We start from the raw sequence: 72,089 nt of genomic DNA, 5'->3' as shown, positions 1-72,089 counted from the left end.
GGCATGACCTCACCATCTTGGCCCCAAATCCCCCGGGGTTGTTTTTGCCAACAAAAAGTACATATCAGTGCAAAAAAAACAAAAAAACACATGGCAAAAAAGTTTGATGAATCATGCAGCCATCTGCCCTGCTCTTAAATAATGACCACTCAAGTTGGACACAAGGACTGATATTCACCTGAAGATTGTCTTGAGAATCTGGTTATTATCAAAGTGAAGACTTAAGTTTACTTTGAATTCTATTTGGAAATTCTGTCAGTTGCACGACTTGGTGACAAAAAACAGGGTAGAGGAGATGATTAGCATCTTCAAATGGAGGCTGAATGGAGCCAGAGAGAGTGAAGAATGTAAAAGATGCAGTGTGTAAAGTGCGTGCGCGCTCGTGTACATGTGATATTCCACAGTGAAGTAACACAACCCGACCCTGCCACAGGGACAGTATCACCTGCACAACTACCCTCAACCCCCAGAATGACACAAACTCTCCCTCCCACTCACTTGCATTCATCCCGCTCCACCGCCGGTCCTACACCTACATTCCCACGCACAGACGTTTAAAATGCCAACTTCATGCAAGTGAAGCCACACAGCTTGAGCAGCGCACCGACGTATGCAGAACATCTGCAGTTATGCACACTCACACCATTCCAAGGAGTTGGCAGACCTATTAATACCACACTTCAAGGACTGAGGGATTGGGCATCGAGCCATAAGATGCTATCTGGTGACAGATACACACTTGTGTCTCTCTTTCTGTCCTCAGGGTACTGCCTTTCACTCTGCCTGCCAAGCTGAAAGGTTAGAATGGTTACATTCCCACAGCAAGACCAAGTTGGCCTGAGCAGGACTGCGGTCCCTCCAACATGTTTACTGTTTATTTAAAGATAGGGGCAGAGGACTGCACATGTAGAAAAGACAGTCAGTTAAAAAAAAAAAAAAGAAGCTAAATGATGATATTGGCCCTCAAAACTGTCTATTTCGTCAGGTTTTTAGATGGGGTTTTTTTTTTTTTTACATTGTACTGATTGTGTGTGTGTGTGTGTGTGTGTGTGTGTGTGTGTGTACAGCATGGAACTGTAAAAAGAAACACAGCCATGCCAACACTCCAGGAAGTTAGCAACAAACTCTAAATTAATTCCGAACAGCTGATATTAAATCATTACGGACAGATGTCCTGGCGTCTCCAGTTCAGCAGCTGCCTGCTGCTCAAATGAAGCTACATTAGCTCTGACCGTAAATCAGCCGCTCCAAATCGGACATCATTTTCCCATCAGAAGTCGCACTAACAAGGTCTGAAGAAAACGGTTCAGGTAGAGGGTGTAACCTCAGAGCCACTCCAAGTCTATTAGTGCATACAGGGATCCAACAATAGGGCTGGTTTTACGCTCACAATTACTTATGACTTACTCAGGCAAGAATATCAAACTTCAAAGTGTATCTCAGAATATAAAGTAGAGCTGTCATCAATATTCAAACTCAGACAGAATTTCTGTTTGATTGTGTCAAACAGATATCGGTGCATTCATGACTCGTGAGTGCACTTTTGTCGTTGTCTTTAGTGGTCTGCCATCTGTTTCAAAGGTAAATGTGTATCTACAAAACATTTTTTTGATTATTTCTTTATGAATAGAAACAAGGACAATAAAATCTCAAATCCTCAAACTGTCCGACAACACTGCTCATATAATTCTATTGGATGCTGAATGAATAAGAAGACACATTCTGATGTGAAAATATCATAAAGATTCTTTTCGGAAGGATTATTTCCCACAGATCCAACACTTTAGCCACCAAACACTAAAAGAAAGCTGGGAAAATGTATCGTTCACCTCATAGGGTTGTTAACAACAGACGGTGAAGTTAATTTATTATATTTGCCAAGCCAATCTTCCTCATGTGGTATCCATAAATCTGCCCTTGTATTTTCTGTCACTGTGGAAATAACAAAGGTGGCGGTGGTGCAGCGTAAGGATTAGGGGAGTTTAAACTTCAGGGAGGTTTGAACTCAGGCCAGCCGGGGCACATGTCCTTCCAAAGGCAGGACTCTTAAGCATTAAACCATCAAAATGTTAGCAGGGGTGGGTAATTTGGGGAAGGAAAACCACACCATCGAATCCTTTCTGCTTGGCATCCACACACAAAAAAGGAATCACATGAACAGTGTGTTGGAGAAAACTGTGTGGCATAATTAGAAAGCCCTGACTATTTTTTGCTTGGCCTACAGCAGTGGGAATCAGCACCACTCAGCTCGCAAAACAGGAACTCTCACCCGGACCTCATGTTTCAGCAACCAGCAGGGAAATGTGTAAATCGATTACATCAAAATAGCAGTTTAATCATCGCACTATCATTGAACAGGATAGATTGCTACTAATAATGACCCGGCTGTCTGCAACTCGTCAGCCTTCGACATCTTGCATGATCATTTTAATCTGCTCTGATTTGATATTTACAGTATCCAGAGCACGACTATGCAGCCGTGAAACAGATTTTCATACAGTCACCATCAATTACCCAGTCACTCTAGATGTTTATGTTATGCTTGGGCTAACCCAAACACTGGCAGCTTCATTTCCTTCCACAGCTGATTACTGGTTTGGTCAGAAAGTGGTTTGTTCATAAAAGTAGGATAGCAAAAAAAAAAAAAAAATCAAAGTACAAACTTAATTCATTTAGAAAACTTGGAGATGAACAGATGTGAAAATTTAGAAACTGCACCAGCTTGGTGTATTAATACTTCTGCACATGGTCCATGTTGAATAGTTCCCTCTTCTTTACATAGCAGAGAAATATCAATAAGAAATAAAGGCTGTTTTTTCAATGAACAAGTTCATTTTATGATGAACTCAGACGTTTTACAGCTTCTAGAGTAACTGTGGTCATTATCTGTTCAGTGTGATGCTCATTAGTCTGTCAGTCCCAACACGTTGTGTGCTCAACCCTGCTATTCACACTCTACCGTGAAAGTAAACAAAGGGCTCTCGGCTCGGGCTGCTAATGTGCCGCTGCAACTTACCTCAGTTTAACTCTGCGTACTTGGATCACTACCCCCCCCCCCCACACACACACAAATACAAGTACTTGAATCAGTCTTTCATGAGGAAGTTTGGTCCCAAGATTTCTCAATTTCTCATTTCCATTCATTCACTTCTTTCTTTTGCAATGCATGTGCTCACACTGACCACTCCCCTGATAACCATCAGCTCCTCGGCGCACTATTGTTTCAGCTCAGTGCTAATTACTTGGGGGGCTTGACCCCGGGTTCAGCTGGGGAGCAGCCGGGGGGGGGGGGGGGGGGGGGGGGGGGGGGGGGGGGTGTTTGTGAATATGAGGGCGAGAGAGCCTGTGTGTTGGGGGCTGGGGTGGCCAGGTTGAAAGGTCACTGATGCTGCCAATCAAGTGTCACTTCAGATCGTAGTGTAATGCACAGCAGCACCAGACAGCCCACCTCCACTGCTGCCGTACACTCATGATTTTAACATCCGCGCAACTTTCTTATCAACAGCAACTCCAGCAAAATAGCTCTGGGAGGAGAATACCAAGAGGAATGGAAAAAAAATGCTGATGCACAAACTTAATTTCTTTTTCTTAGTTTTCCCAAATCATTTCAATGTTATCTTTAGTTGTGACACAACTTCAAAGCCTTGATATTTTTCTGTTTGTCTCATGTTTTGCAGTTTCGTGTCAGTAGATAACAGACCAGGTTTGAGATTAAACAGGCAGTCAGACTAAAAGTTTCTTCTTCATCTGTGAGCTGTATAAAGTGCGTGTTTCTGGCTGTCATGATGGGTCATTTCAAGTAACTGGATAGGGGGATTTGAGACTTAGACAAAGAATGCATTAAACATGGGAAGTTCTGCTCAAACAGAGGATCTGATTGCTTTGAATGACGGTTTTTGTACTGCGTGTATCCCTGTTTATCTGCATTAGAATCTGATTTGAAACTCGATCAGTTTAAAGTTTGGTGAAAGTGACATCTGAGTGTGTGTTCACCTGTGTGTTGTATGTTAAAAGCTCTTGTGGTTCGTTGACTTGATTACACCTGGCAGATGCCGCAGCGGTTTCAGTATTGTACAAATTCTCTTGGAAGGAATCCCAAATCAGGTATTCCCTGCTTCACTCCTGCCAGACTGTTAGGAACAATCCAAACATTCTCTCACCCAAGTCCACTCGCAGCGCAGAAAAGCCAAAACGACACTTTTCACTGCTGGTTTCATGCCTTTAAAAAAAAGATCTTTTTCCTAGGGTGCCATCAGCAAACAAAACCTGTCCAGTATGAGCATTCATTGCAATGCAAAGCAGATTTTAAACGCTTTAACATCACTTAAGGCCCTACTTTCAATTACAATGTCATGAGCACTTAGAGCTTATGGGGCTTTAGAGAAAAGGGGGAGTAGAACCTGCAGTGAAGCTCTCGACTACCTTAAAAGACCATTAGGCAGTGGAATAAAAAGAAATCAAAATACACACTAAACAAATCGACTTTTTCAAAAGTGTGTTTTCTAAAAATACAGCCAACATAAATACAGGGAAGCCACATCAGCCAAAGCATAAATACAGGTTCTGCATATTTCCCAAATTAGTTGGACAAAGCTCACTGATTTTCTTTGCAGGAGAGGAGGAAGGGAGAAAGAAAAGGATGGAAATGAGACAGGAGAAGGCAAAATGCAAAAAGAAAGGAGAAAGGGGGAGAAAGATTGGTGGGGAGAGGGGAGTCGATGAGGCTGGCTTTTCTATTTTTCTCCCGGATCCCGCCCTCCTGGCCAGGGGTTGGTCAGGGAAATCCAACTCTGGCGCATGGATTGGTCGAGCTCTTTTCAGGACGGGGAAAAAACAGTCACTCTTCACAGACACAATAAAGTTTAGTGCTGGACGCTTGCAGGCAGTAAGCGCAAAAAGCAGAGCTGCTGTGTATGTGGACGCTGCGCTGCGTATTTTTTCCCCCTCATGAAACAACGCGTAAAGGACTTTATCAGGGGATTTTATCAGAATGTAGCAGATTTCTTTTTTTCACAACACACACGCGTTTTGTTTTGACTGAAAGTGTGTTTTTGATCTATCTGATCAAGTGGATATTCGTGTTGAATGGCTCAGGGTGGGATACTTTAACCTCCGATACGCACGGACTCTACACGCGCGCCTCTCCTGCTGCTGGACCACAAACACGCGTCGCACTTTGCGAGGCAAAACCCAAGTCACACAAAGTGTGTCCCGGGAGATAATCACGCGTGTCAACGTTCTACGGAGTAAAGGAGGGCAGTCTGCCGGTACGTGTGGGTGACCATGCCCGGGGTGATGGTGGTATCGCTCACGGGGGCTGCAGCCCTCCTGCTCCTCCTGTCTGGGCTGCGCGGGGCCACGGCTTTCGGGGACGAGGTGGAGGAGATGACCTGTGACCCGATCCGGATCAGCATGTGCCAGGGTCTCGGCTACAATGTCACCAAGATGCCCAATCTTGTGGGCAACGTGCTGCAGTCGGACGCGGAGTTGCAGCTGACCACGTTCACGCCGCTCATCCAGTACGGCTGCTCCAGTCAACTCAAGGTACCGGGGGGCACGCGCACACACACACACACACACAACGCAATAAAGTTTGACATTAAAAATACACGCTCTATGCAATGCACGGATTTAGAGTTGCAGCGGGCTCAAAAAAGCACGTCTGACTCTAGAGAGTCTGCTCTATTTGTGTGTGCGTGTGCGCGCAAATTGACGCACAGGATCAGTGTGGTCCCAGAGCACATGACAGGGAGCGACCAGCAATAACTAACTTTTCAGACTGATGGTGCCAGCGATAATATCCCGTAAGTTGATTCCAGTGGAGTTAAAATAAGGGGAGGAGGGAAGAGGCGGTGGTCCCCTCGCCTTCCTGTTGTGCCAGCCGGTCATGCTAATTTCATTGAAAATGTCCCTCTGTTGACACTCTGAGTTCATGCCCCACACAACAGCTGAATGTCCACTGACATGCACTGTACCCTCCTCCACAATGCTGCCTTCAGTGTCACAAGACAAAATGCAGCTTGTTTGATTCATTTTGATTGGCCCAATTATATGCCTCTGACTTTTTTTTTAACGTACTATATTTGGACTGAGCAGTGACGCAACAGATTTTGAAGCATATAAATAAAAGTGTACGAAAGTGGTAGTTATTTTTTGGAACTCTGTTGTTGTTTGTTTGTTTAATTTAAAAGCAATTCTTTTAGATGTAATAATATGATTATATCTATCTCTTTCAGTTCAATATCCGAATGGGATAAAGTACATCCCAATACTCTCTAACGGGAAAGTTCATACTTTGTTTTTCAGAGCCCGGAAAAGCTGATATGACATAAATCAATATTGCAGAATTTCTCCATCAAAATTAAAAAGATTTCTTTGTGATGTACTCTGTAATAATAAAACTAATTACTTCTGTTTAAATGAAAATAGACATGACTTGATAGCCTTGCCTATGTAGCTCCTTTCTATTTCATCTTCATGCTGGCAATGATTGATGATGACAGCCTTATTTGTCATTTATCTGCAGATGTAGCAAAGTGGTTGACTGTTTGGTTTAGAACATTCCCAGTCAGGAAATGGGACTTCCCAACTTGGTATCTTTTACAGATTTCCATATATGCACCATTGGTCCAGCTTTCAGTGGTTTGTGATTTCCCTCAATTGTTTTCATGAGAGTGAAAAGCATGAAATTGCTTCATTTTTTTTTCTTCTTTTCTTTTTTAATTTAATAATTGACTCACAGGTTTGAGGCAAAGAGCAACTGCAGCATAAAACCAAGCTACACTCATAAAATGTTCTGTAAGTTTAGCTGACACCCAAGTTTCTCCTCTCTCTCTCCCTCTCTCTCTCTCTCTCTCTCTCTCTCTCTCTCTCTCTCTCTCCCTCTCTCTAACCCACATGCTAAAGAGGGGGAAAGGGAACAGAGGAGCCGTATCACCTAACATTTGCTCTAATGGGAGGCTTCCTGACGGGTAACCTGAGCAGCTTTTAGCAGTGAAGTGACAGCACTCGGGTTACCAACGGTCGGGGGAAAACACCCAGAATGTGTTACATGGCCGCTACTGGTCGAGTACGCATAACTCACCGTGAGAGACACTAGAAACCGTGGTGCATATTATCTAACATCATCTGCTTTTATAAAGTTTAGTGAACGTGTGAGCGCATAGAGCAGCCCTCAGACTGGCAGAACACGGGTTGGGGGTGGGGGCGTGTTTGTTAATCTCAAAAGGTTGATTTCATTTCAACAGGCCACAAATTACCCTGGACAAGTAGCCTGTGGTGGATTTCAGGAACAAAGATTCTTTATTTGTTGTGAGAAACATGATACGGTCTGAGGAGCAGCCGGTCTGCTCAATTTGCAGAGATAAAGCTGCGCTACGGCCCGATCAGAGAGTCGTGTGACAAACTAAGGGTTTATTGCAAGTTCTCTGTGTCAAGATAAATGATTTTTCCATCATGCAGTCCCCCGCTGTGAGTACAGACTGTCTCAAAGTTATATTCATGGACTTTTCTTTTTGGTAGGGGTGCAAAAGTCCAGTCCTATATAGCATTTTTTCCAGCGCTTGAGCAATCCCCAAAATGTTTTACATCATTAATCACATTCACTCATTCACACACACACACACGCACGCACGCACGCACGCACGCACGCACGCACGCACGCACGCACACACACACACACACACACACCACAGGAGGTGGCTGCCATGCAAGGCGCTCAGTCCATCCATTAAGGAGCAGTTTGGAGTTCAGTGTCTTGCTCAAGGATACTTTGACACGTGGCCAGATAGGGAATTGGACCTGCAGCCTTCCGATTGAGAGGCACCCTGCTCTATTAACCGAGTTAAAATGTAACTTTTATGTTACAAACATAACACACTGTGCGCAGATGGACTATTTTTACGCTGACTTTGCAAATAAACTCTTGCAGACAGAGAGATTTGTTTAACACTTCCCTGTGTATTTATTTCCCAACCTTGACACCCTTCTTGGACTCATCTTTCATCTGGGCTCTATTCAAGGGCTTATTTCAAGCTGGGGTTGGTCTATCACTGGGCCAAGGCTGCCAGCCCATTACATTTAGTTCTCATTAGTTTCCAGTAGATATTTTGGTATTTTTAAAATGAGAAACAGAAGCAAACTCTTTACCCTAACAATTTTTTTCTTGGGGGGGGCGGGGGATCACACAGTCCAAGGGCCTGGAGCTGATGTTTGTTTCCTTTCGCTCAGGCTACTTGAGTAAAAATGTACTTTCTGCTTCCATGAATTTTCATATCACAAGCCTGGCACAATTTGACACCCTGGCTTCATACTGATTTTACTGTAAAATGCATGAAATCACTTTAAATTGCTACCTCCTGTAACCCCAGAGTGCCTCTTCCCTCGCAGCTTTTCCACCCCAGAGCAGTCAAATGTGACTCCAGACTGTCCTCTATCTTTATAACCTCGACATAGATGTCTATTTCAAAACCATTGCCATGGGACAGAGCAAACTGAGCCACGGATTAGGGGGATTATGCAGCATTACATGGCACATGCCCCCAGTGTTGTTAAGTCCACAGATTGTTTTTGAAGATGCAGAGTTGTGTGTATGTGTGCGTAACCTTGGAGCAGGTCGGTGTTTGCTTTGGTTGTCTTGACTCAAATCGTACAGCTTTTGGATTAGGGGTGAAAATAGAGGCCCACCACATAGTAGAGGTGATGCAACGTAGTGAAAGTTAAGGCAGAAACGGCAGCAGGAGAGCGAGACGTATATGAGCATGTAGATGGAGGAACCACATGTGGGAGTGCAGGGTGTAGCTATCCACCAGCTGTAATCCTGCTGTAACACACAGAAAGATTGGCCCACGGGGCATCCTCTGCACTCTTTTTTTTTTTTTTCCACTTCTTTTAACGAGCACCACGGCACTGGCACGGTTTACCTCCTGCTTCACAGTTTGATTTAACGAAAGCAGATCAAAGTGAATGCAGCGAAATAAAACACAACATTGTGTAGCTGTCATTCTTGCTGTGTCTCCACTGTCTGAACCGGTGGTACTGTTATATTTCATTCCACTCACAGCAGTCGTCGGCTTCTGTTTTCTTTGAGAAGAAGAAAAATGTCATTTCCACGTGCACAGTCCATCCGTGCATTTTATCCTACTTGGGGTCACATGGAGCTTCAGTCGATCTCTGCGTAGACGCTGCCAAAAGGCAGCGCGCACCCCGCACAGGTCACTATTCCATCATAAGGCAAAGACAGACAGTTAACCAATTTCATATTTTGGGGCATTTTAGAGAAATCAATTAACTTCAAGTGTGTAAATCTTCACATGTACAGGGAGAATATGCAAACTATACACACGCTCCGCCAAACCCAGAAGTGAACCGTGGATTTCTTTCACTGTATTATCAGTTTTGCTTGTTCATTTTGTAATGCTATATTTTCTGTTTTGTTGCAGTTCTTCCTGTGCTCGGTTTATGTGCCCATGTGCACGGACAAGGTTCCCATCCCCATTGGTCCATGTGGAAGTATGTGTCTGTCTGTTAAGAGAAAATGCCTCCCGGTGCTCCATGAATTCGGCTTCATATGGCCAGAGGTAACTCACTTCACAAGTTATTTTCATTATTAAGATATTTAGAGATCAATGGCCACGTGAAAGATTTTTATTTTATTTATTTTTTTGTCATTGTGCTTACCCTTTAGGTGTTAAACTGCAGCCTTTTTCCTCCTCAAAATGACCACAACCACATGTGCATGGAGGGTCCGGGGGATGAAGACCCTCCCTATCAACCTGTGCGCCACCCTCCCCACCAGGAAGAGTGTCAGGCCCTGGGGTCTGCGCCTGACCAGTACACCTGGCTTAAACAGACTGAAAGCTGCACCCTCCAGTGCGGCTATGACAGCGGACTCTACAGGCGAGGGGCCAAAGTCTTCACAGACGCGTGGATGGCGGTGTGGGCCGCTCTGTGCTTCCTGTCCACCACTCTGACCGTCCTGACGTTTCTCCTGGATTCACAGCGTTTCTCCTACCCGGAGAGGCCCATCATTTTCCTCTCCATGTGCTGCAATCTGTACAGCGTTGCCTACCTGGTGAGTCGTCGATAAGCATAGCTCAAATAGACTGTTGGTCAAAACGTGTGAATTATGTTTTTTGTTTTTCAAAAGAGTTTGACAATGAAAATAAATTTTCTTGCATTTAATTTCCTCCCTTGTATTATTTTGTAGGTACGGCTAACACTTGGGAGAGAACGTGTTTCATGTGACCTGGATGCTGCCGCCATGCCAATTCTGGTACAAGAAGGTCTGAAGAGCACCGGCTGTGCCATAGTCTTCCTCCTTCTCTATTTCTTTGGCATGGCCTCCTCCCTCTGGTTAGTGCACACACACACACACACACACACACACACACACACACACACACACACACACACACACACACACACACACACACACACACACACACACACGTTTTATGGTATCAAGTCCCTGTCCTCTTGTCCTATTTTGACCATTGTCATCAGCCATTGTGAACGGCCTGTGATGGAACAATTGGAACACGAGACTTGCATCCTGTTTTCTTTAAAATCTACCTATCCTGTCTCATAACCTCTGCACTAGTTGGATTAATTTCACGATTGCACAAAAGGTGAATGGGCCACTTATGTTGCATTGAGGACACGCTCTGTTGTTGCTCTTTGTCTTCCTTTCCACTTGGCCTCTGATTTCCTGTTTGTCTCCATTCCCGAAACATTTTGGAAGGACATAGAATTGAGGTCTGTGCTGACTCCTAAAAATGATCCCTAATACTTAACTTGCAACCATCCGGTGTCACTGGAATTCAACTGGAGACTCCACGTGTCTCCGAAAAAAATTAGACAGCAAAGTTTGTTCACCACCCTCCCAGTTTCTGCCTTCATTTCTTGGCTTCACACTTCATCTTACTGCATCTCCTTTCAGGTGGGTGATCCTGACCCTCACCTGGTTCCTGGCAGCTGGACTGAAATGGGGCCATGAGGCTATCGAAATGCACAGTTCCTACTTCCACATAGCAGCGTGGGCCATCCCAGCTGTTAAAACCATCGTCATCCTCATTATGAGACTTGTGGACGCAGATGACCTGACTGGACTGTGCTATGTGGGCAATCAGCAGCAGGAGGCGCTCACAGGCTTCGTGGTGGCACCACTGGCCACATACCTTCTCATTGGTAATTACATTCATATTGTTATCAAATATATCCATGTATATCTTGCTTTTTGACACCTATAGGTGAATCTTAACATATCTTAACATATTAACACAATGGTAAAGTTTGTTTTCTCTCATAATTTAATTAGCTTTTTTTTTACACATAAACTAAAATATTTCAAGCCTTTTTGTTTCAGGCTCCATTAATCTACTTTATATGTCATGAAAAAAAAAAAAATACAATATTGAAAATGTTTTTATACTTTTTTACTCTACTCTTTTTCTTTTTCTTTTTAAAAAAAAAAAAAATCATCACAATAAGAATGTAAAAACTAACTTTACTGATAATGAAGGATTTGGAGATGCAGCTGTACCTATATGCACAGTGTATTTGAGGCGAGAGGCAAGCTAGAGGGTCTTTAATCAAACTTTTAACCTGAAGTTCACTGGTTAGAATTCCCTTGCTGATGGGTCATCATTCTGAGTGAAACCCTTGGACCCAAACAAGATAGGCAGCCGGGGTAAAATGTGTGCCAAATCAAGCATATGTCTATAGCTATCTATCCATTCATGTGTATATAAATTTATAAACACATTCTAATGATATTTCTCTCTATGTAATCGGCTCTAAACTACAGCTGCTTCTGACTTCCCCCCGCAGGAACTCTGTTCATCTGCGCAGGCCTTGTGGCTCTTTTCAAGATCCGCTCCAATCTGCAGAAGGACGGCGCCAAGACAGACAAGCTGGAGCGATTAATGGTGAAGATTGGAGTGTTTTCCGTTCTTTACACTGTTCCAGCATCCACCGTCATTGGCTGTTACCTCTACCAGCTCTCCCACTGGGGGGAGTTCAGGGCCAGCCCCCGAGACTCATACGTGGCATCCGAGATGCTTCGAATCTTCATGTCGCTGCTGGTTGGCATCACGTCGGGCATGTGGATCTGGTCGGCGAAAACCCTCCACACCTGGCAGCGCTGCTCCGCTCGCCTGCTCAGAGACAGCAGAGCCAGCCGAGGCGGGAAAAGGGCGCCGGGCGAGGGCTGGATCAAACCAGGAAAGGGCAATGAGACTGTGGTGTGAGGAGGGACAGAAGAGCGAACAGGACAGGATTGAAGTTCGACACGCTTCTCTCTCACGTGAGCTCACTCTGCAAAACGAAGGACGGAGAGGTCGACGTTTCAGAAGATGCAAGGGAGATGAAAAATGTGATACAGGAACGTTGCAGGACTTTTTCCTAAGAAATAAACAACAACGACAAAAAAAAAAAAAAGCCACTGGATGTGAAGGTATCACACGCGCTCCTGTACAGTCGACACTCTTGCTTCCAGCAGAAGAAGAGGACTGAGTCATGCATGAGCAGCAGCTTTAGCCGCTCTACCTCCGTTCATCTTGTTTTGCTCAGAGAGGTGGCGAAAGCGCAGAGAATGAGGAAGAAGAGAGACGGAAAAGGCAGAACGGAAGCGCCAATATGCAGACGGGGACACGCCTAAAATTTTGTATAGCACCATGTCTACCTCTGTCTCTCTTTCCTCCAGAGCTTCCCGCAGAAGAGACGGACTCTGGGACACAGCAGCGCATGCCGCTGTCTTTTAACGGTCTTTTTGAAGATTTAAAAAAAAAATTTTTTTTACACTGGAGATTTTAAAGATGTAGGCTGAAGTGTCCCTCAAAGCAATTAATGATTTAAAATCCCCTTCCACATTGAATTTGAAATTTGTCTAATGTGAAAGTCTGAAATGTTGCCATACGATTGCAAACTCTTTGCAAACATGCCTTTTTGTGAATAACAGAATACAAAAAAAAAAAAAACGAATGTTGTGGGTTATGTTAAAGGCCCCACGTGTTTAGGAAACCAGCACAAAGCTGCAATGATGCACTATTATTATGTAAGATGTGAAGTGTTGGGACAACGGTTGTGGGACTGATAGGAAATCACGATACAGCACATTTGCATCCACACAAGCCGATGAGTTCGGCGACACGTCACTGGCGCCACAGAAAAACAACTTCATAAGACAAAATCTTGGGAATACCAGCTGTGCCTTTTTACTGCCTCGTAAATGTGGATGCGCTAAGGCATCTGGGAAAGGTAGGCCTCTGTGTTTTTCTTCAGCAGTCAATGAGAGGCTCTGCTAATGTCTAATGATGTGTGCAGCCTTCCTGGAAACCATGTACTGTATAGGCTCTTGAGTTACCATGAAATCCAGGAAATTTAATTACCCCCTCTGCTCTTTTCCAAACAGACGATCCCGGGGCAGGTTGAGGAATTAAGAGGTTATTAGACAATCGTGCCAAAAATCATCATGCAGTTACAAAGGATTGTCAGACCTATTCAGTACTCATAGTAATGTGAGGATTTTACAAAATAATAGCGAGAATGTGATCACTCGTCGCCTTTAAAACAAAACCATTCAAACACAAGTTACCGTCTATGAATGTAGGATGAGTTTTTCCTTATTAAATTCCCTTCAGTGTTGACATTCTTCGCCGCGTACATACATAACCGGAAAGTGAATGATTTCTTGGGGGAATATACAGCGGAACGCTTCTCAGAGCATCAGTAGTTTATTGCTCAATGATAAATGTTATCACAGTTCAAGTTGAGACAGCCAGTCAATGTAGCTAGCTACCAAAAAAAAAAAAAAAACCTTTGTGAAGTGACCTTTATCAATAATACTGACCGTACAAGCATCATCACATGATCCATGTGTTGCAATGACAACATTAATTGTCATTTATCTGCACATTTTCATGGTGCATTCCTTGTTGGCCATTTCTTCTTATCATGTGAACGCTCCCAACTGTGAAACAAGACTTTCCCAGCTGGTGACTTTTGAGTTCCCGACTGCACACACCATAATCCTGGAATGAATCCTGCAGGATTAGATGAGATGGACATAGTACTTCTCTCTTCGGTTGGGGTCAGCGTCACGTTCATCCAGACTGTCGTGCAGGTCTGTGTATGCATACATGAGTGAGTTTCCACAAATGTAATATTCCCATGTCCACATTGTGATCGCTATCTGCATCCAATCTGTCATTGTCTGTGGAGACTTTCTTTTTCTTCTTTCTTTTTTTTCTTCTTTCTCCCCCTCTCTTTCACTGAAGCGGCACAGTGAATTTGGCACCATTAGTTAACATGTCTGTCTGATGATCTCATTGCTCCCCTGCCAGGTTGTGTCTCGTTAGCCATGTCTGATGCATGAAGGCTCATTTCCCAGACAATCAAGCCCTCCTTGGAAGACTTTTTTTTAAAATGATTATTATTATTTCACAATCTGATGAAGGATAGACACATGGCTTATTGTCTCGCGCATTGGTTTTTAATGGTTGTCATTCTCCTAATAACCATAAGAACAAATCGAACTGTCCCCACTCTGAAACTGCTCCTGTGTGCCGTACGTTTGCCAGACAATCTTAACAAAGCTCTGCTCTCTCAGTGAGTTTTTGTGTTTATGAAACGGGTGCTGTGTCTCACAACATGCCGCCTGTATTTGAGTAGTTTAATTCATGCTCTGGCTCTTTAGAGGTCAAAACTGTTCATCTTTAACCAGGTAGTGCCTCACGCAGCCCGTCACATCTATTTCTAGCGTAGTTGTTAGAAAGATACTGGCAGCTGTCTGTTTTTCCTCTGAAATGTGGTCATTATAAATCCGGTTTTCATTCACAGATAGGTTTGGTGGTTCTAGTGAAACTTAGAACTTGAAAAGAAAAAAACAGAGACCAGCATACCTTGGCACACTTTTTCCAAAGTAGAATAAACATGACATTCACTTAAAGTGAATTGAATTAACCTCTGACCACCTCCCCTCTCAGCTAATGCAGTTCTCCCTCTGAAACTTAATGTTTTGGCTGCTTCCTCTCATGACCACGCTGAGCTTCAGGTAACTTTTCCAAACAATCACAGAATGTGCCTTGAAACATGGAGACTGTGTGTGTGTGTGTGTGTGTGTGTGTGTGTGTGTGTGTGTGTGTGTGTGTGTGTGTGTGTGTGTGTGTGTGTGTGTGTGTGTGTGTGTGTGTGTGTGTGTGTGTGTGTGTGTGTCACAGTTCATGAAGACTGAGAACCACCGCTGATGCAGATTTGTAATTTTTTATTATTATTTTTTTTTTAAATCCAGTTGGGAATCATAGCTGGGGTCAGTTCACGTACTTTGATCCGCAACCTTTTAAAGTCTAGACTTCAGCCTTGTGTAGAAAACTCATTGTCCTCAATGTATTATAAAGAAATTGCTAATTTATCCTTGTAAAAAGTGACAAAAGTTTTAAAAGTTGTTATTTAAAAAAAACACTTTTGTATCAGAAGAAGATGAATAAAAAAAAAACTTTTTGGTTTCCAATATGCTGACTTGTTTATACATGTGGTCATTCATTGATATGTACAAGTGTGAATATTGAATTAAATCGGAAGCTTATTATTTTCCACTTTGATTCTCAGTCAAAATTAGCTGATGAAGCTTGATTAACATCTAGAAAACACATTTCCCATCTTTATATCAACTTCAAAGCAGCAGATTTTGATTTCCATATGTGGCTTCACTAAAACACACAGGCCGATGCAGAAAGGCGGCATGCACAGAGAAGCATGTTTACAAACTTAAGATCATTTTCACAGACAGAAGGACAAGGGAGGCAAAGGCACTCAAATGTATACCTTAAAACAAAGTTACACATCCAACTTCATTACTTCCCAATTCCAAATTTACAGCACAACCTGCACATATCTACTCTTGGTGACATTTAAAGTCTGATGAGAGCTCCCATTAACATGCGTGAACTAGAGAGGGATTTGTGTCTTGGGTTTAATTTCATAAAACTTCCACTTGCGGTCTTGAACAATACTGCCACTTCTTGTCTGGTAAAATAAATTCCAAACTAATTGTTTTTTAACAGCTAAACCCAAAAGCTTGACAAATCTCTGATCTCCGCTGTATCTCTTGTTAAACATATATGCTTTTAAACACGATGGTGCGGTTTTACCACTGGGTTTGTACGAGATCCACAGTGGGAACACGATGATTACACTGTGTAAATGTTACTGTAGCCTCAACCTCAGCTCATCAGCAGGGACCCACACACACACACACACACACACACACACACACACACACACACATTATGCTTTTATGACTTATGTGGACAACAGATTGACTTGCATTCCTTTCCTGCAGACTTGCTCTAAATCAAGAAGAAATTTCTTGTTTTCTTCTGATTATACAAAATTGAGTCCATGGGTCCTCGTGGGTGCCTCTTCCATCAGGTTTGGGTAAAGAAGAACAAGGCAACACACATTTGCAGGCCCGCTGATTGAAAAAAAAAAAAAAAATGCATTCCCTTACCTATTATCCATCACAACTAACTAAATGCTGACCATTACCCAAATATAACATTCACCATAAAACCACAGCGAAATCCTGTAAAAACCTGAAAATTGTTGTGGGTTCCAGTATTTTAGTCTTCACACATCAGACCACAAATGTGTCACGCTCAAAGGTTTTGGACCGACTTACGCCGACACAGAGGAGCGGAGGTACACCCACTCTCACTTCAAATTTAGTTGTCATTTTTACTTCATACAAACACAAACAAAAGTTACTGGCCAGTGGCAGAGGTATTATTGCATCTGGAGAACCTGATTAATTCTGGGCATGTTTGTGTGTCTGTGCGCGTGTCGGCAAACGAGGGAGAGAGAGAGAGAGAGAGAGAGAGAGAGAGAGAGAGAGAGAGAGAGAGAGAGAGAGAGAGAGAGAGAGAGTCCAAATATCTTAAGTCTGCAGCTCAGATTGCCTTCCTGTAATTTACCGTGAGTGAATTGAGTGTTTGTTTTAGAGCACACTCAAAAGCCTGAGGTAAAGGAAAAGTGACAGCATTCACTGCTCTATTGTTTCCAGATGTGGCTCCATTAAAACACACAGACACATGCAGAAAAAGTGCATGCACCCGAAAAAAAAGGAAAAAAAACTAAAAACAAGCCTGTTTGCAGGCAGAAAAAAAACGGGAGGTAAATGCAGTCGACTGTACACCTTAAAAGGTGGACATTGCTTATCTGTGCATTCACTTTGAACAGCATAAAGCGATCAAGTCTTTTCCAACGAATGTCACAAAGAATTGAGTTTCCAGGTTTCTCAATCCAGACACGGCTTTTTCATTGCTTCTGTGCTTTTTCAAATCCAAAAGGAAATCAGTCATATTTAGAAACAGGTCGTGGGAAAAAGTTTTTCTCTCTACAACGAACCTCATAGTTGCACAAGGTTTTAGTGAAATCATTTTCAGCGCAAACAGTGTTTTCGACCGAGCTTTTGTGCAGAGTTTGCATGTTCGTCCTTTGTGCGTGAGGCTAAGTTTCGTTCCATGTTTGTGTTCGCTCCGTGATGGAGTGGAAAACCTCTCCATACACGGTTACCTTGACTCTGCCCATCGTCAGCCGGGATTAAATGCAGCTCTCACAACTGTGAATTGGCTAAAGCAGTGATGAAGATGAAAGTATCTTCTGCTGCTTACATCCTTGGTTCTATCCTTCAATAACAACCGAGGTCAGGATTTTCTGTTTCACTTTCCAAAGACGGCCCTACAATGTGTTAAACGTTAACCATATTCTCAAAGGACAAATTTACAGCATAAAGCTCTGGTTAAATGCTCCTCCGGTGTCATTTGGACACGACCAACTCAACTGTGCACACGGAAAGACAAAACACTCTTTGTACAACTGTGTTCACAAACAGCATAACCGTGAAAGGACCTTCTCAGGACTCATTGTTTTTCCATGAGACCGCAGGGCTCCCCTGTGTGTCATTGTGTGCACATAGTACTGCAAGGGGTAGGTTTGTCTGCTGAGTTGTGCGTATGCACCGATGAAGTTGACGCAAAGAGATTGAGAGAGAGGCGGTGAGAGAACATCGGAAGTCAGAGCGGTAAGATAAAGCAAAAACAATCGATCGAGGCATGAGAGTATATTGACACAAAGGCAACAAAAAGAACGGAGGGAGCAAAAACACTGGGATCAAGCAAAAAGGGAAGAGAGAAATCTGTCATCATCCAACAGCAGAACACTGCAGCTGTTCCCTCTCAGCTATGTTGAAATAGTTTTCCCACTCCGCTCCGCGTCTATGTTGTATGAATAGTTTTGAGTAATGGCCACCACTGGGTATTCTGGGTGACGTAGCCGCCTTGGCTCAGGAGCCAGTACGGTGCAAGGAGGATTTGTAAATCCTGCTTCTTGGGCCAAGCATGCTAACGAGTTGAGACCGAAATCCAACAGCGTGGCCAAGAGCGCGATTGGAGAATTATTCACCATCAGGCGGAAAACAGAGAGCTCTTTATACATGGCAGGGAGTGTGAAGGATTGGATTTATTTTATGGCAGGCAATGATGTACTCCATGTTTAAGGTCAGGTCAGGGATTTGAGAATACATGTTACTGTAAAGTAAAACAATAATATTTAAATGACAAAGTCTACGTCTTTTTAGAAAACCTCAGCTGCACGAATAATGAAGGGAACGAAACACTTGATGAGACGATGCAGTCACCTTTGTTGACGTCACAGAAACACACCTATCTGCTGGATCTTATGTCCGCAGCTGTTTCATTGCATCTCATAATCTTTAAAGCTCGGAAACAACTGACTTAAAATGAACTTCATAAGAAATGTGGATTGAACACTTGGAGATCTTGTGACAGTATCAACAGGGCAGCTTGTACAGTTTGTCACCACTAGATGTCAACCTTTCTTCAGACCACTCCACTCTACCGTCTGTGGATTGGGTTTTCTCTGAGGTTTGTGGGTGCCTCGTGCAGTTGTCGTGCATAAATATTCTGGTTTAGGAGTTTAGGTGCACAAATCACAAATTAAATTTTGGTTTGAATAGACTAAACATCAAATCCAAAATCCCACAAACTATGATAACCATGTCACGGTTGAAATCAGTCAAATTCAAACCCTTTGTTACCAAAATATGACAATTACTGTAACAGCCTGTTGCTTCACACAGATTTTGTGAACTAAATGCATTAAGAAAGTAACAGATTTGAAAGTTCTGGATTTTAAGAGTTTTGATAGTTATGACAACACAATGTCTAACTATTTGTTGAATTATTGATATCAGTTAATTTTACTAAACTCAACTGACAATCATCATTGTTTTGAGGAAATAAGCTGTGTAGTTGTATCCCTGCAGCCTCACAGCACGTCTGTCGCAAGTCAGGGTCTTCCAAAAATTAGATTTTCCTTGAAAATGTATGGATTCCATCAGGTTAATCAAGCTTCCTCCTGGTTTATTTGGTGTCTGAGGTCTTCAATGGTGAGAAGTTTGGGTGGCGACGACAATACTTGACGTGTAAGCTTGTGTGGATGATCTCAGTTTTAGTCATTTGGACGTGCAAGTTGTCTAAAATGTAACACCCTTCGCCCATCTTAGCTGGGACGGGTTTGTGACAACTAATAATAAAGCGTTAAGACCTAAAAGATGACTGAACAAGTGGATAATTTGCAATACTACAGTGCCAGTGAAAGGCGGTAAACAGACCATAAGTGATGTCACTAATGCAGTAATTAAATTTAAAATAAATACAATTCGACTGACTCTCACTTGATTTTATGACATCAAAAGAAAAATCTCTTTTTCTACCATGTGCGACTTCTCAGATTTAACCACTTCACACTAAGTCCATCAAATAATCCTGTTTTCTACCATCAAACATCCAGAGCAACATTAGGAAACCTGAAAATACAAATAAACACAATTGAAGAGAACAAAGTGCCACAGCCAAGTACACAGTCTGATAACAATAATACTGCTATAAATTTAAATATCTGACTTTGCTACAATAACAAGGAGAAGCACTGGAACTCTATCTACTCTGTCCACTCTAACTGTAACTCATTATAAAAACTGAAACAGAATAGATTAATCTACATGGTGTAACATGCAGGACTGTTTAATAAAAGAGTAGGACATGTAAGCGGTACATCTCGAGCTCCCTCTAGTGATCAGTGGAAGAAAGTGACATACTTTGAAAATGTCATCATGTTGACAATATCTGTTAAGAAATTCGGCAGAGAAATATTTAGATCATGTTGATTTAAAATTTTTAATAAGTATAAAGTTTTCCTCTAATAAAACAACAGTCATTCTTGATGATGTAACTTGCTGGAGTTGAAAACTACTAAAGTAGAAAGTTGCCGTATCAACTTTCTAAATGTGTCTTAGCCGCCTGGTATAAATAATCTCCATATTATAAGTAGAAATGTCCATTGCTATTCTGAGTGAGTCTCCCCTGCTATTTATTCTGGTGATACTGGTGGTCGTTTGAGAGCTTTCCTCAGGTGGTTGACATTATAAAATATACCTTGCAATGCAAAGGACATTTTGGGAGGGGGAAATACATGTGAAACACAGGAGGAAATTAAGTCTAATGTGTTGTTTGGCATACATCATGAAAAAAATAAACCAAAACAGACAGACAATGAAAAACACTACTACCATACACACTTTGGACAGAAAAGTCAAACTCGTTTTCCAATTCATGCCATTACTGTTTGGCTTTGGTTGTTTCTTTAATCTCTTCTCTCTTGTTATGTTCCCGGCCTTCTATTGCCTTTGTTATTCATAAATTTCTTATCTTCATCAACAACTAATAATAATATTGGCAGCGGTGGAAGTCAGTTCCAAACACTCAATCCTGTAATTAGCTTTATTTTCACTGCTTGTACTGCTTTGTACTACTCATTCTTTTATGCCAGTTTATCCAAAGTATAATCCATAATTCCATAATTCCAGAAAGTGTAATTTTATTATATATGAATCAATATATATACTATTTTGTCTGTTGAAATATGGTAGGCAATTTTGACAATGCAATTAAATATGGTTGAATAATAAGTAAAATAAAATAACACTTTTAGTAGCATTGGAGAAAAACATTATACTTGATATTGAGCAATTTTTGAGTAATGCTGCGGTAAGTTACTAATCTTCAGTACTCTCTCTATCGCAACCATTTTCACAAGTGAACTCATACAGATGAATACTATACTTCCAGCTGCATCAACTCATTTCTCCCCTCGGTCCAGAGTAACCACAGAGAAAATGACTGTTACAACAAATAAAAACCAGCATTTGCACTTTTTTTCCCCTGAAACATAAGGAAGCCTTCAGGGGTGCTGTCTTTTGTGTGCAGAGGTTGTTCTGTTAGAGGTGAAGCAAATGTGTTACAGCGAATAAATGTATCCCCACGTGGGAGAAAAGACCCAGCGATTCCGTGTTATTTCAGCAGGACATTTGTCAACTTTAGAAATGTCAGCCGCTCAATACAGTCACACACACGTACAGAGGGATGGTGGAGCAGCAGGTAATATCTGACAGAAAAAACCCCACCAGTGGGAGGGGAGGGTGTGAGAGCGAAGGACGCATAGGGGAATAAAAGAGAGGATTTGAGGAACGGAGTCAGAGTGGCGGTGTGACAGAGCTCAGCCAGAGTAAAAGGACGGAGGGAAAAGTCCAACAAGTAGAACACAAATGAGTCAATTGTCTTCCACAGTTTGGCAAAAGAAATGACTGGAAATGACTCATATAAACATAATCTGTCTCCAAGACTGTGTCTGGGTTTGTTTCCTATGAGTTTTGCCTGTGCATCTGCTCTGAGAGTACAGAAATAGAGAGCGGAGAAAGGCTTAACTGCAGCGGGGATGATGTCAGTTTCTTGGGTCTTGTTTTTTCCCATGTCTGATCTTCATGTCTGATTTAGAGTTTAAATAGTGAGACTTCATCTGGCTTCATCCCTACCTGTGACTTTAACAGGTGTACTGTACAGTTGTAAATGTTTTGGCAGGCGTAATTAAATGAGTATGAAGACAAATTTCCAAAACATATTCTGCTCCAGAAGAAAAACAGTCCCACACATACTGTTAGATCTGATGAAAAACTACCTTCAGCATAAACAAGGACAAGGAATCCTTGTGGTAATGTGGCCCCCGCACTGCCCCGATCGTATCAAGTCTCAGTCTTATCAGATCTCTGTTCAAGTCTGTGTGGCTTTACATGTAGAGACCGGAGAGAGCCAGATTATATCCAGAAAGATCTGCGCTCAATTCCTCCGTTCAGGTTCCTTCAACAACAAATACATAATATAGTGAATCTACTTTGAAAACAAAGGCTTGACACGGCAAATCCTCGGGGGGTTGAAATGTAGTTCAAGTTCTGAGAGGAGGGGCTCATGTTCCCACATTTTGAAAACACTTAGTTTAAACAAAAAAAACCAAAAGTCATCACTAAACTCCTCGTCCTTTTATGAATTTGTTGATGGGTTGAAAAAACAAAACTACTAACCCAAACTGCATGACATCTTTTTGTCAACATCCAGGCACCAATTGATTAAATCCTGGGACGTTAACGTCTAACCGTTTCCCAATAAATCCCCAAAATACTGCGAAGAAAATGCCCCATACAAAACTTATGAGCAAAGCACCTGATGGAGGAGCAGATCAAAAAGAGATCAGCATCTGTTGCCATGGAGACACTCCTTACTCAGCGGTTCACACAGTGATGTTGCTGCCTGACAGCCTCGTCAGCGTCGATAGGAGCTAATGGCTAACATGCCAGCGGTGCTAACTCGGTTCCGCAAACAAATGTGGCGTTGGCGAAGGTATACGCTCTTCTGAGTGCCCGTTCTAGTTTATATATACTGTATATATATTGGAAAAAAAAATCATTGTAGTTTTCTTTTCAGAGATATTCAAAGTAATTTCTATTCATTTCTGTTTTAGAAGGTAATTTCTTCTAACATAAGATATGAATGTGATCAGTATTTAGTAAATTACATGGAAGTGGGGTTATATGTTTAAAAAAAACAACAACAGCACAAATCTAGAAGAGGCCTAACCCTAACCCTAAACCATGTTATTTTAAAATCCTCGTTCAGAACCTCACTTGTGTCAAATAAGTAACAATTTACAGTCGATAAATCATCACATTTAAATACGGATTTTCTGGTACCAATCCTTACTTGGTTGTTACTGATGCCATATGCAAATAATGTAGATAATGAGCTGCAGGCATCAACAAAGACAAAAGACGCTTGTTTCTCCGTGACATTGACACTTGTTATGTATTCATTGAGCACGATGATGTAACAGGAAGACACCAGCTTTATGCCACATTTTCTATGCACAAACTGACATCATTAAAGGAGGCCTGTGTGTTGCAGTGTGCGTTTCAGCCATGCATTGCGTACCACGCAAACAAATGAATGATTTCAACAAAAGGTTGGATCAAACAAATTAGTTCAAAGATAATCATATAAAATAAAAATCAACATGTGGGGTTGTGGTTGATTCTTTGCTTTAGGCTTGATATGATCACTAATTAACCAGTCATTTCACAGATCTGACTGAAAGCAAGGTCTTACACACTACAGTAGAAGCTTGTTAGTAAAAATCTGTTTGTGATACTGTATGTAATCAATGCTGCTTTTCATTTCAGTAACATTTTTAGCAGGAAAAGCACAACAAACACTGGCCGTTTCAGTTTCGGTTGTTTTGGTATAGGATCATCTGCACAGGCAAACCTGTTGTTGTTTTGTTTTTTTTATTACCAATGTCAAGAGGTTATGGGGTTCAAATGCAGCTCCAACACAAAGCAATCTGGTTGTAGGGTAATTATTTTTTATGTTTATCTTCAGAAAGAGCAAACATGAACAGCTTCACTGGCTACATGCAGCTGTCCGACTTCCAAAGCAACATCAAGAAACATCATTGGGAGATAGGATTTTGGAGAATGGGAGAAAACTGGAAAGCAGCTTTAATATTTCCAAAGAGGTGAAATGCTGGAGTATGTCCACATTCTCCATTTACTTTTACGCTGATGAGAGGAAAAAGGGCTTGAGGATAGCACTGCAGGCCATTGTCAACTTGCATATTGACATACAAGCAGTCGGTTGTTTATTGTCCTCACATGATGTGTCTTACCTTGTCAATCGTCTGAAGTCGTATTGAGGATTAACTATTGCAATGGTTTCTTCCTGTTAGAGAGAGACTTTTTTTTCCTTTCCACAGTTGCTTATCCTTGCTCATGTGGAATTGTTGGGTTTTTCTCTGCAGACAGCACATAGAAATGGCCGTGTTGAATTTGGTGCGATGTAAATAAAGTTGAATTTAATTGAATTTAAATTAACATGCATGAAAAGTACCATAAAAATTAAGTTTGATTGATGAATTTGTTGGGGGAATAAAAAAAAAAAAAAAGACATGCCTCAAAAACAGTTTGAAGAAAATAAGCCTCAAACTACACTGAAATTAAAGTCTGTTTTTAAAAAACTTAAAATGATTAATGCTTAAAGCGGAGTGGTAAATATTGGAAAGCATGAGTCGCTCAATAGTGTGATGGGAAAAACAAGTTTGTTTTGCTGTGGTTGAATTGAAAACCACGAGGTGCGACATCGCCTCAGGAAAAAAACACAAAAAAAACCTGCTAAGTCTGCAGTAAATGATTTTAAGTTAAGGAGTCCATTGATTGGAAAATGCCTGAGAGAGACTGGAGCAGAGATGAGGAGACAGAGATTGATGGGGCCGATCGTTTTCTCTCAGTAAGACCCTGATATGGTGAGGTCAGCTTCAAACGACTATAAACAATCACAAGCAGACGTTTAGATGCTCACGTAATGATCAGAGAAAAAGAAAAAAATAGAGGCATCATTCAGTTCATGCCGAATTAATACAACCAACCACAGCAGCTTGGAATTATTCATGTGAAGGTTGCAGTAAAAAAAACGTTTTTTATTAAATCAAAGCTGGAATTGCATTATATTGTGACGGTTACAATCCCATGGGTATTGTTGTGGTTATAACCTGCTGAACTTATTATCACCTCCTGCAAAATCACACATGCGCAGAGACCACATTAACCACAGCTGTGCATATATGAGTGCGTGTTTATTTCAAGTAATAATTCAGCTTTGACTTCAGGGAGCTTAAAGTGATTGTAGTATAGTGTGTTTGTCATAAATCATTCATAACGACATACTTTGTTTACTCATGCGCTTGGTAATGACAAATTTGTGAGTGGTTGACGCCGATATCAAGACTGATGGTTGGATTTCTTGTGAGTCTAAATGGGCACCGATGCAGACATTTGGCTTTGCATTTTCATAAATTATCCAAGCAGGCATTTTACAGAATGTAGATTATGGAGGAGGATTTTAGACGAGTCCCAAATTGAAAGCAGCTCCTGCAAAAAACAATATCAATATAGAAATAATATCAAACCTACAGCTGATTTAAAAAAAAAAAAAGCCTTCATGAAATATTCTTTATGGAAATATCAGTGAGTGAGATCCGTGTGGGTTTCCTGGGGCCTCACTCTACACCTCTGTACTTGTTTACATCATCTCGTGCTATTTCTTGCCATAAGGTCTGATCAAATTTGTGTATTACAGCTGTAGCGGGCCGTTGTCCTGCAAACAACTCAGCCGGGGTGATGCTTATTATCAGCACAACTACTAAGGAATGTGTTTCATTTGCAGCCAGGAGCCGGCTGGGCTGCTGCGGCCAGGTGACGGCTTATCTCTCCCCTTTGACTGTGAGCGGCGATGATGCCGCGAGCTGGCCACCGTCTTACTGTAAATGAAAGACTTGTGTGGATGTAAAGAAAAGAGACTACAGTGGTTTTGGGAACAAAATAAAATATAGGAAGCTCAGGCAGTTTGGGTTTAATTTACACTCTAGTTTTGTTCCACCTGAAAGAAATGCGTGTGTGTGATAGAATACATGTGTTTGAATGTGTTTGAATGAGGAAGATGTAACATTCAATATTTTAATTGGCCTCCAGCACCTCACTGCATTCAGCATGGATGCATGCCTGCTGGTTTGTCAACATTAAATGAAAAAAAAAGCATTTTAATAGTGTAAATCTTTGCAAAAAGTTATGAAGACTAGAAAAAGGTGTTTTTTTACTCAGAGGAGCATCACATCAGGGACACAGTTCACTAGGAGCTGCTGCTGTGTGGCACTTGCACAGCCCAATGCAATTCCAAAACTAAATATAAACTATTTCATTAGAGACGTTCCGTCCACAGATATAAATTTGAATAAAAAAGAATAAATAAAAAACTTGCTGAGCCCAGGGTGGAACCAAAACAACCCTACAACCCCACTGAGGGGGATTATAACAATACAGGTGAGCACTTCAGTGTGCTGCTATCCTTCAAGGAGGCCACCATGGAGCTGCCAGAAGAGGAGAGGGCCCCTGGCTGCAAGGCAATACCACCATTAAAAATGACCGAGTGCTCTGCCCCAGAAACAGATTTCTACTGTGACCACGCACATCTGTTCACGAAGGAGAAAAAAAAACGCAGCAGTTCAATCTCCAGCCACTGACAACAGGTGCCAGTGAGGACAATGCTGGAACATGATTTAAGACCATGTGTTTTAAGCGCCGAGGCAATTAAATGGTTCACTTCATTGTGTTCCAGCATTATTATTTATAATAACAGAACCTGACATGTTGGTCAGGGGGCATAGCACAGTCCAACAGTCCTTGTCCGATGTGCTGAGCTTCCGTCCTCTTACCCCTCCTATATATTCAAACATTACCACTGTCCTGCAGGATCTCTGGCGGTTGAATTGGATGTATATGAGATTGGTTCCTCTTGTCTTGTATCAACTAAAAAGTGTCAGGTGCTTTGACCATTTTGTAAATGGCACAATATGAGTAAAACCGAACCAAATAGTCCGCATCCCACCGGCAGCATTCATTGTCAGCATTGGTCCTCGTCATAGTTTTCTACATTACTTTGACTGGGTGCTATTGTTGGTGCTGCTGTCCTTTTTTTTGTCTCCTCTCCCTTCCAGGTTCCAGAGACACATAAGGACATATGAGTCATTTGTTTGTTGGGTGCATATTGAGCGATCCCTCACCGCCAATGAAACAGATAGCAATTAGCCGCAACTGGCTGCATTCTTCAGCTTTCTTTTTCTTGGGGGGGTGTCCATAAGGTATGAATCATCCGCAAAAGCCAGCAGGATAAGCCGTTGAAAAAGCTCAGATGGACCACGATGTGATGCTGCATGAGTCTTTATTCTAACTTGTGTGACAGGAAAGAGGGGCATTTATAAGGACAAGCGGGTATATTATTGTATAATGTGTTTTGTTGTTGTTGTCTGTTATTCTGTACACGGGTTTAAATAAATCTTTCTTGAATACTTGGAACCACGTAAAGCATTGAGGATTGAGGTCGTCTTTATGTTGAAAAAGGAGAGATCTTGGGGGTCAGGAATGTTTTGTTTTTTAAACATTATCTTTTTTTTCCAATTTTAAATAAGGAATCGTAATGAAATAAGTTGCAGTTACAATTAATTATTTATTGTGACACTTAGTAATAAAACTACATTGATAAGAACTGTAAAACAGACAAAAATCTTTAAAAAAAAAATTATAGCTTTAGTACAATAGTTCAGACTATGTATAAAGAGCTACCAAATATTTGAAATTAATTGCACCTATTCAGCAAGAGAAAAGTTCTTTGAATCCCAAATGTCATTTTCAAAAATATGAAATACTACTTGCTGTGACACAAAGCATACGCAGCATGGGGATATAATGATAAGCTCTGGGAAGGTTGCTCTTCCTCCCACACTTTGAAAACCATTCAGTAATATGGTGTTTCAGGATGATGCTAGAAATCATATCTTTACATATCTAAAGATTGTGGTTCTAATGCAAGTGGACAAAAACGAATGATGAGCCAAGTTTTGTTTCCAAATTATTTCTAGTGAGTATACACAGCTTTTTGGCACGTTACCTGTCACCGGGTGAGCATTTACGCAGAAGACGAACCCAAACCTGAACATTATTTTCAAATACAAAGAATATTCTACTCACAAAAGATGTGAGGATGTGAACAGTAACTGGGGCTAGGCAAATGGGAAATGATCAACCCAGTGGGACTCATCAGGCTTCAGGGTGAAAAGGAGCCAGAAAAGCAGGTTAGTATGTTGTGGATTTGAGGAGGGAGTCAGGCCAGGGAGGCCTGCAGGCAAACGGAGAAATTGATTAAACATATTTTTCAAACATACCAAGCGTCGAAAAGACCGGCTGCACAATTGGGTCTATGATCTGGCGAGGTGGTGGAATAGGAGCCTGGTATTTGGAGAGCAGGTAATGAGAGATTGTCAGCTGCTGCCAGACACCTGCACAGCGAATTTCACTCCCGCAATCAGAGCACAGAGACTCTGAGGGAGACGGAGATAGGAGGATTTAGCTGAGGGCATTACAATGACAGGCCAATAAGGGGGATTTTTCTTGATTATGATACCAGGCTTTTTTGTGGGGGGTTTTCAAATCGATTCATCATTTCCAAAGAGGATTTAAAAAAGATAGTCTTATATGTATAACATGCTGTTGCTCCTGAACTCACTGATTACTCCTGACAGGATGTCACATCAGCATTAGCCTTTATCTACAAGACCAATGATATTTTACATAAACATCACCTAAGCGTTGTTAGTTCACCTGTATTATTATTGTTTCTTCAAAGTGTCAACAAGGGACTTTATGAGCGAGCTGAACACATTGAGTGATTCAGTCATTAAAGTGACCAACACGGCTAGGCTCCCAAATGTCTCACTCACACAACCAAAACACACACTCCCAGACAATACTGCCTCCTTCAGGCTCTTCTGTGTGTCTACGTGTTCGCTCCCGCCTGTCCGGGCGGCTCCTTCTTTCTAGGCGGAGAGGTGAGGCAGCACACCTGATTCCCATCAGGGGCTTAATCACCTCTCTGCCACAAAGACCTACAAAGCTTTCAAATGAACGTCAATAAGAAGCCCGACGCGTAAAAGGAAGTTGGCGTTGCTTTATGGGAAGATTGGTTCGGCGCCAGGAGATGCGTCTGGTTTTTGTATAACTTTTAATCTACTTTTTAATAGCTATCCAATTACATCTTATAATACAGGTCTATAAAATGGGTGATTAAGAAAACATAAGCCAGTCCATTTCCTATGTCGTTTCTGCTCCTAGAAATCCACATAGATTAATAAGTCCCACACATTTAAACACTCATTACCTCCACCATCGCAGCTTAGTTCCAGTGTGCAGTCCCCCATCTGTTTGAACCCACTCACCACCAGGGCATGATCGGTAGGCAGTGCCTCACTGTTCAATTTATTTTATTTTTTTTTATTAAACAATGATCCATGCCAACGTCTGGAGTGTATGGCTTCAGGTCGTTTAACAACTACAAAGTTAATAGCCAGCTCAACGTGCTGTGGCAGCAATTGCCTTTATAAACCGCGAGTGTTCGGTGTTCCTGGAGTGGCGGGTGGAGCTTGACGCTCTATATGTCAGCACTAAATATCCCACTTTACCTCTGGCTGTCTTTCTCCTCGCATCACTGATACGCCGCACATTTTAATGGCGACACATTCAGCTCACGTTCCGCTTCATTTACAACGGTTCAGCTCCAAACCTGAGGACACAGTCCTCATCCCACACATGCCTGCTGAGCAAATATTGACTTTTTATTTTAACTCCTGTATCCAGAGATGAAACAGGATTTACTGCAATTTAGTTCATGGATACATAAAAACCTGGTTTGATCTCAATGAGTCGATGTTAAAGATTTCCCTTTGTGTTAGTACAAAGAGATACCACTAGTTTAAAATGTTTTAATATTCACAGAACAATGTAAGATTGAATAGTATATGTGAAATACAGTATTATTTCCCATTGATGCTAAAGGTTTTGGGTGAAGCTATACGAGTGCAAGGGATTACGGGACGTGTTTTAGAAGAATCAGGTACAAGGTTTTAAGGAGTTATTTGTGTCTTGTTGTCTTAGCTCACTAAACCGTCTGCTGCTATTTTACTACCAAGAGTCTTAAACCAGCCTATTAACAAAACTAACGTGAAATGTGAAATATACCCAACTGCATCCGGATAGTGCGTCCATTCTTACCAATTCCTCGTCATTTCTTCTGTTTGACTGAGGGTGCAGCCTTTTGCACAAATTGACTCCACCTGCTGGTACTCACACCAAATTCCCCATCTTCTTGGACATCCAGCTGTATTTTCATCAGGTATATTCACAGTTATTTTAAACTGAATAAATAAACCAAAAGACCTTTGTACCTTTTACAGACACAATTTCACCAGGCTATATGCTGATGCTTTCACTGTCGCATTACCATGAACAAATTAAGAATAGCAGTTACTTTGATTTCTATTTACTAAAGGTTAGCAGTTAACTTTTCTCTTTGTCACTTTTGTCCAGATAAGACTGACACACCTGCCTCATCATTGACACAGTATCTTCTCCACTAACACTCCTTGAAATCACACAGCTGAGCGCAATGTAAGAAGCTAAAGTACACTGACACGGAGACAAATGTAAAATCGCTCGCACGAGGACACTCACAGAGCTGAAGTGGCTCTCCTGAAGAATAGAAAATGACTCCGAGGCGCTGAAAAGCCACCGCAAACACTGAGGTGGGTGATCAGTCTTTATTGTCGAGCAACAGGGGAGCAGTCTGCAAAAAAATCAATGAGAAATTTAAATGTCAGGCCGGGTTTAATGTCAGTGTAACTGAAATGTCAAGAAATCTACATTCACTCTCACTTCTGCAGTGGACACACACACACACACACGCACACACACACACACACACACACACACACACACACACACACACACACACACACACACACACACACACACACACACACTGACATATCTGCCAACATTGACATCATGCCAGTGAGTGCTTTCTGTCACATTTACCTTCCATTTCCACTCCGTCTGCGGTGACTGAGAAACAGTTGACAGTATCAGTCACCGAGACCTCCAATATTTCATTTCATGACGGGGAATCTTATTATAGCACTAGATAATTATTCTCATTATCCATTATTCTGACAAAGATTTTTTATTTATTTTTTCTGAATTAATCCTTTGGTCTTTAAATGTCAGAAAAGCAAGACCCTCAACTGCTAGGTATACATTTAGACTAAGATTAAAGTTCTTCAGCTGGCATTGATTAAACACAACTCGTCTCTGTTCATTAAAAGGACTTGTTAGTAAGGTGTTCTGAATTAAGAAAAAAAAAAAGAAAAAAAAAAACCTTAAAGTGACCTTATTAATTCAGCTTGGACTGAATCTGTGAACACAATTGATTTTCTCTCGTATCTGCATCCACTTTAAAGCTTATCCAAGATGTGTTGATCCATCAAAGAGGTGCGTCGCATTGGACAATTTGAGAAACAAAAGTAACAGGCACCATGTTTAGGCTCGACTGTGTGATGAGTTTTTTAAGAAGAAGTTGTTCCTTCTCCATTTTCACATGAAATAAAAGTGACAATGTCACATCCATCAATTATCACAAAAAAAGACCAAATGCATCCTCAAATACAGAGTGATGGCACAAAGACACAGTGTGAGTGACTTATACAATTCCTCCTTGGCTCAATGCAAAAGGAGTGACTAAATCACAAATCACTGATATTTTTCAAAGGACTTAAACCAAGAAATTCACCGTTCAGTAAGTCTGTAAATGCTGTGTCGTGATGACTGCACAGCACTACTTGGTTCCTGTAAACAACACATAGTCACCACGTAATATCAAGTGACTTTAACAGTTTTCATACCCAAAGCTGCCAGCCACAGGTAGAAATCACAGGGGGACAGGAGGGTTTTACCAGCCATTTCTGGAAGAACACATAACTGTGACACTTTTGGTATTTTTTGTGGAGTGGAGATGGAAGAGTTGGAGATTTAACAGCTTGGATTTTAAAAATAGACAGTGAAAAAGCCAGTGTAATGTGCGGCGGTGACTTGTTCAACAGTTTGGGAGCCTTAAAAGGAGTCTTTTCCTTAAAAGGGTCTCTGATGAGCAGACGCAGCCAGTGGACGGAGTCTCGATTGGGCATTATGTGCTCCAGCTAGCTAAAAGACAAACAGCAGACACAAATTTACATTTATCCAGCTGAGAAGTGATGGAGACATGGATTACTGTTTCAAAGTGCTGCAGTGCAAGAAACAGCTTCACCCCTGTTGGAAAAGGTGCAAACCCCGTCTCCACACCCTGATTTGACAGATCCCAGTGAAGCCAAACACTGGTGGAGCCACTCACTCTCATCAATACAGAAAAGTTAGGCCAAATCTAGATTCTTAATAAAGGTTTTAATACGGTTTTCTTTCTGATTTTGACAACGCAAAGTTAACCTTGTTCACCGGCCCTCCACCCTCTGGTAATTTCTTGGCATCTCCCCAAGGTGCTCCAGCACCTGTGGTAGTTTTACCTTATTTCCCAACACCTTTCTTCCATCTCTTCATGTCAATTTATACTTTCTTTCCCCGTCAATTCCCATGTCTTTCTTGGCTGCACGCTGTCTTCTCCCTGAACATAACCTCCCATCTTCAACCTCCTCCACATCCTCCCACATTTGCTCATTTTGTCCTTCAGCATTCCCCTCACTCCCAGCCGCTCTCTCCATCCCCTTTACTTTCCCCGTCTTCTTATTGAGAGGTGCTTAAGGCCATAATCTGTCTTCTGGAGTTCTGCTGTTGATTGGATCCACCGGGAAAGTACAGAGGGAGACAGGTGAGAGCTACAGGGGCAGCTGTGACTTAAAGATTTGTGTGTGCGTGTGTGTGTGTGTGTGTGTGTGTGTGTGTGTGTGTGTGTGTGTGTGTGTGTGTGTGTGTGTGTGTGTGTGTGTGTGTGTGTGTGTGTGTGTGTGTGTGTGTGTGTGTGTGTGTGTGTGTGTGTGTGTGTGAGACATGTGAGACAGATAGCCAGCCCTTGTTTAGGACAAGTGCTGCCTTTTCTCCTTGTTATGCTGCATGTTTCTGTCAAACCGGCACAGGTCGTACAGACTTTCTCTTACAATAAGCAGACGGGGATTGCATGCATTATGGATGAATGTGGATGAGGAGAATACGTTGACAAGTTGTGTGTGTGTGTGTGTGTGTGTGTGTGTGTGTGTGTGTGTGTGTGTGTGTGTGTGTGTGTGTGTGTGTGTGTGTGTGTGTGTGTGTGTGTGTGTGTGTGTGTGTGTGTGTGTGTGTGTGTGTGTGTGTGTGTGCGTGTGTGTGTGCGTGCGTGTGCTGGGCAGTTCAGCATGACTGGTTGTGTGGTTGTCCCAGACTAAATCCTCTTTAAGACAGGTACATGGCTTCGATCGATTTCAGAGATTTAAAAGGGAGGAGTGTGTTGGAGCTCATCTGTTGTTGAACTTTCATGTCCATGTGTGCATAATGAATCTGCTGATAAATGTGTGCGTGCTTGTTTGCCGCTCTCGGTGCTGCATGTTTGTCTCACAATTTGTTGGCACAATTGCAGGAGGAGACCTCATTTGAATCCTGTAAAGCTCTCTCTCTCTCTCTCTCTCTCTCTCTCTCTCTCTCTCTCTCTCTCTCTCTCTCTCTCGCTCCCTCTCTCTCTCTCTCTGTCCCCAGCACAGGAACAACAGTTATTTAAAAGTCGAGCTGACAGCACCAGGGCCATTTTGTCCGGCCAGTATTTATTTTCCATAGACAGGCATGTTGCCACCCAGTGTAACAATTACAACTGGAAGAGCCACACTAAAAATACACAAAAGAAGACAAAGCCCACGCGACGGAATGAATGCAGCCAACATTGACTCAAAACTGCTTCAGTGCAACGTGTAAGATTCAAATGAGGCAATATGTCATTTCAGTCGACAGCTTCACCAAGGTAAAAAAAACAACAACACTACTGGTTGCAGGAAAAACTCACAATAAGCAGCTTGTTTTGCAACAATGAATTTTAAGTGCAAAGACATAGACTTGGAACTAAATTATTTTGATTAAAAGTAGCATAATTAATTTAAAAAAAAAATCTAAATGGACTTCATTTATATAGCACCTTTCAATTGTGTGAGCAGTCCCAAAGCGCTGTACATTGTTAATCACATTCATCCATTCACCCGGTCACTCCAGTGGGTTCAGTGTCTTGCCCAAGCACACTTCGGCATGTGTACATGTGGAGATGGGAATTGAACCTTCAACCTTCAGATTGGGAGATGACCGCTCTGCCAACCGTGCCATGCCATACCCAAAAAAAGGATTTGGACTGGCCATTCTTTTCAAAAAATAAGATTTTCATTACTGGATATGAAAATGTTGACCAGGAGCTTCAGAACGGTGTCGTGGTCAGTGCTCTTCCCTCAAATTGAAAATATTTCCTTTTCCTGTCTCGTGAGGGTTTTTACTGTGTGAGTTTTCCATGTTCTCTCTTTGCATTCACACTAATGGATTCAACAGTTACTCAAATACGTGTTCATTAATTTTTCGGTCGACCATCTACAAGTCATCATCTACCTGTAATGAGTGCTCTCACGTGCAACCTGATAATTGAAAAGAGGTTTTAGAGTTTGTTTGTTTTTTTTGTTTTGGCTGCAGTAGGATTTCATGAAGCACAAGAGCAATTTCATTCCATGGTTATCAAAAGTCATCAAGCATATCGGAACAAATGCATCTGAAAAAGAAAAAAAAAAGAAAAACTGCAGACGAAAAGTAGAGCAACAGAAGAGATTCATAAAGACCCAAGAAGAGGTACGACTCAGAAGATATCCTATTATATATCCTCCAAAGAAAATGTGTGACTTGCCTGCTGAGGAATTGCTTCTCACAACAACAGCAGCATCTCTGCTGAAGGCTGACACAATTTATGGCTCTGTTCCAAACACTTTCAAAGCAAATACAATCATGAGCAACACAAATGTTCCCAGACATTGCAAATCACATTGTGCAATGTAAAGAAATCTATAGGTATAAACTTCTACCCTTCCTTCTACAGTCTGGAATACATGCCCAATATTCCGCATTTGCCTTTTGACCGCTGGTTACATGTGCAAACTTTAAGTAAATCAGGCCCTGAAATTCCGATGGGTGTGACTGTGTCTGTTTACCTTGTGATGAACTGTTGACCTGTCCAGTGCTCACTCATAGCTGGAATCAGCCACAGGTTGTTCACTTGAATTGGTATAGAAGCTTAATAGATGGATGTTGAAATGCCAGAAATTCTGGATTGAGATTTATTTTTATAAAAAAATGTTTTAAAGGTGAAGAGGGACGTGTGCCGTAAGAGTGTGAGTTCAGACGGAAATGAGTGACAGCGGCCTTAAGTTTGATGCAAATCTTAGCCTTGTGTTGTCATCCTGCTGCATAGTGACAAACAGCACATATTTCTTTAGTGTGTGTGTGTGTGTGTGTGTGTGTGTGTGTGTGTGTGTGTGTGTGTGTGTGTGTGTGTGTGTGTGTGTGTGTGTGTGTGTGTGTGTGTGTGTGTGTGTGTGTGAGTGAGTGTGCTGCTTTATAAAGAACCATTGCCGAAGGAGGCAGCCCATGAAGCGGCGGAGCAGGATCGCCTGCCAGCGCCTGGCACTTCATCAAAGACAACAAGATGGGGGACAGAAAGCGAATAAGACATGAAAGTGAAACAGGGAAGGGAGACCAGAGAGGGCTTGTGTTACAAGGCATATGGTCCTGTGTGAGGAGGCAGATGTTTCTGTTTGGAAGGGAGAGGTGAGTGCACACAAGTGCCCTGTTGCGTCTGCCTCTGCACGGCCCCCGTGGGACGGAGAAGGCAGATGTGTGGAGAGGCAGTGTGCGGCACGCTGGGACTCTCAGAGCTCATCCAACCTTTTTCTAATGATATTCTTTTTTTCCACCTATCATCATCATCATCATCATCATCATCATCATCATCATCATCATCATCATCATCATCATCAACATCGTCTCCTCTTCAACTCCTCATCACGTCTCCCCTGGAGTTGTCTCTCTTACAATCTCCATTTCACTGCGCTCTTCTCATCCTTGTGCAACAGCGTCTTTCAGTGTGTATACTAACACTTTGAAGGTCATAGCTCGTAAAATACACAATGTTTTCAGTAAAATACTTAATGATTTTAAGTATCAGGTACAGCTTTTAAAGTGATCCTGAGGAAGAAATAACAAACTGATGTAGTATTTCAACTCTTGTCACCATAGATCTAATTACAAATGTTGCTTTCTGTTACTGTTACACCCTGGTGAGAGTATTTTTCTTTCTGGAAATATGGATATAAGAATGTGGTATCTCATCTCAGGTGGTCTCATGTGTCTCTTGTCTTTGTGTTTTCACTGCCAAAACCCCCGGCCTATCAGGGTCTAAACGGGTACTTAGCTGGCCCCACATCGTTGCTGGGCCAGAGCGAGGCCAGAGTGGGCTTTTGACACATCATCACCTGGGGGCGGAGCTATCGCGACCTACGAGACGGAAGAGATGCTGTACTGGCATTCTGAAATCTACAGCACACATCGCCAAAGTCCAAAGCCCCGGAGTGGCTAAACCCCCCATTCACAATGATGTCACACCCACCACACGCAAAGCACCTTGGGATTGTTTGTGGTATGGGTGACAAAGATAGCGGATGTGCTACTGACATTACAACCGGCTCAGGTAAAGGGAGCAATTTTGCCCATGCCCATGTTAAAAGATAACTGCGAGGATCTTTGGCGATACATCCATTGTTCAACACCTCAAACCCACAACATGCAGACTTGACACTCTGCCCACAAAGTTTTTTTTAAGATGTTTTTAACTGTTTGGCTCCAGATGTACTACAGATAGTCAACAGCTCTCTTCAGATGGGCGTTTTTCCAAAAACTCTAAAGACAGCCATTATCAAGCCTCTTTTAAAGAAGTGTAATCTTTGTTTTGACATTTTTGAATCTTTGAAATCAAATCATGTTGTTATGGTATCTTGTCTTATTTTCTTACATTTTACAGTGTCCATGTAATTGATTCATACTTTTATATATTCCTGTTTGTCACCTTTCTTTGCACAACTTCCTATCAATTCTGTGCTAAATATTTCTACACCTATAAAGAAATAATTCATTGCCTGCATTCTGATGTTCATAAAGCATTATGTTACTGTACCCCCATCTGACCCTAACATCACAACTTCCTGCCTAATATTAGGTAGATACATAGGCCCACCACTAACAGCAGTACATTCTGTATTGTGATAGCAGTTTTTGTTGTTGTTGTAGTTGTTGTTGTTGTTTTTAACAGAACCAGCACCTTCTGCAGCAGTTTGAGCTACAGTAGCTCCTCTGATTTATCAGACCACACAGGTCAGCCTTCAATTTGCACCAATGAGCCTTGGTCATCCATGACCATGTCACCGTCAATAACGCCTCACAGGAGCTGCTTTGACATTTCTCTCAAATTTGTTGTCAAATCCTCACTCTTGGTTGTGGCTGTTTTGGTGTATAGTTGTACTCTACACAATGTGAGCAGATGAAAGTGCATGTAGAGTTAACACTTTCAATTAATCACACAGAAAATAATAATGAAGGATCCCAGTGGCAGCTGATTGGATGCAAGTATTAACACGGTGCCAGACAGTTAATACAGAAATGACCTAGGAAAGAGGTTAAGAGGCTTTTTTTTTTTTCTAGTGCAGGTCACATTCCTTGTCCTCGCATGTGATGTGTAACATTGATAGTAATTCCCTAATATGCGCTCAGACAGAAAAGTACATCACTTGCATGCACTATAACAAATAGTGAAAAAAAATAACAATTAAAAAGATCTAACTCATGGTGCGTGTTTGAGGGAGATCTGCCACTTTTTCTGATTTAATTTTTATGGCGGGGAGAATGAAATCTTTCTCACAGTGATTAAAGCTGATTGACCAGTAGATCTGACAAAAGGCATCAAATAGATCCAAAATCAAAATAATATTAGGTCTTCTTCAGGAAGTCTGGCCGATATTTCCTTTTAGGCTTACAGCTGTCAAACCTGTTACCAATACAGTTGTTCATGAATGCTATTCAGTGCTGTTTAGCTCTATATCAATGAGAACGTGTATTTTGGTTTGGGATCAAGTGATCTGTTTGATTTGGAAAACCTTTATTAGTCTGGGATTAAGATCAATAGTTGAGACTTGTCGGCAGTGGGTTTTTGGTCTATGTCAATTGGTATGGAATTACATTATTTCATCTTTTGATGTGGTTTAAAAAACATTGACAAGAGTCTTATATGTGCTATTCCTTTATATCCTCCTCTGACATTCAGATGTGCAACAATATCTGAGGCTTCAGTGGCTTTTCACTTGATGATTTATGTGATATCTGTGATGATCACATATTCAGATTTGAAACAATCTACGGTCCCTGAGGGATACTAGAAGTGCTTGAAGGTCAGAAGACATGACAGACCTTGGCTCAGGATTTTGATGTTGAAGCAGTAAAGCTGGGAATTAATGGGCTGCATGTGTGCACCGTGTTAGGTGGAGGGATGGGGAGAGAGAGAGAGAGAGAGAGAGAGAGAGAGAGAGAGAGAGAGAGAGAGAGAGAGAGAGAGAGAGAGAGAGAGAGAGAGTCATTAGAGTAAAAATCTAAACAACCATAAATATACACTGTGACAGCTTTCCTACAATTTATTATCTCTATTTATATCTGCCACATAGGAGAGGGGGAGTGAAAGAGAGCGGGAGGTAAGGTACGAAGAACCAGTAGATCCAGTGAAATGGGGCAGAGGTAGAAGGAAAAACGATGAAGAGAACAGCATGGGAGTCAAAAATAAATAAATAAATAAAACAAAGAAGGAGGGTAAGGAGAAATAGGGTGTTTTGGAAAACAGTACATGAAGGGAGAGAGAGAGACAGAGAGAGAGAGGGAGAGAGAGAGAGAGAGAGAGAGAGAGAGAGAGAGAGAGAGAGAGAGAGAGAGAGAGAGAGAGAGAGAGAGAGAGAGACATGCTGGATTCTGGGATTGCCAAGATCTTGTGGAGCAAGACGACATCCTCTGTTGCCATGACAACTGCCTCCATGTGAGCTATCACTTGGTCCCATGCTCGCTCGCCCACACAGAGAGGCAGCGTGCGCACATGCACACACGATCAGTCAGAGACACAACTCTTAAACATGCCCTCAAACTCCCACGCTGCATAGCAACTTACCTCTCATCCACCCACCTCCGTCCTTTCCAGCCTGCCACTCACCATGTGACCGTCCATTAGTGCAGCCCACCAACATCAACATCTGCACCTCCTCTGTCTGTCCACCTCATCTGTATACACCTGGAAATCCATGTCCTTGGTTCACTGATCTAGTCTGAGTTATCAGAAAAGGTATTGCCGTCATATATTATTCTATGGAGTGTAACCCTTTCAGATCTCCACTTTAACTTATCACGTCTTTTTTTTTTTAATCCAAGGGTAACAACCTTGCAACCTTTATGACCTAAAGAGACATTTGAAAATGTATGAAATGTATTCAGAGATACAATACATATTCAACCTTCGAGAAGACTTTGCACAGATCAGTTTTGTTATAGTTACCAAATGATTGTCTATTATGAAAAGCTAATAATTGCAACGGAGAACTGCTGAGATTTTTATTGGGACTATCAGCTCTTGCTATTTTTAGCAGTTTTAAACGTTTTATCTGCGGTTTTAGCAATTTGCTGTTTTGGCCATTTTAGTTCTTTTAGCCATTGAAACTGTGTTGTGTTTTGACTTGCTTTTGCCATTTTAATTTGACCAGTTTTCGCCATTAGCTCTTTTTCTCAATTTTGTTTTCTCCAGTCATTGTTAGAGAGTTTTGCATTCAGGTAAACCCAGCATTGTTAGACGTGAAAGCTAATGAGACTGTCTCCACTGAATGAAAATTCCTCCAAAACGTGTCTTTATTTCATGTGTAATTTAAAAGTCACCTTTTAAAAAAAACAAAAAACTAAACTGTGAGTTAATAACACACATAAATGTGACAGTTGTGTTGACTACCTAAACCAGAGTGATGTGTCACATTGTCACTTTTGAACTGGGAGAATAAAGGTCACTTTAAACGATTCTCTGCTGTCCAGCAAAATCAGAAATGAATTTAAAAGGTACATTTAGGCATAATTTCGTGAAAATGCATGGATCCACTATACAATGGTTGATTGTGGCTCCAGAGCGGCAGGTTGCAGAGCCCTGGTGTAGATCAGAGAAGAATTCAGCGAGAGGTGAGAATATTTGTCTGCGATGTGCATGCAATCTTATGTGCATATACACCGCAAGCAAGCGGTGCAAAGTCTCAGTCCTCAGATCTCCTCACTGACTTAATCAATGCAGCTTTGCCCACAGTTTTCCTTGCCCACTTTATCGGGCACATGATAATTAGTCGGATGAAGCACACTCGGCACAAGGTGACATTAGTGTGATGGTTCTGTCCGCATGCTGTTCCGTACACATCCTCTAAAGGAGGCACAGTTGGCAAAGAGGGGAAGGGCATTGCTGACCAATTTTTTCCACCTAGCCTTTTCCCTGCCAAGGCAAAGAGCGCCAGCAAACACTTTGCAGCGACGCACACCCACAAACACACAATGGCCTTTGCCAAAAGACCCATCCCGGGGATAAACATGCTGCAGCGGCAATCAACTTCAGAGCAAAGAGACTCTTCATACAAAAAGGTTTTAATGAAATCTATACTGACATGTATTAAACTGACATTTCCTGCCGTCTCTCGTCTGAATGAGGAGAGGATTAACTGGAGCTGTTGGGTGTAATTGTATGATATTGTGGCACATGAATACCCTTATTGTTTGCATAGGTATCATGCACCCAGCACATAAATTACTACATGAAAAAGCTGCATTTGACACAATGAAAAATGTTTCACACACGCACGCACGCACGCAAGCACGCATGCACGCATGCACACACAACACACACACTGCAAAGAGATGTGTGACATTTTGTTTAACAGAACCTGTGTGGGTAAAAAAAAAAAAACCAATACTTCAGTGACAAGGCTGACAAGCCTGTACATGCATGTGTGTGTGTGTACGTATATATGTACTGATGGATGGATGGATGTCCCACACTACAATACCACACTACAATCCATTCAGTGACGGGAAAAATATGTAGTCTCTTCAATATTTCTAAATACCTCTGTGTAATCTGCACAGACAAATCTCTGCCTGCTTCAATTGAGAAACAAGCCACCTTGAAATACTCACCAAGACACACCAGCAGTCCTACCTGGGGCTACTCTGGAGCTCCCGTCCTGTCTGACATTGATGTTTATTTAGTTATTAGAGGTAAGAGGAGTACTAAAACCTGAGTGGGAACTGGATGACAAAGCCAAAGCAGCTCAATATGGTGTTCTTGGTTTGAGTTGACGGAGCTAATCTGTGAGTCACTTTGTCACCTCATACACAGACAGTCTGTTTAAATGGAGAAAAAAAAAACAGTCTCTGTCGGTTCCTCTGATGATCTGTGTGGCAGGATGCAGAAGAGACGGAGTTTGTGATTAAGGTACAGTTGCCAGCTTTCCACACCAGTTATCCAAATACATACTAATCATCCTGGGACAAGGTCAGTGAAGCTGTTTATTTATATTGTTTGTTTCAAGTCACTGTATCAAAAGCTTCTGGTGCATATAGAAGGATATCACTTTGTACATGTCCCAGATGACTCCCTATCTTTATGCACCTGAAGGCAGCTGAGCATCTGCTCTGCGCTTGATACAGCTTGTGCATTGAGTCGTGCCAAATAAAACACAGACTGATCACTTCTAATATCACTTTTGATATCAACCCCCTCCACTGAGCTTATTTGTTTTCATCATGTCAACAAAAATTAAAAGGAATTAAAACATACTGGGGAAAGGCAAGGCGAGGCAATTCAGCAACCCCCAGATTTTTCCTGCTTACTGCTGTCAGCTATGAAATCCTATTTTTTTCACCCCTTCATGATTTATTTGAATGTAAATTGTGATGCAATTACTACGTTCAGATCTGCACTATATAAATAGAACTGAATTGAATTGAAAAGTCAAACAATATTGTAGTCTGTTTATTTTACTTCTCAGGAAATCTTTTTATTGCAATAACGGACATTATTATCCAACACTGAGTTCAATCAAAACACAAGAAGCTGAATATTAAAGTCTATTGAAGTCACTTTATGTGGTGGTAATTCTGAATGAAAAACAGTCCTCTTAATTTGACATTTCAACATGTACACATGAGGACGTGACACGGTCCTTCAGCACCACTTCACTGGCCTGTTTGTCCATTGATCCGTCCAGACAGAAATTTTTCTTTCCGGAGACCGGCAGCCCATCCTGGATCGACTATAGGGCTTCGACCCATTCGGTCTGTACCCCTCCTGTGGTGACTGAACGGGGACATCTGAAACCACACCAACTAGTGCGTTTGGCGCTACATTAACAGTGAGAATACTGTCGGGCTCAGAATCAGTTCCTTACATCTCTTTAAGAATATCTTTGTAGTGATTTAAACAAGCACCCACAGCTGGGCAGTTCCTTGTTGTCAGAACAACCTTTCCATCGAGTATAAGACTCATCAGCATACGTTACTGTTTCCTTTGGCTCAGCTGGCTACAAATTACATCCTAAACAGCTGTTGTTTATGTCGTTCATAATCCAAATGCATAGTTTCAAAAAGAGTATCTACCAATTGGAAATACTGCACAACGGAAAACAAACACTAAAACACAACAGGCCTGAAATTTCAATCAACTCCGAAAGCACGAAAAATTTGTGTGATTGTTAAATAGAATGTGAGAGAGTGAGACCTAGATATAGTAAAGGAGTGGATTTGCTCTCGGCTAAGCAGGTTGTGAATGATGAGTCACTCGAAGTACGCCTTTTTGGATTCCTCATAGCGCTTCACTCAAAACTCACTGAAACTTCTTTCTGCTGCGAGGTCATAAACACACTACAACAAGCACACACGCACCAACACACACTTATTGATCAAACTTGAAGTTGCTGCCACGACTTTCATTCATCCACAGTCTCTCCTGACTCCTGTTATTGATTCTCTTTTACCGTGTGTTTAATTCACAGCCAGACTGAGCCAGCCACAAGCCAAACTTCCAACATCTCTCAATGTTTATCGACCACGTAGCACTACATTGGACCATTTGCTTTTTCTTTACCTGTTTGATTGCAGCAATCATAGCGTTTTATTATTATTCAGACTTTTGTGGCACAGTAGCAAGATAAACGGCATTTATCGCTGATAGGTATTTCTTCACAGGAGAGCTGAATTACTGTAGTCCTGCATATGTGTACGTATTTAGACACCAAACTCTGGCTCATGGCTTTTGTAAACATTTTGTTTTTAATGAACGCATTGACATTAGTGCTTTCAAAAATAATGCATTAATTTAATTAACTGATTTGAAACGTTTAACTCATTTCTATGTAATTAATGCAGTTTTGTTTACTTTCATTTTTTTTTCACTCCCTAGCAGCTGCATGTGCAGCATCTATGGGCACAGCACAGTGACAACAGAGCACAACAATACCAAATGAAATAATATTAAGGCAGAAAGTTTCACTTTAAAAAGTTACCTGAGGGCTGATTGAGAAAGTGAAAGCCATTAACTTTACTTTGTAAAGCCGATTTTAACGCCCACAGAAGTAATTCTGCAGCAAAACAGCAGGTTGCCATGTTGGCTGACAAGTCGCCACCAAACTGCTAAAGCTGGATGAAATACTGGCAGGTAAAATATTAATTTCTCCTCTTTCTCTGGCTCTCCTGTATACTGTGTGTGTGTGTGTGTGTGTGTGTGTGTGTGTGTGTGTGTGTGTGTGTGTGTGTGTGTGTGTGTGTGTGTGTGAAAGAGGCTAGAAGTCATCCCAAGATCACGTGCAGCTTATTTCTTTTTATCCTTTGTGACTGAGAAGTCTTGTGATTATGGTTGTCTTGTTCCGGTTCCTCTACATCTTTTTCCCCCTCTATGTCTCTCCCCCCACCCCCCCCCCCCCCCCCCCCCCCCCCCCCCCTTTTATGTGTCTTTTCTCGGAAAGGGAAATCACGGAGAACTACAAAGGCCGAGCCTGTAAGTAAAGAGAAACAAAACTATCCCTCTCTGAGCCGCATGTTGCCTTAGAGACCAGCGGAGAGCGAGAGATAAATCTGTGAAATCTTCTGATCATCTGTGTGTGTGCGTTTGACTTCATGCGAGTGAGAGGAATGGTGTCTGTGTGGGTGTACAGTGAAGGGGGCTGCCTTCTGACTCAGAGGACAAGCAGAGGAAAATTCTCACATTACTCCAGTCTGTGTCTGAGCTCTCCCCTCACCACTGCTTCCTTGTGTTTTCTTGCAGAAATTGCTACTTCGATGCAGAAAATCAGATCCAATTATTACAAATTAGAAAGCGACGGCACCTTCCTCCAGCATGCGGCCTAACCTCTAAACCAATATCTGACTGAGACTCCGTGGGACGATAGATTATGTCTTTGTCTCTTGAGGATGAAAAGAATCAGAGTGTTAAACGAAGCACAAATGTTATCTTTGGAGGAAGATAATTAGACAGTGAGTGTCTGTCTGAGGGAAAACAAATCAGTCGGAGGAAAACAGCTTAGCTTCTCCATTCCAAAGGCAACATTACATTTGTTTGTTTTTTCACTCGTGCCTCATTGGAGGAAGTTTCGGGTTCATTTAGATCATCAATAATGCCAATAAACTCTTGGTAGTGCTTTTGGTGACCTTCACTTTCCTTCAAAAAAGTGTATTTTTAGTCACGAGAGTCTGTATCGGTGTGCCGTGGAGGTAAAGAAGCTGCATTGAGTTCTGCCCAGCTGCAATCACATGGCAGGTCACAGCCCGGTCACTCATGGCAAGAAAAAAAAAAAACTGCAAACAAGAACTAATGTGGTGGAATTTGAAGTTATTCTTAGTGAAATCGGATTTCCCGGCATAATTAGAGGGACTGAACGGTAACAAACTTGGTGAGAAAAATGCTTTAAGAAATCAGAGGCAGCTAAAGCGTTCGCATTCTTCAGTAGAGGTACAGATATGTGTGTAAAACTGAGAAATGCACTGTTCAAATAAACCAAAAACTCCTGAACCAACAGCTAAAAGTTGCAGCTTCTATTTGCTGTCAGCCTTAATATTCACAGTGACGAGTGTTTCTGTAAAGCAGAAAGCATCACCGTCAGAGAACTGTCAATAAAGTCAAACCAGCCTGAGGTGTACACACTGATTTTACTGGACCAGGAAGCTTCTGCCTAAATGTAAATATCAGCTATTTTCTCTGATTTCTCGAGATGCCATACTGAGGCATTTCTCCTTGACCATTAAAAAAAAGTATATTTGGTGTATTCTTTTTATGGAATTTGAATATGAAACTTCAAACTAGCAGTAGTAGTAGTCCTTTCCCTATAAAACCTAGGCATTTAATTGGAGTTCTCTCACTCTTTAATACTTTTATCACAATGACATTGATTAAAATGAATGGAGAAGACACCCGTGCGGCGCTAATAAATTCAAAACAAGACAAATTGTAGTCAAGGACAAACAGAAAAATGGCAGCCAGCCAGTCAGTACATCTATGGTTTATTCATATAGACACGGGATACATCTTTGGCTCTATAATCTCTCTTAGTTGCTGTATACGATATGTACATAGCTGTATACACATTTGCATTTAACCTATAATTACACATAGTACAAGAATTTCACAGTGGAATAGAAATTAAATATAAAACCACTGAATGAATAATAAAAAAAAAAGGATATATTAGACATCATCCTTAAACACAGCTTTTTTTTTTCCCCCCAACACACATTCAATGTTTATCAGAGTTGAGGATGCAGGAGTGGAAATGAGCTGAATTCCTCCTCTGTGACAAATGGAAAGAAAAAATGTGCACCTTTGAGAGCACTTATAAATAACACGTATAGCAAGAATACATCTATTGAAGACATTAAATTAAATGGGTAGTGTTCGAAAAGGCACTTTAATTACATCCATATAATCTGATATACATTACATTACTGACGACGGTGTGTGTAGGCACCATTCAAACTGACAGCACAGGGAACAGCGCCATTAAAAAGTGATGATTATCAGGCTGTTATTGTGGACAAATGACTTGTGTGTTCATGTGGAGAGATGTGTGTCTGAGTTATGCTTGCGTGTAGTTCTTTGTCTTCATATTTAGATGCATTTGTTCATTTCTGACATTTGTGCACGCGTGTGTGGGTTTATGCATGCATTATAGAATTTGTGTGTGTGAAATATTGGGACTAGTGCATGCCTGTAAGGACCTGCAAATGTCTCTCCCTTTGCCTCCATCTCGTGTGGGCTTGTTGGTTTTTACAAGTGGACTTTTGCTTATTTTGCCATAGACAAAGATTCGTCAGTAACTCCAGTTACTACCAGTGACAAAAATCTACTGAAAGTACGTGCAAACAAATTTTTATATGCACACACACAGATCCATGAACAAATCTCAATACAGACACCTAAATATCAGTTCGCATTAATCCGCATTCACAAATTCACACACACACACAAGTAATTTCTCTCCCATTATTAGCCATATAAATTATGCTAAATAAATTCGAACCGGGTGTAAAGAAATAACGTGGCTGATGAGGACTGAGCAGGGCGTGATGGAGGTAGCTGATTGAAGCATGCATTTAAATTCCTCCATATTAGTCTAAACGGGCTGCTGTCAGCAGAAAAGGAAAAAAAAAAAAACAAGTACGAGAGTGAAAGCAGCGGCGGAAAGAGAGACGGACAGCACGGTTCCTGTATATATATAGTGATTACTTCCACAGACCTTTACTGTCGATACAGTCGACTGTGATTTGCTGCAACCTCTCTGAGCATGTGTTCATTAACTGCGTCTCCATGGCAACCGGAGTGGCAGTGTCAAGGCTCCAAGTCGCCCAGAGGGTGACCTTGCCTTTGACAAGCGCACCCAGCTGCATCCATCGCTCTTCCTCTCTTTCTGTTTCTGTTTCAGTCCATCGAATTGTCGGGCCAGCTGCCTCTCCGTCAGCCCCCACCTCGCCCCCCCTCAAACACCCCCTCCACCCACCTGAGCTACCCGACGGGAAAATACTTTTCCTTACAAAAAGAAAACAAACAAAAAGATTCTTCTCCATCAATCTGCCCAAAACATGAAGTGGCCTGCATGCGCGTAATGATAAGCAGAAGGAGAACTACTGGTGTCTGAAGCAGGAGGAGCATGTTCCTCCTTTGTCTTTCTCGAGCTGTGGGGTGATGGTGTCGGGCACCTCCGACTGGAGCATGTCATTCTCACTGGCAATGATGTGTTTCACCAAGCAGTTGGCTGCTTCATCGATGTTGATATTCTCCTGAAAACAGAGAGGGAGAAGGTAGGGAGCACGGGGAATACACAAAAAAAGATGTGGATTATTACACGAGATCAATCAACGAACGTACACACACACACACACACACACACACACACACACACACACACACACACACACACACACACACACACACACACACACACACACACACACACACACACACACACACACACACACACACACACACACACACACACACACACACACACACACACACACACACACACACACACACACACACACACACACACAGCATATTATTTTGAAAGATCCTGTGAGAGCAGGTGAGCGAAACAAATGGACCATAACTAAACGGAATAGATGGATGGAGCAGCAGGCAACAGCCATGACGTGAACATAAACCAAAAGGGGATATTTGCATACATTTAGTCACAGGGCTGCTGGTGCTCTGAGACGTTGACAAATGACACCCTCACCTTCCTCGAATCACAAACAAACAGCAGCAAATTAAAAGATAAAACGATGGCAAGATCAAATTACCTAACCTTTGTACACGATAGCACTGGATCATTTACGGAGAAGATAGTACACAGGTTTACACCCAGTTACGTAAACCTTGTTTTTTTTCTCCTTTACCTTCGGACATTGTCTGAATATTTGCTGCTGCCATGCCTTGTCTTGGAAGTCGGGAATAAAAATGTGGACCAACATGTGGCTTCTCATTTCTTATTTTTTTTTTTTTTTTTTTTTCTTTTCTTTTTTTTTTTTTTCTCTTGCCCTTGTCCTGTTCGGCAGCTTGGGCCAACAATATGATGTGATTGAGAGCCTTCGGAGTCAGAACAGTTTTTGGTCTTGCAACAGGGAGAGACCTGGAGTCTCCTCCTGTTGCCTTCTCCGTCAGAAGCTGGCATGGCTGCCGTACACAACCGGGGGGGAACGCACAAAGAGAGAGAGAAGAGAAGAGAGAGAAGAAAGTCGAGGGGGGAGGGGGGAGGGGGGTGGGGGGAAGGGGATAACATACAATGTCCTTGTTGTGCTACATATATTATTTGCAATAATCACACTCATCCAAATACTTTCCAACTGTTATTAGATTGAACCAGCCTGAGCAGCTCTATCTCATTTCTTATTTTTAATATCCTGGTCATCTGTAGCTGCAGTCTGGTGTGAGTTATTATCCTGTCACTCAGATTAATGTCCTGGTATGGTTTTAGCCTTTTCCATCAGTAGCAACCAAGAATGTAATAATGGTCAATAAAGAAACCTTTCAATAATGTAATAAGTTCGGCCATTTTGATTGTAATAAAGCCAATAATGTAATAACTTGCCAATAATGCAACAAAATGGTCAAACTTTTTTTACGACCATAATTAGAAAAGTGTGCTGAATAGGCTGTATACCCCTAAACATGACTGTGTGATCGAATACTGTTTATAATATTCTCAATGACAAAACTGTACATGACATTTTTTTTCCCCAGAGAAATACAGTGCTAGTTATGTATATAATATTATTGGCTGCAGTTGTTATATCACAACCAGCCAGTAATTAAACAATTTATTAAACTACTGGCAAATTTTCTATTACAACATTGGTTCAAAATGGTCAAAATCCTGACATTATTGGAAGGTGTTATGTCGTTACAGTATTTGTTGTTACATCCGTCTCTTCCGTTCAAGTCCTTTATCACCTGGTTTCATGTTCCACATCTGCTGAACGTCTTCCAGGTCACTTTCTACTAGTTCCTATTGTCTTGTTGTGTTTTCATGTGTTTCACCTGCGTGTTGATTGTTTCCAGCTGCGTCTCATGAAGCTCTAGTCGAGCGCCTGGTGTGTAGAAAATGATGGGTACGTACAAAACTGCATTATTTCTGACCAATCACACAAGTGTTAGACACCACAGGAGAAAAGCTGCAAAGACTCAGAGAGACGACGTCACAGCGTTGGAGGGAAAATACACGTCTATGTTCCTGCAGTATATAAATATAGTAGGGTGATCAAATGGCCTCTTGCCTGGACATTTCCTCTTACAGGGTCCTTTCTTGAGCGATCAGTTGGTTTTTTTTTTCCAACTTGCCACTTTTCATAGAATACTCCAGTTGATGTGGGATGAGTAAGCGTGAGCCTCCCCCATTTTATTTAGGTTTTCCACTTAATTACTTGGTGTCCTTTAAAGATTGCTTTCTGTTAATACATCCATCCTCACCTGCCTCTGTATGTGTCCAGGTTTCCTGACAATTAGTGTATCGGAAGTTTCCTGAGGACAAAACTTCTGCAAAAAAATGATCTGCCTTTTTGTATAACCATCCATCCATCTTCTATACCTGTTTTATATATAATTAGGATTGCGAGGGATTGTATACTAAAATAATTTGACAAAACAAAGCTAATGCATTAAAATATAGATCAAATTTCTTATTAGAACACTATTTTCCAGCTCTGCTTGCACACAGAATATTGTAATGTTGACAACTGGAAAAAAATTATACACAGTCGATAGATATATTTAACCTCACATGAGGCACAATTTTATGGTTTATTGGTATAAATGGTCCCAGTCATGATAATACCCGCGGTAATACCCTACCTTATATACCCAACCAGCTTTCACATCAATTCTTCTGTGTACTGTTGGCAGTGCCACACAGACTCTCTATGAGATGATGTTAATGTTTCTATTTTTATATATATATCTCTTTCTGACAGACATAGCTGCATTGTGTGTGTGTGTGTGTGTGGGGGGGGGGGGGGGGGGGGGGGGGATCTTTTTTCCAGTTTTATTCTCTTGCTGGAACATACTTTATAAAAAAAAAGCTGATGTTTCCATATTTTAATTTCTATTCATGCCTATCATCAGAGTTTCTATATTTCTTTTATATAATGTTTGTCTCAATTAGACAGAGGCAACAATGTTCATGCCATATAGATTTTACAGAAAACGAACCCACTATTGTTGTGAAGGCACTACTATTAATCTTCATAGGACAAAATTAGCCAACGCGTCTTCCTTCTTTTACCTCCTCCATTCATAAAAATAAAAACGCAAATGTCAAACATCCATTTTTTTTTTTTTGCAAAGTCCCATCCAAAGTATCTCCAGCAGTCTGGAAGTGAATCCGGCACTGACTAGAGGAGAAAAATGGCCGCGGGGTGATTCAGCGAGGTTCACATGAGGAGAGAACGAGGGACGATTATTAATGAGACGGACGTTCACACTGACACGCTCACTTTTCCTGCAGATTTACTGAATATTAATCGCATCCAAATGTGCTCGGGAGGATAGTAAAAAGGTGCAGCGGATCCCAGGCTGATTGTGTGTGCCACGCTCTATCTGATTTATTGTTGGAGCAACAACAGATTCTTTCTAGACGGCGAAAAAGAAAAAAAAACAACAGCAACAACAACAACAACGAAAACAGCCCCTCTATCTCGGCCAGCATAATTTTTCCCTGCATGTGTGTTCATGGAGAGCATGCTGTTCAGAGTTGTTCAAGGGAGACGTTTGCTCGAATTCTCCTCGCAGTTCATTCAAACACTGGGTTTACAATACATCAGCTTATATGGCACTGACTTTCTAAACACCTGAAAGGAAACTGTGTACGTTCCTGTTGAAAAAAAAACCAAAAAAAAAACCATCTTGACATTTCAGCCATCAAGATGCACGTTGAACACATGTTTGGACTGTTTCATCTACATGGATGAACCCGATGGCAGCATGTCGCTGCTGAAAGGGAAACAAAGCAAAGGACTGTGCAGTTGCGTATCGAGTCTGGTTCAGTGTCGGTTTTCAAAAGGTCTGACGACACATTCTCAGTGACATTGGTGATTCACCGGCTCATGGTTTCATCCTCCTCAATAATTTATTTGAGCCACCTTTGTTTTTCTGTCAATGTAGTACTGCTTTAGTTTTAGGAACCACTGCTTGAATCCAACTCTATGGCCTTTGTTCATCTGCATGGAAGGTAAAACTGTTTTTTTTTTTTTTTAAAGACGAAAACCATAAAAAGTGGCTGAATATGATGAAGCGTTTTGCTTTTTATCGCCTGTAGTTCTTATGTGTGTGTGTGTTTGGCTGTACTAAGAGTTCACTAAACACATTTCAAATGTTATCTCAATAAATGTGCAGTTAAAAGAATATTTTTGATCGAACAATGACTTTGCATCACTAGTTTCTTGTAGCTTTTAACAAACAAATAAGGGAAAGAAAAGACAAGTTCAATTGCATTTTTTTTTTTTTTTTTTTACTGTATGTCAAAGTGCCAATGGTGTGTGTGACTGTGTGTGTCTCAGTCTATTTTCCCCCTCACCATCCTGCTGTGAGATTCCGAGCTGCCATAATCAGAGCTTGTGCTGCGTGTCAGCGTGCAGCTCATCTCGCAGTCAGAAGCCACTCACCACAGTCTAACAATCCTGTCTGCATGAGTTAACTCTTGAATGATGTCGCACTCTCACCACAGTATCTGGTAAGAGTTTGATATTTAAATAGATTGCATGTTTGTCAATGTGTGTTTATGCGTGTAAAAGAAAAAAAAAACTCATGTCTGGACAAATAATAATTCAAATGAAACACTTAAACAGAAGGTTGTACTATAAATTCCAAATAAATCAGGGTGGATTTTTTTAATCGAAGTTATGAATGTTTGAATTATATCTGATTTTCAGGAAAGTAACTTAAGCCAAACAACTGATTCACGATTGTTACAGAAATCAGCGGGCTGATTCCCCTTCAGGACTTCCTGTTTGCCTGACGGAGCACCTGAAGCAGGTGGCGCTGACCTGGAATACAAGACAGGGGGATTTTGTGCTGTGAGGCTTTGGAAAAACAGCGTAACTCTGTGACTGCAGGTTCATTTATATTCAAATGCTGAACACAGTGAGACTGTTAAACACAGCAGGGTGTCTTCTCATCTAAAATGTACCTACAGGGTGGCAGCTCCGCAGGATATTAGGACTCTGGGTCTAATGGAGTCAAGGAGTCAGCTGTGTCTCAAGGGCAACTGAACAGACATGACATGCCTGTTGACACGGGCGCTTTTATGTCCTGGTTATTTGCTTTGAGTGAGTGTGCGCGTGTGTTTTACCTTAGCTGATGTCTCGTACCATCCCACGAAGCCATTTTCCTGGCAAAACTGCTCCATCTTTATTCCATTATTGGTCAGTACGTCCCGGCCCTGGTCACACTTGTTAGCCAGAAGCACAGTGGCTACATGTTTCCCATTGGCAAGTGTCAGTTTGGAATCCAAGTCCTCCTTCCATTTTGTGACCGCCTCGAAGGAGGCGGGCCGCGTGACGTCAAACACGATGAAGGCGCCCATGGCTTCGCGGTAGTACACTCGGGTCATGTTGCCGAACCGCTCCTGACCTGTGGGACACGCACACAGACAAAAGGCACACGAGCACAAACAGACATTGAAGATGGATTATAGTTTGATACAACGTGTAGGCAAACCTTTCACCTTTGCTTTTGTTCACTTAACGGTGACAAACTCATCCTGTGGTTTGCTTCCTTCTACCCAGCAATCAGCACTGAAATGCCTCACAGGAAGCTGAAGGTGAACCGGTGCCACACACAGACTTAAGCATGAGTCATGTGATTCACCCGTTTTCTCACACTGCCTCACATGGGCCGGTAAGCGTGCATTCACCGCATACTTTACCTCCTTCCCAGACATACCGCATTTACCTTCGCGTTTTCACCATTAAAGCAGCAAGACACGGATAAGATGCCGACGCGGATAAAGGCAGGATGAGGTGTGTGTGTAAGTACATGTTCCTGTGAGACTGTAAAAAATTCCTGAGGGTGGAATTAATTTGATAAGCTCTAATGGAATGTTGTCTGCACACAGATTTTCCCATCTGTAATATGTGCAAGAACACCATCACATCATCTTCAGCGGTACAGCTTTGGAGAGTACAATCAGCTTTGCTTTCACACCGCAGACAGACAAATAAGTGTTTTTTGCTAATTGATGCAGCGGCCTTAAAAATTGTCTGAGCGCCGCCACCAGAAAAAACAATGCATGGATCTAAAGTTTATGTCGCCCGTGGGAGAGTTTCTCACCTGCATCGCAGCACAGCTGAGAGGATAAGGGCCGTAAAAAGGGAAAAGCAAAGGGGTTGATGTGTTTTGAAGTCCCACGTTTAAAATCACCTCACTCAAACGTAGAGGTTTCTGTTTTAAATCCTATTATGGCACAAATATTTTTCTTCACTCTAAAGACCAAATAAGCTGCCAGGGCCAAGCCAAATGTGAGTATTACTAATTATGAGTTTTGTATTAAAAATAAATAAATAAATAAACCTGTTCTGTCTGGGATCTGTGGGTCGACTTTGATCCGATTTGAAAACAGTAAATACCTTTTGATTCCAGAGTCATTCAGATGTGACCAACACACACACTCAAGGAGTTAAAGAGCCCGTTTAAAACATGAAAACGAGAAAAGATATACATGAGATCATCAAAACCTGTAAGTTTAAGAAATCATATAATAACACCTCAAAAACTCAACACACTGGATAAAACTCCAAAAGGTTCAATGTAAAAACTTGAAAATAAGAACCTTAACTCTCATTTATGAGCCACCACAGTAGTAGTAGTAGTGCCACCTTGTAATCTGATTATCCATCCATCCATCCGTCTTCTATACTGCTTATATCCAATTCAGGGTAGCGGGGTAATCCGATTAGCCATCCTAATTTATACGAAAATAATTAAAACTACAATCTAAAAGTAATTTGAACAACTGTAGGACTTGGCACATAATGTCATTTCCATTTGAAGATATTTCTGTATGCTTTTCATCAATAAAAAAAGCTCAACCCCCCCCCCAATATGTCACAGAAACTATGTAGAATTCCTAATATTAATTTTAACAGTAGAAAATAAAAAAGTAATGTGGCCCCTCTTTCCAAAAAGCAATGATTACCTAATGTAATCAACAAAAAATTAAAGAAAATGACAAACCCTAACTGAACAAATAAAAACTTTAATCTACTCTGGATCTCCCCCTGTGATGGAGTTGGCCTGTGAAACTACTCCTCCAGTCAACCCTTCTCAGACCAGAATAGAAAAACTGTTTATTTTGGGAAATGCACAGAAAACACCAAGTGATTTATTGTGTCGGTGGCCTGAGAAATGCTCCCAAGGAAACCCACCATCATGGCGAATGTAGAATTTTTCAGAAATCATACCAAAAAGCTGAGAAAACAGAATGTTTTATCCACATATACCTAAAAACTCATAATATGAACAATATATAGAGCCCATATGATGTGCTAAAGAGACATAATGGGCAGCGCTCGTCCTAAATTATGCAGAATAAACAATTTAGGCGTCCCCCACCTCTTTCAAAGAGCAGACAGAGTACAGTGAGGGACCTGTAGCTGTTTTCTCTGAGGGAGACACTCGTCTCATAATAAAAGCTTTCTGTATACAAAGAGCTTGGGCCTCAAATCTCACTCACATGGGCTTGAGACACATGACTGCTTGTGCTCAGTGGAGAGGGCCAACAGGAGGGGAGAGCAGCAGGTCAGAGGATTCTTCTAAACCTCAGCCGACACTCATGTGACACGAGGCTGCTGCAGCCATGAGGTCTGTCATCCCACCTGTCAGCATCCCACTCAAGAGCCTGCATTATTATTCCAGACACCCGTGCTTACCACAATCAAAGTAAATACCAGCAGGAAAACACTGAATTTCTCAACATCATGGCTGCGTACCAATCAGTAACACCCAGCACACGTCACATACCTGCTACAGTCATGTCACACATGCTTCGATCAGAAACACAAATATTAAGCCGACTGTGAAGAATGAAGGAAGGAACAGAGAATCCACAGACTCCAAAGCAGTGGAGACAAAACATGTTGTCTTCATACAGCAGGTTGGAGCAGTAGGCCTCTGTATTGGCAACCAGAACATTCCTACGCCAATTCTAATGTCAAAAGCTGAAACCTGTGCTCTCCTCGGTGACATAATTCACTTGAGGGACTCAACCGACTAAGTGATTGCAACACAGCAGCATTCCGTTTAATCATGTGGCATCATGACTCTTCTTCTTTAAGGTCATGAGACCTCCAAGCTCATTTTGTGTCTAAGTGATGCATGAATTTAACCCCAACTTTAAAACATGTGACGGGGGAATTGCATAGCCAAGTGATTCCAGCTGGTCAGCTGGTGCACATGACTACCATAAAAATATGTGACATTATCCATTTGTAAAAATGTCTGTATTGTATCCTACAGTCACTCTGGACAATTTCTGTCTCTAGTTTTATATAGAACTTATGTTACACACTTCTCTGAAAGGAATGGATGAGGCCTCAGGCTCTGGTTGGAACAGTCCTTTCCAAAAGGAAAAGGCAACAGTTTCCATTAGAGGAGCCAGCTGCTGATAGTTATTTCATTAATTAGCCTTTTTGGAAAGCCTTGTCTTTAACTAACAATAGCAGGCTCCAAGAAATCGAAACACGTTTTATATATAGATATATGTATATAAACAGCCACTTCACCACGTGACAAAACATGATTGATGATAACTGTGTGTTTTTTTCTTAGGTTTGGCATCAAGGTAATACATTTAGAAAGTAATTTCACTGCATAATAAAGCCCGGCAAAGATATTTCAACTGATATTATCTGTCCATTTAAGGTAAGTCATTAACGAATACTTACCTGCTCACGATCCTGTTCAAACCTGAACTGCTGGTTCAATCAGGGTGATTTACAGAGACAGCTTGACAACTTTCTTTTAACACTTTCTGTGTCTCCCTTCCTCTGTTTCCCCTTTTCTCAATGCGAGTCGTGCGTAAAAGTTGCTGCGTACCTGCGATGTCCCACAGCTGGAGGCGCACCGTCTCCTGGTCCCAGTTGAGGACTTTGAGCGCGAAGTCCACCCCGATGGTGGCTCGGTAGTTGGGGCTGAAGTTGTGGTGGACATACCGCTTGATGATGCTGGTCTTGCCAACTCCGAGGTCCCCTATGACGAGGATCTTATAGAGATGCTCCTTGTGGTGGTTGTTCTGCATGGCGACCGAGGAGGGCGAGAGCTGAGCATGAATCCACCGGACTGGGGAGGACCAGGGGGATGGAAAGGGGGGGGGGGACGCACAGGACGGCAGAGGGGAAGGGTGAGTTGAGGAGGAGAGCAGGGACGGAGGAGGGGAGGGAACATCCGCCCCGGCCCACACAGGGAAGGGAAGTGGAGCAGAGACGCGTGAACCTTGTGACTCACGCAGGGGTGCTGGTAGGGCGAACTGGGATGGAATTAAATCCTTCAAATTGGGGAAGGATTTAAAAAAAAAAAAAGAAAAAAAAAAAGAAGAAAAAAAAAGTTGGGGTTAGTAAGAAAAACCGCCATTTCTCACTTTTAAATCTGAACTAAACTACTTATTAATAAGACATATTTTCACGTCATAGTAGTGCCTGTCATATGAGGACCCCCCTCCCCTTGGCTTTTTTTTAACATTTTAAATAATGTTTTTTTTACATTTATATTAGTATTTTCTGTTGTGTGGGTATATGTTTATTCTTATTCTTATTATCAAATGTTTAATTCAGTACTTTCTATTGTTTCTTATTACTTTTGCTTTTAATATATTTGCTGTTCTTTGTTTCACCTCAAGACATTCCTTTGGCCCTAAAAAGTACAACAAAAAATGTCCAAAGGAGGTAGAATGTTTCCCTCTCAATTTTCTTTTAACCACTAAGCATCTCAAAGGTACAGTTTTATTTAACTCATGGGTGTGAAATGGTGACGCTTATCGCTCTGCCTTGCCTCCCAGTAGAAATAGTCTTCAAAAAAAGCACTGCCTGTTATTATGTACCAATAGAGGTCACATAAGTACAATATGGGTATTTAATTAAAAGTAAAATTGATTGAAAAAGGGAAAAGTACAAAGCAATTTTCCTTTAAAAAAAAAAAAAAAATCATAGATTAAGATTTTATTCAACCACATACAGCACAGTATATGTGCATGTACACATACATACATAAAACAGGCCTACCATTCATAAAACTACTCACATGACCCAACATCCTTCAATCTACTTTAGCAATAAAAGCAGAGGAGTGAACAATAGCTTGTCTTAAAAAGAGGTTTTTTATCTATTTCCATCAAATACTTTTGACTATTTTACTTAAAAATAAATAAATAAATGAATAAATAAAAGCAGCCAGTGAATTTGTTCAGTTTCAAGTTCTGCTGGTTATTCCAAGTAGATGTAAAGACACACTGAAGGCCGGAGGTAATGGCCTGATGTTGTACAGTATGTCTGTGTGATATGAAGAAGGAAAGATAATGGTGGAAACATTCCAAGGATGGATTTGTGGATTAGAGAGCAAACCACTGTGCAGCCAAGTAGAAAAGGACATGGTGTGATTCACAGCGACGTGTAAGTAGAATTACAATTACATACTGAAATCCTTTATGAAGACCTTGTTGAAATACTTGAAACTTTCAGCCCAACAGTGGTTTCAGCATGTTTTAGTAATTTTTTTCCCCCAGTTTCGAGATGTAAATGAACATCTTTATATGATGAATCCATTTTCCTAAATAGGTAGTGAAGAGTAAAACTGACACTGAAATCACCACATTACCATTTTTGGCTAAAGATACAATGGTTTTCCGGGGGGGGGGGGGGGGGGCTTCTCTCCAGAATCCTATGACAGAATAAAATGTGATTTTCGCAAAAAGTAGTACAAATATGACTTAGATGCAATTGACAATAGAAAGTTGATAAATACCACCTGATTACTACAGTAGAGTGAGTACTTGTAGTCGTTACTTTCTCATCTGATATAAAATCACAGTGCTTTGTAACTTATTCACAAAGGTAAAGGTCTTTATTTATTGATCGAATTAAATATGAATATGGGATTGTGTTAGTAGAAGCAAACTTTATATCTTTACATGGAAATTTACATGGAAATATTGTCCAATGGTGAGATGAGATGGACCTCTATAAAGTAAAGCTTTGACAAACAGAATTTAACACCCCAATGATTTAAAGCGCAGTAAAAAAGTAAACTAACTTTTACTTTACACCCCTGCTAAAGTCATGAGTCATTGCCTTGACTTCAACTGATTGAAAGAAAATGTCAACGTGCCCACACAGAAGACATTGTTTAGCCCTGCGGGGGCCAACATGGTGTCTTCCTTGCTGCACGGCGTTTAGAGGCCAGAACCCGAAGAACTCAGGAAATATTCAACATTTATGCTTTTAGATTTGAAGAGGTTAATGACCAATATCTCGTTTTTGAATACTTACCGTTACTATTACAGTACGTCTTGCTGAAACTTTTTCCTCACAGTATTTTGTTCTTTACTGAGAAACAGTTTGATCTGCGGCTCCATTCTAACCACACTTTAATGCCAAATCAAAGATCCCAGGGAGACGGATTTCTAATTAAGTTAAGTTTTTTTTTACAAATAAACATCAAATTGAAACGCTTTCATTCCTCCGAATAAAAATAAAAATCACAGAGGCAGAATAAAAGGCACTGCAATCAATTGCATCCCTTTATTGGCTTTTTCAGAAATCCTCTTGAAAAGCCCCTCAAGGAACTCTCACAAACAGAGAAAACATTACAGTCGCGGTTACAGAATGACGCAAGGACAGGAAATAAACTCGTTCTCTGCTGTGCTTCCCTGAGACAAAAACATTAAACTCCTGCACCTGAGCACATACGCGGCAACTCTTCCCGTCTTTGACAGTATGTCAATCCATTTAAATTCCAATTCAATTTGGCATTTGCAGCTTCAGCTCGATCATTCGCAGGCAGCTAATCAATGAGGGCTAAAACCATCGAGACAAAACCCGGAACAGAAAAACCTGACGGGGTAAATCCAAATCTATGGTATCTAAAAAGGATGGCAGTTCCCTTTAATTAAAATCCCTTTTGGTGGCTGTAAACAAACGAATATGAGAAATGCTTTTAGAAATTCACTTGAAGCCTGAAGTTTTATTGCAGTAACTTTTAAACTCGTGACGGGGGGGGGGGGGGGGGGTCTTTCATCCATAGTGGTGATTAAAATGTATTTGACAGAGCAATACATTGTTTAAACAGAAAAAAAAAATCAAAACCTGCTTTCAAGTTTCCCTGAAAACAAAACCACATTGAATCACATGATTGGTGAGTAAAAAAATTGTAAAAGAAACCCCCAAAAAACGGTTTCAATTTTGCATCGATTTCCCTTTAAAACAACATTTCTGGCCGTGAAGCTGAAAGCTTTAACTGTCACAGGCTCATAGACGGTAAAAACACCCGAGCTCCAGGAACCATTGAAACTGACTGGCGCTGGTTTCTACAGCTTGGCAATGGGGTTGGCGGCGACTGCGATGCTCTCGATAGAGCACTCGTCGCTCCCCCGGCGGATTCGGAAGAAGCCGCTCTCGCCCCAGCCTTCGCCCCAGCTGTTCTTGACGATCCAGTACTTCTGTCCGGTCATGTGGCAGCGGCCGTAGCCCACCAGCAGCACGGCGTGGTTGGTCAGCTCGAAGGGATTGAAGACATCCGCCAAGCCGGTGTGGTGGTAGATGCCCTCCTTATAGTGCATGAAGTCGGGGTACACCTGCGGGCAGAAAGTGATGCATTTTTATTTTTCCAAGTTCAAATTCCAGAGCAAAAAATGGTAGAGCGCAAAAAACGAGTGCAGCAGCAGTACCTCAAAGGCCACCGCCATGGGTCCGTTCTTCACCAGGTCCAGCATCATGGCCATTTCACTGCAGCCGCCGTAAAATCCACCGACGTAGTTGTATTCCGCTGTGTAGGTGCGCACGCAGTTTTTAGGAACGCCGCACGGAGAGTCCTTCCCGATGTACGGGAAGCAGGACTCGTCCACGATGCCGAAATCCTGCACGTACTTCCCAATCAGGTATGGGAAGCCGCCATCGCAGCCTGACAGCAAGCAGAAAGAGAGGAAATGACCAATCTGTGTGACATAATGGCGGCGTGTCTTGTTCTGGGATGAACTAGTTAACTGTACAAGGTCGCCTACTGTCAGACTGGATGAGATCTAACCAGACACATCGGTATTGAAAATAGCTGGAGTGTGGAAGATATGGAAGTGTACAGAAATGTCCACTTAAGTTGCGAGAATGTTTTTTTTTTTTTTTTTTGTTAAATCTATTTCATTATCAGAAAAGAAATGAAGCTTTCTTCCGAACACTTGCAAAATTTTTAGCAAGAATGCACTAATCAGTGGTTAGGAAATGCTCTGCTTTCTAAAACACTTTCAAAAACATTAAAATAAAAAGAAAGGTCTACTTCTTTAGATTATTGAGGACGACACAGTTTTATAGCCGCAGGCCATGACATCTGAAAGCATCACAACATCCACCCAACTCCATTCTAATAATATACATACATACTATATATTATATTCTTTCCTTCTTATCATCCCCATTCCTGACTGGTATTATACAGCCAAATAGTGTATTGTTGTTTGTTATGGCACTATTTCTGTTCTGCTGCAAAACAACCATTTCTCTCATGGGATCAAAAAAACATCGATCTGTATTTACACTTAGTTGGGATGCTGTATTGAATATGAAGAAAACAGAATTTTCAAATAACATTAGTCACAATAAACCAGGCAATGATCAGACATACAAACACAGAAAACATTTTGAAATAAATCGAATCACATCTTTAAAAAGCTGGGAGCTTGGGAGACAAAATGTGGGAAAAGTATCCGGCACAAATAGTAAATTGCTTCAGTTAATACATCTGATATATTGTTGATGTTTTACTGGGAATAAAATATGGATTCAATTTATGCATTATGTTTTTAGTAATATTAACGCTCTGAGTGTGAAATAATAAAAAACTTCAATATATTAAACATTTATTACACTTAAACTGAATTTTTCAAGCTTGTCTTCTTTTTTTCCCAGTGAGATTTTAGCGCATTAGTCAAGAAAATGAGAAATACAAACAAATTGGGGAAGTTCTACTTCTAGGGAGCTTATCAGAATGATCCCAATCAACATTTGAAAGGTTCTTTTTCATTCAGTTAAATTTATATGCTGCCGGTGTAGAAATAACTGACAAAAACTATTTTATTTCAAGTGGCGGTTCATCTCTTTTGCCTCAGCTGCATTGATTCAGTGCTACCATCCTTTATAGAGAGTGTTTACCTTGAGAGTATTCGGAACAGGAGACCACCTGCTGAGGGCTGAAGACGGGAGTGTCGCTGTTGTTGGTGAGGATTCGGACCCGAGCTTCCAGCATTCCCATGGCGGCGAAGGAGTAACAGCTGCCACATGACGCTGAAGGAGAGAATTACAGGGCCACTTTAACAACCGAGTGCACCTCCATAAATCAAATCGCTTAACTCTTTATCGGGCAAGTGATGGGTATTAGCATTCTGAGGGAAATATTTGACAAATTGGAAAATGATGTAGTGGCCATTACTGAGATTGGTGTTATTTTTTTTCTTAATGGTAGCATCAACATCACAGTGCTTGGCTTTGCATCTTCAATCCCAAATTAGGACACCTGATGCACTCATCTAAAACTACACAGCGATTGTACTGAAATACACAGAAAACCACTGCAAGCGACATTACCATTTTTAAACACAGACAAGTCTAATAAGTCACAAAGAATTGTGAAATTGGTATGATTCTGATCAGTTTTATACCACTTGACGAGGGATTTCATGGTAAAACTGTTTTTGATAGTTAATCCTCATACCGATGTTACAAACCAAACGCATATAAACATACTTTAACAACGCATTAGAGATAAAATGACATTTAGTGAGCGCCTAATATTGAACCTTCCATATCAGGGTGGACTGTGGTTTCTTTCTATATTACTTATTTCTGACAGTCAGCCGTCAGGCTGCGCCATGCAGACGCATTAAAACATGTCTGTAATATTCTGTGCTACAAACAACTGTCCTGCGTAGCCTGCTGAAACGACACCAAACCTTCCAAAGGGTGCACATTACAAGTGCATCGATTTAAAACTATATGAAACCGACTCGGCACTAAATGTTTCTGCCTCAAAGCTATGCATAATAACGGCGCAAAGGACAGAGACGGATGCACTGATTACAGCCACAAGTTCCTTTACAGAGTGTAAGAAAGAAAATCAGTCAGGCAGACCGAGGCCTGCAGGCGCTCACAGGGAGCTTTATTTGTGCTAATGATTCAGGTCAGTGTGACTCTGTGAACATGTTTTATTCGGGCCCAAGATGCTTTCATTCTTTTGGAGTAATTAGGTCTTAATCTTTAATTTGGAGAAAAGATTCATGCATCAACACTGTAACAAAACATCAACTGGATTCCAAGGTGTCAGTCCAACAATTCACTTTCAGATGCAATGTAGGATCGCACACAAGACATCACAAGTAACATAGGGGGGTGGAAGAATTTAATTACATATATTCATATTGCTGTAATTAATTAAAAAAATATAATTTTTTTTTGAGTAGTTGTAATTTCAAATGTCCGTTAGTACTAATGTCAATCTGGCTACAAACCTGCCTGTTTTCTGTCCTTTTGTTGTATGAAGACCTTTCCCTATGGATTTATAAGGCAATCCTATCCATCCATCCATCCATCCAAAATGCCTATGCTGCAAAAGTTTTTTTTTAGCAGGTTTGGAGAAACGTACTCTGCACTTGTAATTCAGTATTTTCTTAGCAATAGTACTTTTACTTGTACGATTTAAGCAGTGAGCAGTGTAACTAGTCATATTTGTCATGACGAGTACAAATTTCCAGTACTCTCTCCATCTTTGAGTAACACCATGAAAATGGCTACATCAGAAAACGTCCGCTTAAAGTAAATTAATGTTATCAGAGTTCGCTCAATAAAATATGTTAAAATAAAGTCGCGACATTTGAAAGATGTAGTAAGTAAAATGTGAAAAATATATGGATGCAAGATTTAGCAACTGGATCGTATTCATATTTAGTAGTTATTATGGCCTAAGTTGGCAAGTATAGTTATAAAGCAAGCTCAGGGACGCTATTACACCAATATGTGGTCCGTTATCACCAATATCAGTGCCGATATGAACCCAGTGGAAGGTTGGAAAAAAAGGAGTTTCAGTCTCATTTACAACTGACAGTGGACCAACAGATGTGCTTTTCTTTTTTTAAAACTGTTCAAAGAAAACCTGCGACTTGGTCGAAACATTGGAGAAAGTAATGACAGTGCTGATGTTTGGATGCACCTCGAATGGCCAGCCGGATAAAATCATCCAGACCGATTTATCCTGGAGCCTATCAATTTTTGTAGAGGGAAAGAGAACAGCAAAAAATAAAAAAAAATCACCTGAAGCAAAATAAGCTCCATAACCATCCACAGTGGCTTAAAGGGCTCCTATTGAAACGCTTCAGCCCTCTCCAGATCCTTAAACCCAGCCCTACTGAGGCCCTCTCAGACACTAAGTGCTCAGCACGCATAATCTGTGCACTCGCACACTGGGCCGTGCAGGAACACAGGAGGAGAGCTGAAAGCAGCCCTACACCTGCCAAGAGGGGAGAAGAGTAGCGGTGGAGCTGCTGTGGAGTGTCTGGCTTACTGACAGCTGGTCAGATGTGCAGTTATAGTCGTGCCCCCCCCCCCACCCCCCCAATTCACTCAAGATTTTCAGTGAATAGATTTATCTTTGGAATAGAAAATCTGGCATCGGATGGAATGTGCAGAGTAGAGTGAGGCATCTCTCAACAGTGTAAAGGAAATGAACAAATAAAAATCACTTAAGTTTTTAGAGGACAATTAAAAGTCACCTTGGTTTCTCACAGGGCTAAGAAAGTTGACACCGTTAACGTTTCTCCAGTCCCAGCGCTCGGGCAGAGCTGCTGCCATCTTGGCAACGTCGGCCTTCACAGGCGCAGGGCGAACACGTCTGCAAAGAATTAAAAACGAAAAGAATGGAGAATCGAGTTAGAAACATTTTAACTACGATTCAAAGTAGGAATGTACCAACTGGAAACTTTATGCATATAACGTATTTATCAAGCAATTCTTCATACCCCGCTGAAATCAAGAAAAGATCAATATGTGAAATCTAAACACCTGCTCCATTAGAGACAATATGTGTGATAAGCACTTACGCTGGGATGCGGGAAGCAGGCCCTCCTGCTCGGTTGTGCAGCTCCTGCAGAGTGAGCAGCTCATGTTCTGCGTACGGCGCGGCCTTCCAGGACTTCTGCACGGCGTTGATTGAATCGATGAAATCCGGGTTGTGTTTGTACTGGGCCTGGAGCAGCCTGGGAGATTCAACACCGGGTTAACAACAGGTAGAACATTTATCACGCAAGTAATGTGCACGCGTCATGCACTTTCTATTAATGACGCAGTTGTTTTTTACGTAGTGCCAGTAGGAGGTGAATAACTAAAGTGAACACAAAGGATTTCAGATGCTATGGGACACGGAGGAAGCCCACACGTCTCTTAGATAGTCTGAGATTACAGGAGCTCCCTGTGTAAACTGAGACATTTAATGTCAAAAATTAAAAACCACGAACACTTACTCATCCTGTTTTTACTGTCCCGGACCAGGCAAGTTTTCAAAATGTCACAAAAGCGAAAAAAGTGTAATCGAGTGTGAAAACTACTGCTCAAGAGCCGCATCGCAGGGAAGTAACAGAACTCACAGCAGCACAAGCACAAAAAAAACACAACAGGACATCCAGCTGTAGGGATCAGGAGTCAGTCAGAGGCTGAGGGAAGTTAAACAGGTAAGTCATGCGGAGCGGCCAATGAGCTGCGCTAACAAGCCAACAACTTCCCCTGGATGTTTTTAGTCAGAGCTTTTATTGGGAGCTCGGCTCAGAGGGGAGGAGGTCAACAATGGCTTGTTGTCACCGGCATTTTCAAACTAACATTCGGAGGTTTAATAAAAGGACGAGGGGTGAAACTATCACATGATGAATTAAAACAGAAAACCAAATGAGACGGTTATTCATTCACCAAATTGTTTCCAAACTGATGTGTGACCTGGTTAAAAACATGTTAAAAGACCAACCAACCATGTGATTCCTCATTTCTTCCTCAATTCCTTATTCCCCTCATACCTACTCATTTCCTGCAGTTTTTTTTTTTTTTTTAAATATATATATGCATTTTATGTACAGCGTACATACAGTAGTACTATTTGGGGATGTCACATGTTCTTCTTATCGTACTTTTATAAGAACTGCACACGGTTATCAAATTGTTTTTAAAGGGGTCATGTTATACAGTTTTTCCAGCACTTCTACATGGCTCTTGTTGGTCCCAAAACGTTGTATTGAAAGTTTATTGCTCCAAATCCAGATCCTTGATTTTCAGCCATTTGACTATTGGATCATATGAGCTACATTCAGAATCTGCTGTGTCTGAGTCAGCTGGACCGGCGCCGCCCACACGTGCCCATCTTGGGAAGAGGAGGAAGTACTTCCTCTCGTGGTGCCATGTGCCAGAGGAGAGCTGCCTGATTGTGGGAGGGTCAAAGGGAGGGTCTACCTTGATTGGGATTGGCTAAACCCCTGATGACACTACATAGGGTTTGATTTCTGATTTGCTCATTGGAGCAACACACTTTTTAAAAATTGAAACGAGCCAGGGCGAGAGATGACAGACTTTTCTTCACTTCTGAGGCGTCATTCTCAGGTATGGGGACACAAATTACTGTTGGAAAACCATTAGGACGTGAATTTTGCATAATATGACCCCTTTAATGTTACAGTCACTCTGAATGTATGAATGGATGAGTATGTATATATATTCTATGTGTGTGTGTGTGTGTGTGTGTGTGTGTGTGTGTGTGTGTGTGTGTGTGTGTGTGTGTGTGTGTAAGAGATGGAAGGAAGTTAATTATGCTATTTACTTTAGGACAAGCATTGGGAGTAAATAAGTTTTACTTCTTCTCACTCCATTTCGAATATTCATCTGACTATGTTTTTTCTTGATTTATTTTTATATTATTATTACTGTTATTCATTTATTTTTTTGAGAGGAAAACTTTGTTGTTGTTTATCTTTTTTCCTTATTTTGGGGGTTTCGTACCTTGATATTCGAAATAAACATTTCAAAAAAAAAAAAAAAAAAGAAAAAAGAATGGTGCTAACCCTGCAACTTCAGTCACAACAGTACTGTGATTTCTAAAATAACAACTTCCTCATTCTTGAAGTTATGAATCCTCTTTCAGTTTTGGCAACGTTGTGGTTGAAAGTCCACGGAGGGCAAAAGACGACGCAAAAGAAAAATCAGCAACTCTCACCAGCACGGAAGTCTTCAAAACCCAGTATCACATGTGCAGGGATTTCTAATGTTAAACTACAATAAAGTGTCACCCACAGATAAATGCTATTAAATATTAACTTGTTTGCTGAGAAGTGTGAGCTGCCTGTACGTGAGGAAAAGACAGCGTGATCCGGTTTGCAGTTTGAAAGTGTGGGGACATTTTACCTCCTCCTGAATTAGTGCGTTCCACTGGTATTACTCGTACTGACACAATACGGCTGTGAAAGTCCCTATTGTGTGCGAGTTTGGTGGAAAATCCCTCCTATTATGTAACCAAAAGCTACTTTCTGAAGTCAGTTTGACAAAACCAAGAGGATATACCATAAAGACAAAACAAAACACCTTTAAATGTTTCGGCAAAGGAGGAGCGTTTTATTTGTGATGCGACTGGATTTAAGTTATACAAATTTGAGGAAAACAAAAAGCCGTTTCAGTTATTAAAATAGTTGAGGATGCATATTGCTGGGGGACATGAGGAAGGCTCCAACCCCCTCTAAGGTCAAAGTAAAGTATTTTTATAGCACGGTGGGTAAAACCTTCACCGGCAGACCCGACAATACACATCAACAAGTTTTACCTTCAAAGTCATGAAAAGTAGAGCTGTCGACTCTCATGCGTCACACTCCGCAAGTATAAACCAAATGTTGGTAGATGTTGGACTTCTCAAGGAATATTACCATCAAAAGAAGATGCTTTTATTGTGAGAGAAAGTTAGGTCTGTAAATCCTTATATAAATATATACACATATATCATTATATCACTGTCATACTTTCTATGTATGACTAACTGAAGCTTATTCTACAGATACTTAAATCACCTTTAATTACATTTAGTTGTAAAAAATTATCCCTTAATAATGATTTATTGTAAAAAGAAATAAATGGAAAAAAACAAGCAACTCTTTAGATCTATTATGATTGAGATTTAAAAACTATATATTTGAATTAAACTGTAAACCCATACCTTGACACTAAATATGACTGTGTAACAAAATGAAACTCTTCAGTGCAGTAAATGGCTTCATATGACCAGACAGTGCCGATATTTGTTTTGCCTGTTAAGCCTCTATAGTGTTTCAATATCAGATTTCTTTTGGTGCAGAGTCCTCTTACGGGCACTTTTCTGAGCTTCACTGAAGCTCAGAAAAAGACGGCAATCCTGAGATGAGTAATAGTTTTCTTCTTCAAGTGCCACTGATGATTTGTGTTTGCAAGTTTTACCGAGGCTGAGATGCTGGAAAGGGAGCTCTAATATAAAAGTGACATACCTGCTGCTCAGGAGAGGTTTATAGTTTGAGCGGGGGGGAACCGGGACAACTCGCTTCCCTACGAAACAGCCCCAGTTGCGGCCCAGGACGTCGTGGACCCACCCGGCCAGCGTTTGGTCACAGTAGCTGGTCACCTTGCTGCCGTCCTCAGTGTACTGAAAGTGAGGGGAGACAGATCAGAGCTCGACACCGTCATTTGATGCTAGAGAAAGTTGGAAAATCATCTGATCCTATGTTATATTTTCAAATTTTGCTAAAAAGGAGAATGAATAAATTAGAAAAAATTTTAAAATGTAAGTACAAGCCAAAATAGGTAGAATCTACATCAAAATGGAGTGCCATTACTACATTTATTCACATTGTAAGATAAACAACATATCAGATGTTGACAGACACTGAGGTACTTCATTATTTTAACCCCTGGCTACACTCGTTATCATACACTTATTTCCATGGCCATAGAAATGTCAAAATAATGTGTGATGAATGTTTCAGCCCCTTTTTCAAGACAACTTTAACTGTCAATATCTTGGAGGCCATCATAATGATTGTATATTTGCATACGTATACACAGCTCTATAACCTCGGTTTTTCATTTTACTGATATCATAAATGGTCTGGGGAGTTGAAGTTATGAGAAGTATGCATGTGAAATACTGTCGGCAGAGACCGAACACAAATATGAGTCAACAAACAAAAGTAACAAATCTTCTCTTGAATCAGTCTTACTATAATAGACTGTTGTCAATGTGAAGCATACAATGAGGAAGTTAAACCAGTCGTGGATAAATTATGACCATGGAGGAAGAATAGAGCAGACAGACTCAAACACTTCCTTTTAACTTCATCATGTGAGTGATGACACATACCACATGACCGCCAGCTTAACTTTGCATCTGCTCCTTTAAGCGTCGACACATTATACAGATATGATCACACTAGATGAAGGGACAGGAAGCTGTAAGAAGTCCGAGTCAAACATTTTGTGTAAATGAGAAACACAGTGAAACTTCCTTTTTGAGGGTATAGCCGTAGCTCACTTCCTCGAGATGAGAAAGTTGCAGATTTGATCCTTCATGTGTCAATATGGTGAATTATTGTCCTTGAGCAAGACGCTGAATCCCAAATTCCATGGCATTGGTGTGTGTGTGTGTGTGTGTGTGTGTGTGTGTGTGTGTGTGTGTGTGTGTGTGTGTGTGTGTGTGTGTGTGTGTGTGTGTGTGTGTGTGTGTGTGTGAAGTGCTTTGGGGGTCCTCACGGCTTTTGATGAAATGTTGAAGGAACACTGGGCGTGCAAGGCATGATAAATTCAAAATAACTGTATGACTTCAAACAGTCTTGAGTTACTTAGTCTCATTTTCTTATTACCAGCAAAAACCCACGTTTCTGGAAAAGTGCCCAAAAAAAAAACCAAAGAGTGCTTGCTTGTTAACAACAGCAGTTCTCTGGTAAGATATTCTGTAACCTATAACGTTATAAAAATGGGCAAAAAAGAAACCACAGAGGTTTCGAGAGGAACATAAAACATCACATCATCATAACCATTTCCCCAGTGGTGAACAGCACACGCATGCATTTTATATGAGGAGCAACAAAAAGATTCAAAAAAATCCATAAATCAAACTTTAGATAGATGAAAACATGCAGCGAGGCTGTACACAGTTAGTACAATAGGTAAGCTGAGCTCAGAGAAGTGTTAGAAAAGGCTGCATTTCTCTTTTACCTTAAAGAAAGCAAACCACTTGTAGCCGTTGATGACCACTTCGAAGCCCTGATTGTAGATGAGGGTGAAGAAGCCGGTGTTTCCCAGCTCGTCTGTCGCCACAGACAGTTTCTCCAGGGTCACAGTCACCGTGCTCTCGCCTGTGGCTGTGGAGGAAGGACGCAAAGACCTGGTTTACAGTGTCCAAATGTCATCAACGCACGTGTATGGTTTTTAAATCTACCTTTATTGTATGATAAACTTTAACTAAAGCAATGCAGGCCACAGGAGTGAAGTCGTTCATGGGAACTATAAACAGGCCTGTCAGTCACATGATTTCAAAATGCCTCTCGTGTCTCCTTCCCTAGAATCGTTCCTGTTCTCTGCGCACGGATAGGCGCATCTCAAAAATACAATACAAAAGAAAAGTTTACTCTTCCAATCATTTAAATCAGTGAAACTTACATCAATCTTAGATTTAGGACCCATGAACCAAAGTGTTTTATGTTTTTGATTTATTCTTCTTAACTTGAGCTTATAAATCATGAAAAAAGAAGAAAAAAAATCAGTATATCAAGACACCTAAAGCTTTTTAGTTTTTATTCCATGCATGGGAAAACAACTGGCAAAATATTCTACTTCTCAATTATATTCAAAGTTTTTGATATACACTTTTTTTTGGTATTTTTGTTCAGGATTATATTAAATTTCATAATTTTCTGTGGCCTAAAAGTTGTCTGCTATCACAACACAACTAAAGCAATGCAGGACACTTCAGTTACAGTCAAGTGAACTTTAAACACCTCACATTATTTCCAAACACCTCAACTGGTATTCAAATTAAATCGACTTACAGGGACATCTGCCCAAAAAAGTATATATTTTAGATTCATCATTCATAAGAAAACATATTGTGTAGCAAGTATTCTTTCTTATTTATGTAACAGCAAACTACATTCATCAGAATTCATAATTGAAACATGCAAAAATGTTATGTGTAAAATAAAACTTTTTTTTAATACACCTGTATTGATCGTATGATTTATGAACTGTGAAACTTACATTTACCTTAGATTTTGAACATGTGATCTGATTTTTTTTAATATACATATAATTTTAGCTCTTAAGTTATGGAAATCATAAATACAGTATCTAGAAGTATCAGAATAATTCATATGATAAAGATCGGGTGTTTTTTTAAACTGGGAGTCAAATTTATTTTCAAAATGCTTGAGATTATTTTGCGTATTTGTTGTGAATGTACATATGACTGTCAAAACCTAATATTCATTTCAAGTTTATAAGTATTTATCATAATAAGGTGGCTGATCACCGTTTATTAATCTCTATAATTAGACCTGTGGATGTCACATGACTTCCAGCTCTGCTCTCCTTCCTTGTTTTCGGTCTCGTGTTGTGCTCGCGGGGTCCCGGTGGTCTGTACCTGCAGAAGAGCAGTTGATGGTCTGGTCGTGTCCTCCTTTGGACACCTGGAAGACCCAGGTCCCCAGCAGGTCCTCGTAGGAGCAGTTGGCCGGTGTGTCCCCCAGAGAGCCCTGGACACACAGCAGCAGGAGCGCGCACAGGAGCACACGGCTCGAGCTCATCTTCACTCACCTGCAAAAGGACTAAGACGATAAAAGAAACAGTCAGACTGGACTGTTAAACGTGTCTGACCCTGGTTGTTGTGAGGGTCCTGCTGCTCTCCTACTGGGACTGACCAGTTACTCTGTCCTCTGGCTGCTCTTTACGCAAACTCAAACTTTTGTCCGGACAAAGAGTTTTACTCGTAACAGTCAAGATGATTCACTTACACACCGCACACGCGCCCGGTTTTAACGGAAAAAAAATGTAATACGTCATCTATTCAATTCGTGAATCCAGTGCATCCAATAATGTTTTGTGAGCTCAGTAGCGGATGTGCTGGATTGAAAAATCTGTAAGGATTTTACTGATTAATTTTTACGCTTACAACCAGACCGACGAGATGGCAACAAACAAGCAAAACGGAAATAGCGTGACTAATTATCTCGCTCTCGGTGATTCTTTGTTTCTCCAGTTTGGTTTCGCTTTCCTTGTCACATGACGCAGCAGCTGCGAGCATGCGCAGTAGAGTAGAAACGAAGACGCCAAACCAATGGAAATGGAGATAAGTGTTATTTTCATGACTTATATTATGGGATTGATGATCACATGATGATTAACAGCAATATCTAGTTATATAGTACAGAATATGGATTAGTAAATATTAAAAGGCTCAATCATGCTACCATCAGGTCCTGAATTTCATTCCCGATCAAAGTGCCTCATCAATCAGGTCGTAAAATAATATCATGTGCATGTTGCATGTGAAGGATTCGCTGATTGCACACTTGACCAGCAGATTGTTTTTTATTTTATTTATTTATTTGAGGGATTTCACTCAGTCACTAAATCACAAGGTTCTGTTGCTCTTGCATATTCTCTAATGACATTCTTGTTCACTTAAATCAAGACCCCGGGTTGATTATGGGCTTGAGGCTTTTCTGTGTGACACTTGAATATGTTTAATGGGAGTTGCTCCATTGTTGTTTCCTCCCAC

General features: G+C 41.2%; 3 protein-coding genes across 5 annotated transcripts; 1 reads left to right on the top strand and 2 right to left on the bottom strand.

The window, feature by feature from the left end:
• Positions 1-4,842: 4,842 nt before the first annotated feature.
• fzd4 (frizzled class receptor 4) lies at positions 4,843-15,509 on the top strand. The gene is made up of 6 exons (XM_080460503.1): positions 4,843-5,544; positions 9,441-9,578; positions 9,686-10,072; positions 10,208-10,353; positions 10,940-11,187; positions 11,830-15,509. The coding sequence occupies exons 1-6, from the start codon at positions 5,284-5,286 to the stop codon at positions 12,246-12,248; spliced, it is 1,599 nt and encodes a 532-aa protein (XP_080316629.1). The 5' UTR covers positions 4,843-5,283; the 3' UTR covers positions 12,249-15,509.
• Positions 15,510-45,510: 30,001 nt separating this feature from the next.
• Positions 45,511-56,524, bottom strand: rab38a (RAB38a, member RAS oncogene family). The gene is made up of 3 exons (XM_080459570.1): positions 56,115-56,524; positions 52,372-52,652; positions 45,511-47,308 (listed from the first exon to the last, which is right to left on the bottom strand). The coding sequence occupies exons 1-3, from the start codon at positions 56,314-56,316 to the stop codon at positions 47,153-47,155; spliced, it is 639 nt and encodes a 212-aa protein (XP_080315696.1). The 5' UTR covers positions 56,317-56,524; the 3' UTR covers positions 45,511-47,152.
• A 2,272-nt stretch (positions 56,525-58,796) lies between these two features.
• On the bottom strand, positions 58,797-71,619 carry ctsc (cathepsin C). Of its 3 annotated transcripts, none has more exons than XM_080459574.1 (9): positions 71,230-71,619; positions 70,953-71,136; positions 69,530-69,675; positions 67,807-67,961; positions 64,366-64,521; positions 64,039-64,157; positions 61,430-61,561; positions 59,956-60,188; positions 58,797-59,862 (listed from the first exon to the last, which is right to left on the bottom strand). In XM_080459574.1, exons 2-9 carry the CDS (start codon positions 71,113-71,115, stop codon positions 59,596-59,598), a joined length of 1,371 nt encoding a protein of 456 aa, XP_080315700.1. In that variant the 5' UTR covers positions 71,116-71,136; positions 71,230-71,619; the 3' UTR covers positions 58,797-59,595. The 3 variants fall into 3 exon arrangements, with proteins under 3 accessions (XP_080315700.1, XP_080315701.1, XP_080315702.1); XM_080459575.1 differs by having other exon boundaries at positions 71,481-71,592; XM_080459576.1 differs by having other exon boundaries at positions 71,323-71,527.
• Positions 71,620-72,089: the final 470 nt, after the last annotated feature.

Source organism: Lipophrys pholis (genome assembly GCF_963383615.2).
Source record: "Lipophrys pholis genome assembly, chromosome: 3".
Classification (NCBI taxonomy): Eukaryota; Metazoa; Chordata; class Actinopteri; order Blenniiformes; family Blenniidae; genus Lipophrys; species Lipophrys pholis.
Note: the sequence above shows the minus strand (reverse complement) of the source record. Positions and strands in the feature narration are given on the sequence as shown.

What these genes read in the sequence shown, in the direction of transcription:
- fzd4 (XM_080460503.1), top strand. Translation starts at nt 5,284, where the DNA reads ATGCCCGGGGTGATGGTGGTATCGCTCACGGGGGCTGCAGCCCTCCTG. An exon ending in TCGGCTTCATATGGCCAGAG is followed by an intron (nt 9,579 to 9,685) that starts GTAACTCACTTC and finishes CTTACCCTTTAG; the next exon opens with GTGTTAAACTGCAGCCTTTT. An exon ending in TGTACAGCGTTGCCTACCTG is followed by an intron (nt 10,073 to 10,207) that starts GTGAGTCGTCGA and finishes ATTATTTTGTAG; the next exon opens with GTACGGCTAACACTTGGGAG.
- rab38a (XM_080459570.1), bottom strand. Translation starts at nt 56,316, where the DNA reads ATGCAGAACAACCACCACAAGGAGCATCTCTATAAGATCCTCGTCATA. An exon ending in CCAGCTGTGGGACATCGCAG is followed by an intron (nt 52,653 to 56,114) that starts GTACGCAGCAAC and finishes CGTGTCCCACAG; the next exon opens with GTCAGGAGCGGTTCGGCAAC. An exon ending in GGTACGAGACATCAGCTAAG is followed by an intron (nt 47,309 to 52,371) that starts GTAAAACACACG and finishes CTCTGTTTTCAG; the next exon opens with GAGAATATCAACATCGATGA.
- ctsc (XM_080459574.1), bottom strand. Translation starts at nt 71,115, where the DNA reads ATGAGCTCGAGCCGTGTGCTCCTGTGCGCGCTCCTGCTGCTGTGTGTC. An exon ending in CCTGCTTCCCGCATCCCAGC is followed by an intron (nt 64,158 to 64,365) that starts GTAAGTGCTTAT and finishes AATTCTTTGCAG; the next exon opens with ACGTGTTCGCCCTGCGCCTG. An exon ending in CCATGGCGGTGGCCTTTGAG is followed by an intron (nt 59,863 to 59,955) that starts GTACTGCTGCTG and finishes TTCTGCCCGCAG; the next exon opens with GTGTACCCCGACTTCATGCA.